The sequence below is a fragment of the Musa acuminata genome, chromosome BXJ2-9 (assembly GCF_036884655.1).
Source record: "Musa acuminata AAA Group cultivar baxijiao chromosome BXJ2-9, Cavendish_Baxijiao_AAA, whole genome shotgun sequence".
Classification (NCBI taxonomy): domain Eukaryota; kingdom Viridiplantae; phylum Streptophyta; class Magnoliopsida; order Zingiberales; family Musaceae; genus Musa; species Musa acuminata.
In genome coordinates, this window is record NC_088346.1 from 14611041 (window position 1) to 14671988 (window position 60948).

The 60948-nt window shown below is 39.6% G+C and overlaps 1 protein-coding gene and 1 pseudogene across 2 annotated transcripts; one reads left to right on the forward strand and one right to left on the reverse strand.

Moving 5' to 3' along the window:
* Positions 1–23057: 23057 nt before the first annotated feature.
* Positions 23058–27660, reverse strand: LOC135623249 (zinc finger protein CONSTANS-LIKE 10-like; annotated as a pseudogene). Its single transcript, XR_010491318.1, has 5 exons — positions 27474–27660; positions 25846–26585; positions 24866–24974; positions 24672–24763; positions 23058–23485 (listed from the first exon to the last, which is right to left on the reverse strand). The product of XR_010491318.1 is annotated as a zinc finger protein CONSTANS-LIKE 10-like (transcript).
* Positions 27661–55564: 27904 nt separating this feature from the next.
* On the forward strand, positions 55565–59267 carry LOC135623250 (leucine-rich repeat receptor-like serine/threonine-protein kinase RGI4). Its single transcript, XM_065125999.1, has 2 exons — positions 55565–58573; positions 58680–59267. The coding sequence occupies exons 1-2, from the start codon at positions 55681–55683 to the stop codon at positions 59117–59119; spliced, it is 3333 nt and encodes a 1110-aa protein (XP_064982071.1). The 5' UTR covers positions 55565–55680; the 3' UTR covers positions 59120–59267.
* Positions 59268–60948: the final 1681 nt, after the last annotated feature.

Consider the following 60948-nt stretch of genomic DNA (forward strand, 5'->3'; position numbering starts at 1 on the left):
AACTGAATTCAAGTCATTGCAATATTCATCATGAATACTTGCAATACATCAACATGAACATATGCATAAACTTATGCATCACATGTCATGTTATCAACATACTTTCATCAACATACTTCTCCCCCTTTGTCATCAACAAAAAGGAGAAGTATCACAATCAAGTGTTTGTGTGTGATATTGGTTCAACTCTTTGCATGAAAATCATAATATCAAGTTTTATCATCATGCAATCTTGGAGCTAGAAGATTTAGCAAGTGTTACATCATGCTTAGAACATTCATGCTATCAAGTTTTAGATATGCAAGTTTTATAGCATATAAGATAGCACTTTTGGTAATGTTCAAGATAGCAAGTTCTATATTATGCAAGCTAGCAAAAATTTCGAAAGCAAATGACAATTGACTTCATCATCAAAATCCGAGATTCAACAGGGGATACTCCGTAATCTTCAGGTAGCTCTATCTCATAAGCATTTCGACCAATTCTCTTAAGCACCTTGAATGGACCATCAGCCTTTGGTTTCAATTTTCCAAATTTTCCCGACGGAAACCTCTCCTTCCTTAGATGAATCCAGACCAAATCACCTGCATTAAACTCCACAAGTTTTCTGTGTTTGTTAGCAGCTTGCATGTACCTCTCATTTTGTTTCTCAATGGTTGCTTTCACACCCTCATGTAGCTTCTTTATCTGCTTAGCTCTTTCATCAGCATCTCCACTAAATTGCTTTGTTGTAGAATGAGGGATTAAGTCCAAAGGACCAGCAGGATTAGCACCATAAACTACCTCAAAAGGACTCTTACCAATACTATGATGCATAGAACGATTGTAGGCAAACTCAATTTGTGGAAGAATGACATCCCATTGCTTAATATTCTTGCCAACATAGCTTCTAAGCAAATTTCCCAAGCTTCGGTTTGTTACCTCAATTTGCCCATCGGTTTGTGGATGATGCGAGCTGCTGAAATTCAAAGAAGTACCCAGCTTCCTCCAAAGAGTTCTCCAAAAATGACTAACAAATTTTGAATCTCGATCAGACACCATAGTTCTTGGAATACCATGCAATTTAACAATCTCCTTAAAATATAAATCAGCAATATGAGATGCATCATTTGATTTATTGCATGGAACAAAGTGAGACATTTTTGAAAATCTGTCAACAACAACCATGATAGAATCCTTGTTCTTTTGAGTTCTTGGTAGTCCTAAGATGAAATCAAGACTCACATCCTCCCATGGAGCATTTGGCACTTGCAATGGAGTGTACAAACCAGAATTTTGACTTCTTGTTTTTGCCAAATGACACAATCGGCATTGCTTCACATGTCTATCCACATCTCTGAACATTTTAGGCTAGTAGAAATTTGATTGAACAAGAGCTAGAGTCTTGTCCCTGCCGAAATGTCCTCCCAAAACACCACCATGAGCTTCAGCTAGAATTACTTGTCTCAAAGAACAAGATGGAACACATAAAGCATTAGCTCGAAAAAGAAAACCATCAAAGATCGAAAATTGTTGACAGGAACCTGATTTGCAATTCTGCCATATCGAGCCAAAATCCACATCATTCTCATATAGATCTTTGAATGTGTCAAATCCAACCACTTTGACTTCCATTGCTGATAATAAAGAATGCTTTCTGCTCAATGCGTCAGCAACTACATTTTGAACACCAGATTTGTGCTTGATTGTAAAGTTGTAAGATTGTAAGAACTCCACCCAAGCTGCATGCCTCTTGTTTAGCTTGTGCTGATGATTAATGAACTTTAATGCCTCGTGATCAGAATATAGAACAAATGGCTTGGCGAGAAGATATTGACTCCAATGAGACAAAGCTCGATAAATCGCATAAAACTCCTTATCATAAGTAGAGTATTTCTTTCTCGTATCATTCAGCTTTTCACTAAAAAATGCAATGGGCTTTCCGTCTTGACTCAAAACAGCACCAATTCCCACATTAGATGCATCACATTCAACTTCAAACACATTGTCAAAATTTGGTAGAACTAAGATAGGAGCTTCAGTAACCTTTCTTTTTAAAAGCTCAAAAGCATCATTAGCCTCATTAGTCCATTTGAATTTATCACATTTCAGACATTCGGTGATTGGAGCGACAATAGAGCTGAAACTCTTGATGAATCTTCTATAAAAAAATGTTAAGCCATGGAAACTCCTCACATCATGTAATGAAGCAGGTGTTGGCCAATTGAGAATAGCTTCAACCTTGCTTTGATCCATCATGATTCCATCTTTTGAAACAACATACCCCAAAAACACCATACTAGAAGTAAAGAAATCACATTTCTTTAGATTAGCATAAAGTTTTTGCTGCCTCAAAATAAGAAAGATCTCTTTCAGATGACTCATATGCTCCTCTTCGCTCTTGCTGTACACCAATATATCATCAAAATAAACTACAACAAATATTCCAATGCATGGCTTAAGTATGTGATTCATAAATCTCATGAATGTGCTAGGAGCATTAGATAGTCCAAATGGCATAACCAACCATTCATATAAGCCTTCTCTAGTTTTAAACGTTGTTTTCCACTCATCTCCGGGCCTCATTCTTATTTGGTGATAGCCACTCCTCAAATCAATTTTAGAGAAAATATAAGCACCACACAATTGATCAAGTAAATCATCTAACCTTGGAATAGGAAAGCGATAGTCCACTGTGATTTTGTTGATGGTGCGACTGTCCACGCACATTCTCCAAGAACCATCCTTCTTAGGCACTAACAAAGCAGGAACCGCACAAGGACTCATGCTCTCCCGGATTAACCCTTTTTTAACCAATTCATCAACTTGCCTTTGAAGTTCTTCATGCTCCTTAGGACTCATTCTATATGCTGCCTTATTAGGTAGAACAGCCCCAGGAATAAGATCAATGTGATGTTGGATATCTCTCAAGGGTGGAAGGCCATGTGGAATCTCTTCCGGTATAACATCTTGAAATTCTTCTAGGATTGGTTGCATGATTTTCGGTGTCTCCTTATGTTGTTCGTTCTCCTCTACTACCATTAGGGCCAAAACATGACCGCCCTTATCCAATTCATATCTGCATTCTCTATAAGAAATAAAAGCATTAACTTCCTTCTTTGGCGCACTGATTTCGGAAGGTTGTAATGGAGCTAAGATAATCTTCTTTTCATTCACTTTAAAAAAATAAGTATGTTTATAACCATCATACAACACTCTTCTATCATAATGCCAAGGTCTTCTGAATAGTAAATGACAAGCATCCATAGGGGCAACATCACACCACACTTTATCTTTATAATACTTGCCAATAGAAAATGAAATTAAACATCTTTTAGTTACCTTGATGTCATTTCCTTTTTGCAACCAACATAATTGGTATGGATGTGGATGAGAGATCGTATCCAACTTCAGCTTTTGCACCATCTCCAAAGAAACCACGTTCTCAAAGCACACCTTTGATCACCAAGCACACCTTGCCAAGAGAAGTGCATTTAGTGTGAAACACATTTTTTCTCACCCAACTTTCATCGTCGGCCACATATGACACTTGTAAACTACGTTGCAATACAATAGACAAACCATGATCAGCATAAGTAATCTCTTCCTCATCATCATCGTATTTTGGTTCGTTGTCAGCTTCATCTTCGCCTCCATCACTATGATCTTCAACCAAAGTTACAATCCTCCTATTTGGACAATCCGAAGCAATATGCCCAAAACCATGACATTTGAAGCATTTTCGGCCACTTGGGGTAGAAGAATTAGGTATTTTTTTGTTGCCAGCAGACTCTTCACCCTTTTCTTGCACCTTCGATATCACCTTGCTTTGGACAGTAGGCTTGGAATTTCCTCCTTTTGTGTAGCCTTCTTTTGAGCCATACCGAAAAATCTTTTCAAACTTCTGTCGCTTTTCAACTTTTAATGCCAGCTTGCTCACATCATTTAAAGACCAATATGGCTGTAGCTGAACAACTTTAGAAATCTCATACTTCAGACCTCCTAAGTATCTTGCAATTGTTTGCTCTTCCGGTTCCACAAACTCTCCTTTTAACATCAAATTATCAAATTCTGTAGTGTACTCCTCTACACTAAGATCTTTTTGCTTGAAATCATGTATTTTGAGAAAGATCTCTTGTCTATAATTATCAGGTAAATATTTTCTCTTTAGCTCCCTTTTCATTTTCTCCCATGTAACGATCTTACTCTTCCCCTCACGTTCTCTTTGTTTCTTCAGATTTTCCCACCAAAAAGATGCATTCCGCCTGAGTTTGAGTGCCACAAGTTTGACCTTCCTTTGTTCTGGTGGTTCATGAAAATCGAAAATTCTTTCTACTGTATTAAGCCAATCGATAAAATCATCAACATTTATTTTACCTTCAAATTCGGGAATATCAAATCTGGGATTATATTTATTCTGCCACTCGTCTTTGACTTCATTTCTTCTCCGACAGCTTCTTGACTCCCTTGGAAGATGAGGTGTTTCATCATCAGAAGTAAACTCTCGAGCATCATTTTCATGCTGGTTGTGTCTACTTTGAAGTTCGTCGATTATTTCATTTTTTTCTTGTAGGCTACGCAGCAATTTTTTAGCTGCAGCCTCAACGACTCAGCGTCATCTCCATGGTCTCTACCTTCACCAACTACACCTTTTCCATTCCGCCTTGCCATGATCTCTAGCCTTTAGCTCTGATACCAAACTGATACCGGGGAGGGTAGAATTGCAGAATGGATTTTGAAAGAACACCGATAGAACAGTTGTTCAGAAAGAAAATGTCACAGAAGGTAATGAATGAACTCGTGAAGAAACTTCGGTAAAACGTAAAATAGTTCACCACCAAGTTTAAAAATCAAAAGGGATACAGAAGATCACCACCCTAATGATAATAAGCAAGGATACAGAACTGAAAGCAAAAGACTCACCACTCAAGGACACTTCCAAGAGATACAGAGTTCACAAGAGCACTCCAAGAGAGCTTCTGCCAATATCCTTAGTTTTCTAAAAAGTCCTTTCTAAGTCCTAAACACCAAAATAAATACTAGTGCATGAAACAACCCTTCATGCATAGGAAATTTCGAAATTAAGTGTTTACAGCTACTAACCAACTATTTTAATGCACTCATTGGTAATGAAGAAATGTTCACAACTACCAACCAACTCCTTTAATGCATTCCTTTGTCTTGAAGAAAAGCACCTTGAAACAGCTTTAACTTTGTGCAGAGAATATGCTGATGAGCTGTCATATTAGAGTGTGCTGAGATAAAGATTATGAGGCATCATTATTGGCTGAAAAAGATACTAGATCATAATCAAGGCTCATATAATCAGATTGTAGTAAATTAGACACTCCCGTGTCAATCACCGTCCCAGGTGACGCCAAACTCTTGGCGCTATCTAGTGGCCTTTATCGGGGAGTGTCGGGGGGCTGGGATCGAGCCGACTAGGACCCTCTTCCTAGGCTGCTTCCATCTGTGTAAGGGGCCGGTATTACCTGATCGCTTGCAGCGGTTTTAAGATCAGCGATGCACCTTCCAACAACAAAGGTTGGAAGAGTCACTTCTTTTTCGTCAGTTGTAGTCGGGGGTGGGGTTTTAGCACTGGATGGACCTTCCGAACCATTGATAATACCTACCCGTTGCTCTGTATCGGAGAAACAGCAGACGTGAATCGGTTGAGGGTCATCTTGTCCTCTTCTTGGTCAATCAGGGAGATGACCGAGGAGTGGCTAGTCGAAGCAGAACTAAGCCCATCCACTAGGGGTATGGCCATTCGCATATGATGGATCGTCCGCTCGTCTCGAGCTATCTGATCGATCGGTATTTTTACAGAGATGGTGGAACTTCGATCTGTGAAGAAGACTCCTAGCGCCAAGGCCACTACGCCACTGCCTCAGGACGGCAAGGGTCCTAGAGCTGGGGATGCCTCGCAGAAGGGCACACCAAAAGGAACGCTGGGGTCTCCGGAAGTGGGTCGCCCTCCAAAGAAGGCAAAGACCTTGGTCCGGAAGACGCTGGCGAACTCGACTGCTTGCGCGAGCGCCGTCCCGGGATCGTCCAGGGCTGCTCCCCAAGGCGAGGGCTCGGGGAGCGCGAGGGGGAAGGGGGTGGCTGGATCGTCCGGCAGTGACCCTTCCAGGAGGGCGCCGGCTCGCCTGACGTCGATGCGGGACTTGTGCCACATCCGTTCTCGGGTCGAAGGCGAGCAGTACCAGGCCCTGAACATGGCCGACCTTCCGGCTAGGGAGCCGGGAACCCCCTACACCTCTCGGTGGGCAACTCTCAAGGCTAATAGTCGCATCTGGGGCAATGGGCCAATTGCCCAAGAGTTCATCCGAGGGGCACTTCACCCAGCCATGTCTAAGGATCTTTACTGCTCCCCCTCGGTAGTGTTGGTGGACCGGGCGGCCAAGTCGCTTGTTTGGGTAAGTGATGGTTTTCTTTCCTTGTTCGATCCTTCCTTGCGTGGGTCCTAACGCCGATCTTTGTACAGGGCCAACACTACACCATGGCGCTGATCGATCGGGTCCTCGACGCCATGACATGGACAAACTTCTAAATATGATGTTTGATGTAATGCTTATGTATGTCTGTGTCTTTTGGTATGTTCATGCTTTGCACAGCATGTAGAGGGACGGTCGAAGGCTTAATAGTCCCATTTTAGTTAGGTTTGGTGGCCGCTTTAGGCTTGTGAATAAAGGTTATGTCATGTGAACACTTTGTAAGAGATTTTCGGTCTATAGTGGACCATTTTGACCTTTTTGTTGTGCAATTGTTCAGAACTTGTAAAGTCTGTTTGTAGTTTGCATTGTCTATGAAGTGTTTTCAGAAATGTTTTCTTGTGAATCTCGAGTGAGGCGTTTTCTCTAACCCATTTTCTCTGTTGTAGGTCCTAAGGGACCATGGGAGGTTTCGAGGAGGCTGACCTTTGCGGACGGACACGCAAGGGTACCGCACGACTTAGGCAAAACCAGCTAAGTCCGTGACAGATAGTATCAGAGTGGGACAAGCACTTATAGAAATACTTGGCATGCAAACGTGGGAGACCTAGCGGGGCTGCGTTAAGGGCAGTTAGCACACGCGCGACCGTTTGGGGGAAAACAGCAATGGAGATGTAGGGAAAAGGAGTCGCTCGGAGGAACGAGCATCTAAGATTGGCATTCAAAGGAATGGCCAACCCTTCGCACAAGAGGCACCATGAGAACAAGCAAGCTTGGAAGAATATAGAGCGCACAAAGATTGGGATGGCTGAGTTTAAGCTACGGCTCAACGTTGACAACTATACTTGATGGTGCTCAAGGCAAGCGAAGCGCTTGGTGAAGGATAAGACCATACAAGGTGGAATGAGTTGCTCAGCGACCGAAAGAGTTGTATAAAACTCACAGAGGTGAGGGGAATTGCTAACGCGAAGAATTCGGTACTCATGCATAGACTTGTATGTGGACGATGGAATGTTCGCGGCCATCACAAGGCGACCGAAACTCGACGCCATGGAGCATTGAAACTTCCTCTTTGGCATGTGAAAGATACGTCCGTAGGAGGCCGAAGTATGCAGCGAATTCAGCATGTTGCTAGGCCTTGAGTGGTGTAGCGGGGGTTGTATTGACGTGGAGTCATAATCTAGTAAGTGCGTTTACAGGAGGCAGAACAATGCATAGTTTGTTCAGCAAATTGGAGTAGTCCAAAGGGGATGGTGGTCTCCGAAACTTTTAAAGAGAAAGAAGCAAAGAGAGATGTTGCTCCAACGGGATAGTTATCCAGGAGGGATAGATCCCGGTTTCTCCAGAGGGAGAATCATGTGCAACAGACCGCACATGTTGAGGAGGAGTACCTCAACAAACAACAACTCCACGAAGCTCAATGGACCGAGCGAGCGACGTGGAGTCATCGCATGATCTCGCTTGAGAGAATGCATTGGTGGATGCATTGCGAGATCAAGTGGGGGAGCTGTTAGGATCAAGAGTCGGCACTAAGGGGGGGGGGGTGTGAATTAGTGCAGCGGTAAAACTACGTCTTCAAAAACTTTCGTACAATAAAATCGGTTTCGACAAAAACCTTTTCGTAAAGATCTTAACTTGAAACACGTTTGTAAATGAATTGAAGGCATTAAGCACTTAAAGAGGTTAACAGTAAGGTAATATGCTAAACAGAAATGCAAACCAGAGAACACGCTAGCTTATAGTGGTTCGGTGATCGTGACCTACATCCACTCCGCCGATTCCTCTTCCGTCGAGGCCACCGGTATCCACTAACGATCTTCCTTTACTAAGCGAAGATCAACCTCCTTCTTATACCCCTCTTCTCCTTTTACAGGGTTTAGGAGACAACCCTTACAAGCACTCACACTCCTCTTATAGAATTCTAACACTTAGAACTTTGAAGGATTCTCACAAGAGATTTCTACAGCTTTCTTTACTTTTAAACTCTCTGTGCTTGTGCATTTTAACCAGGGATGAGAGGGGTATTTATAGGCTTCAAGTTGATTTAAACTTGGAGCCTAAAACTTTCCCATCCCAGGTTCCCTAGGCACGGGTGGTACCACCGCCCAGTGTCAGTTTAGCTGACACTGCCCTGGGCAGTACCATCGCCTAGGTCTGGTAGTACCATCGCTTAGGGGGCAGTGCTAGGCGATACCACCACCTGGCACCCTATCAGGGGCAGTACAACCGCCCAGACTGGTGGTACCACCGCCTGACATAATCTCGAAGACTATGCCATGACGGTGAGACTTCTTGGGGCATTGTTTGGGCCTCTTATTGGGCCCAACATAGTCCTTACATGGGCCTAGCTGGCCCCTAATTGAGTTGGCCCAAATCCAAACCCAATTACGTGCTAACTACGATTCCTAAGACATAATCTAAACTAAACAAGTCCGTAAGTCTATTCTTCTAGCGAGCTTCCGGCGAACTTCCGTCGAACTTCCGACGATCTCTCGGTAATGTTCCGGTGGACTCCCGGCAAGGTCCTGGACTTCACGACGATCTTCTTGGCGAGTTCCGACGAGCTTCTCTAGCAAGCTCTGAGACTTCTCGGTTGGTTCCTCCGGAACTTCCGATGAACGTCCGGACTTCCGACGAACTCTCGAACTCCCAATGTAGTCCTTGACTCTGGGACTTCATTTTGCTTTATGCCTTGCTATCGTAGTTAATCCTGCACATGTAAAAACACACTTCGATCTAGATAATTAATACTAAGCATTAATCAAGTTGCTCGACATGTCATTGGTCCCTCGACGCTTCATCCGATTCTTCAGCGCATCGTCCTCTCTTACGGCCTATTGCCCAATCGGCCAGTTGACTCTGCAACTTCGATATCCTTGGCGCAATATTCGCTCTTCTTGGCCCGATGCCTAAATCCATGACCCGAAGCCTTCTATCGATACGTCGACCGATCCATCGGTCCGACGTCCAATCTTCTGACATGTTCTCCTCTACCATAACTTGATTTTTCTTGCTTTAATTATCTCATCCTGATCGAAGCATCCTACGTCACTCAAAACGTAGATTAAAACATAAACATTTATCGATTGGTTTCATTATCAAAATCTGAGATTCAATAGGAGCGACCCAATGCAACACAAATGAAGGCACACTTGGAGTCAATATGGAGATCAAACTTAAGGGAGGGCTGACCCGTGGAATAGTGGGCGTGAGGGTCACCATCAACTCAATGCAAACAACGAGGAGCGGAGCAACTTGGGTGTAACTTGGCGAAGTACCCAAGCCGCATGAAGGGAGCCAGTATAGAAGATGAAACATAGAGCGGAGGCACAGTGCTTTCCTTGGACAGAGGTCAAGGACATGAACTTTTGCAGAGGCAAAAGTAAGATCATGTTGTTCTATGGGTCCTTCATTCTGACGGAGCGGACTCATCTTGCATGGTGCCAAAGACGAAGGGAGCTTCTGGGCACATGCACCTTATCTCGGAGAAGCATTTGATGGAGGAACTAATGCGACTCAACTTGCGGAGGCGAAGTTGGGTTTAAAAGGCCTTGGCATGGGGCAAGAGGACGCGGAGGCGAGTACCCTTGAAGAATATACCACAGTGTTGCCAGTCAAGTTGCCAAGCAGGAAGCTGTGCGTAGCAGAGATTATGCTAGTAGGGGCAGAGGCCCAGGATCCAAACAATGGTGCACTAATTGCAGCAAAGTCGATGGACTTCAGGAGCTACTAGGCGACGGACTATCCTAGAGCAGTGCTTCATCCAGGTATGACCCAAGAGTGGGTGGATGAAGGTCGATTGCCAAAGAAGCGAACAAAATCGAAAGTGAAAGAGACCCTACGATGTATTGGCAAAAGCCACACATGGAGGGATCACAATTCGAGTTCATCAAACAAGGATCAGAATGCAATAGAGATGTCACCAGGAGGTGACATGGTGTAGTGGATCGTGGTGGAACAGTTCGTGGCAATGCGATACACACGACATAGTCCCGTGAGGGACTAAATCATACAGAGGTATGATTGGGAGCTACTAGAAGCTCCACTTCAGTGAACAACATGACGACAAGAAGGGCTATAGATTTAAGGAGTGAAGGCCATGGTACCGTAGAGGCGGATCTTCCGTAAGTGCATTGAATTTTGCATCGGATGAAAGCCTTGGTTATCAGCATATGGGGGTTGTGTTCCACCGAGGGAAAAGTTCTAATGCAAGTACCAGTGAGTCCCATAGGAGGGACTTGATCATGCAGAGGTGTGATCGAAGCAGCTAGAGAATTGGACTACTCTAGAGCCCATATTCGCTTTAGGGAGCCCGACAAGTCAGAGGACAAGGTCGAGTAAGCGAACGTTGCTACTAAGGAAGCTAAGGAGAACAGAATCGGTGCAAACCCTACAACATGATGGTAGAGGCCATGCATGAGAGTTGCTATCTATCTTTCCATCAACCAAAGTGAGCTGCTTAGAGAATACAGAGGTGTTGAAGCAGGGGGTCGAAAGGGGCAAGGAAGCGACGATGAGTCCAGAGGGACTTAGCTACCCAAAATCAAGCATCAGTTAAAATGGAGGTGGACTCGGAGGAGTGCCACATAGACGTATCTATTAATCGGGAAGAAAAGGGATGCAGATGCGAGGTGACGGATAGTAGGGCCATGGGCATGGCAGCGCCATGGTACCGCAGAGGCGGGACTTCTATGAAAGTCATTGATCCCTTGCTCTCATGGAGGGAGAGCGCTTAGTCATAAAAGAGGCTGAGGAGGTGGAGCATGCAGAGGCAAACTCCAAGTACCGAGACAAGGCTAAAGGGCAAAGGCCAAGGAACTTCATAAGACCGGTGTCAACGAGCTTCTCATCAAGATAGCCAAAAGTGAAGGACTTCGGGTCATGCAAGAGTGCATGACCAAGGAACGAAGCAAGCAGTATATGGTGTTGTACCTTTGCTACTCAGTGGAGTAGGCGACAGGGATGATGGAGAAGACGGTACAATCCCATAGGCGACCAAATCTATTAGAGAATTACTTCAAGTTAGGGTGAAAACTTCTTGCATTCCAGAAGTTCGATGGTATTGAGAAGGTGAATCACAGTAACTAACTCAACGTAAGGAGTGCAAACACTTCAAGTGCTTCAGAAGTGTGAGCAAAGAGCAAGCGAAGGCCAGTAACCAGCTTGATGCATGGAGTACAACCTCGAGGAGGCGAGCGAAGTCAAGTAACCTTTTCCTTCTCAACTCTTAAGAGAATGGGCTAAACCGAGTAATAGCTGGTCGGTGATCACTTTGATTGTGTGAGCTTGGAAATAGGGCTGTAGCTTTGGGGCCATCTTCATTAGCGCGAGGGTTAGCTTCTCGATCGGGGGGTACCGCACCTCGGGCCCGACGAGGACATGGCTAATGTAGTATATGGGTTATTACGTTAGTGGCGTTTCCTGAACTAACACCGAGTTGATTGCCTATGTCGAGGCCGCCAAGTAGAGACCAAGGGTTTCACCTGGCTCGGGTGAGGTGAGTCGGGGCAAGCGGGTGAGGCACGCCTTCAACTTTTCGAAGGATTCTTCGCATTCCGGGGTCCACGTAAAGTTGTCGGCTTGTCGCAGAGCCTAGAAGAAAGGGAAGCACTTGTTGCCCGAACGTGACACGAACCTGCTGAGCACTGCCAACTTCGTGGCAAGTCGCTGCACCTCCTTGATCGAGCGGGGGGAATGTATCTTAGTTATGGCCCGAACCTTTTCCGGGTTGTTATCTATCCCCCTCTAGTGAATGACAAAGCTGAGGAACCTCCCCGAGCTGACCCCGAAGATGCACTTCGTGGGATTCAAACGCATGTTGAACCGTTTGAGCATTTGGAATGTTTTCGCTAGGTCAGTCAAGTGCGCGCTTGCAGCCTTGCTCTTTATGATCATGTCATCAACGTATACTTCCATATTCCTCCCGAGCTGGTGCTTAAACAACTTGTTGACCATCCTTTGATAAGTCGCCCCAGTGTTCTTTAGACCGAAGGGCATCACTTTGTAGCAATACACCCCTCTGCTGGTGATGAAGGCGGTGCTCTCTTGATCTTGAGTCGCCATCCGGATTTGGTTGTAGCCCGAGAATGCATCCATGAACGTAAGGAGTTCATAGCCCGCGGTGGCATCGACTAGTTGGTCTATCCTAGGAAGTAGATAGCACTCCTTGGGGCATGCCCGGTTGAGATCGGTGTAATCAACGCACATCCTCCAGCTTCCAATGTATTTCTTAACGAGAACTACATTCGACAGCCACCAAGGGTATTTCACCTCGGTAATGAATCCCGCTTCTTTAAGGTGGTCAACCTCATCGCTGATTGCCTTCTGTCAGTCAGGAGCGAACTTCCTTGGTCTTTGCCTCACTGGCCGAGCCTCGGGGTCGATGTTGAGCTAGTGCTGGGTCACCTCCGGGTTAATCCCGGGTATCTCCTCGGGGGACCATGGGAACATATCAGCATTTTTCCTTAGGAAATCGATGAGGTGGAGCTGATCCACTTCGGGAGCATCGTCCCGACTTTCATAGTCAAATCGGGCTGGTTCCTTTTTAGGGGTACCTCGGTGAGTTGCTTGGGGGGCTCCAGTTGCATCGGCGCTATCGGTCCCTCGCGGGGGTCGAGGACTTGATGGGGGCGTGACTTCCGCGGGAGAGTAACCGTCGTAAGGTAGCATCACCTTGACTCTCTCGGATCACTTCAGGATTCCCCGATCCCCGCCAAAGTCGGAAACTTGATGGCCCTATGGTAGGTGGATACCACCGCCTTTAACTTATTGAGCATCGGTCAGCCGAGGATGATGTTGTAGGTCGAGGGCAGATCGACTACCATGAAGGTAGTCATTATTATCTTTGCTCTCGGCTCTTCCCCAATAGTGATAGGGAGGATGGTGGTCCCAAGCGGGGAGATGGAATCCCCCGTGAATCCAGTGAGTGCCGACGCTATGAGGGTGAGGTCCTCCTTGGTTAAACCGAGCTTCTTGAAGGCGTCGAGGTACAGGACGTCGGTGGACCTCCCGGTGTCGACCATCACCCTTTTGACCCGAGCGTTGGTGATCCGGATGGAGATCACCAAAGCATCATCATGATGGGAGCACTCGACTTCTTTAGCTCCGAAAGTGATTTCAGGCTCGAGCTCAGGCCGGGGACGTTTCTCGACCATGCTCTAGGTGTAGGCCTTCCTCGCCGTTGAGCTGCTGTCACCGACTGCTGGTCCTCCGGAAATGACATCGATCTGTCTTTCGATGGGTCCCCTAGGGTGTGGAGTCGCTTCCCGGGGTTCCTTGAAATAGCGCCCGAGGTGACCTCTCTGGATCAATTCCTCGATTTGATTCTGGAGGTCGCGGCAGTCTTCCGTGTCATGGCCGTAGTCCCGGTGGAACCTACAATATTTTGACTGATATTTATGAGTAGTTTTTATGGGGTTAGGCTGTCGCAAGAGACCCTTCTCCCTGATTTGGAGAAAGATCTCGATATGAGACGTGTTCAAAGGGAGAGGCAGGGGCCTCAGGAACAGTAGCTCTTATCGGTCGGGCCTCGGCGGGGTTGTGCTAGGGCCGCTGAGGTCGTTCCCCGGGATTGTTCTACCCTTGGCCTCATGCCGTCCATGTGCTTTCTCGCCACCAGAGCTTCGGCGGCAATGTACTGGTTGGCACGCTAGAGCATCTCGGGGATGGTTACTGGCGGCTTCTCGATCAACGACCAGAAGAATCTTGAAGGCTTTAAGCCCATCAGAAATGCCTGCATGATTAAAGAGGGGTGAGCGTCCAGGAATCCCCGAATTTTAGTGGCGAAACGTGCCACAAACTGAGAGAGCGGCTCATCTTCGCGCTAAGATAGCGTGAGTAAGGTGGCCATGGAAGGCCTAGGTCACACGCTGGCGAGGAAATTCTGCTCGAACTCCCTGGCGAGCTAGTCGAAGGACGAGACTAAGGACTCGCATAGCCGGCTGAACCACGCTCATGCCGGTCCCCTGAAGGTGGTTCGGAATGCCCGACACATAAGTGCATCAGAGGTGCCATAGAGGGCCATTTAAGCCCGAAACGCGACAACATACTCCACGGGATCGAAGCCGCCGTCGTACGTCTCTAATGCCAGCAACCTAAAGTTGAGGGGTACAGGCTTGTCCTGTATTTCCTGAGTAAAATGGGATCCGCCCGAGCCGCCTTCATTCGACTCACTCCATGATTTCTGGAACTCGCACTGGAACTCGTTCAGGCGTTGGTTGACCCGGGACAGTTGGATCCTGAACGAGTCGTCCATCGAGTCGGACGATATGGTGTCAGGCTCAGAGCAGGGTAGTGTGATTCGGTAGGGCACGAGTATGCTCTACTTGGGCGGACCTCTTGGGTCCGTTGTTTGCTCTCGGGCTTCTCCCGTCCCGACCCGCTCCCTGCTCATCCTTTGTCGGGTCGGGTCAGTCGAGGGAGCTACTAGTCGCACGATCTGGGGAATGAGTGGGACGAGCGTCTGCATAATCCCCGCCATTGCTTGTACTTGCTTTGTCAAGCTGAGGAACGCCTCGGGCGACACGGTCGAGGGTCCTATGGTAAGTCCAGGGGGCGACAACCCCGGGTCATTAAATAGGCGCTAGTAGCGATCTGGTGTCGAGGCCGGGATCCCCTTGTCTTTGAGGACAAGGAGGGACTGATCTTCAGGCCCGATAGAGGAGTGATTGGTCAGTGGTTCTCCTTCGGGGAGAGCTCCTGCGAGATGCTCCTACGACATGGCCCTCCTTCTAGTGCCAAAAATGTTGGTGAACAAATGTGTCGTGGCTGATGACTTAGCACAGCTTGGTCCACGGGTCGATGTCGGGAGTCTTCTGTCAGCTGAGCTAGATGCCGAGGTAGGCCGGGCCCTCGTGACGGGGTGTTGATCAATGTTTCTTGGTCCGGGCGTCATTTGTGTTGAGCAGTGTCTCTCCATCTCCAAGCTGGTTGGCAGCTCGCCTTCGTACATTGGACGGCAATTCTCAGGTTGAGACGTTGCTTTCCTGCAAAAATGACCTTCGTCGGGTGATTCCCGACTTTGGCCCCTCCGACGAACAAATCAGTAGTTGTTTTTCTCTTCTTTTTTCCTTCCCCTGGCCGGATGCCAGCCGGGGGCTTTTATACTACTGTACGAGGGTCGATCGTACACGAATTTAGCGTGGTAACCGATCTTCGAGGGGTGAGATGGCATTTTTGTGTGGTCACCGTCCCGAGACGCATGGAACAACGCCAGACGACGCCATCCCGAGCTTCCGGGACGGGACATACGAAACAACATCTTAGTACAGGTTCTGACTTGGTACCTGGGGGTGCTCCCCTTGCTGACTCGGCTGTAGCGCGGCGTGATATCGATCGTGATGTGTCTTGGACCCAAAAATATATCTTATCACAAGTGACAAAGCAGTTCTATTCCACAAGAGTTAATGGCCAAAAACCAGGCTCACAACTCCTCAAGCCTCATGTTACATACATAGTTTTTCACATGCCGACAAGCTACAAAGTGTTGCCTCATCTACAACGAAATGGATGATCTACAAATTCAAGATAAAAGGAAATGTATATAGTATAAATATCTGAATTAAAAACCTAACCTGGAAGCAGGGCACTGCAACAAGCCACAGAATGTGAGAACCGATCATTAGGTGGAGTTAGAAGAGTAACTAGAGGAATGGGTTATCAAATAAGGATATGATCCAAACTTCATCAGGCATATGCTCCATTCACCAAGCTGGACAATGAAGAAGAAATGACTAGTATAACCATCTGGTAGTGCATAATACTAAACTGCTTTTGAGAAACTGCCTTCAATCTTTAGCCCTGAAGGAATGCTTCTAATTCAAATTCCAATCAGGAATTTCTCAACCATTAACCAATTGTCATCTTTCTTTTCCTTTTCTAATTGTCAGTGGATGGACATGCACTTTTGACAGGAAGGAAACAAATATATACTCCTGGCTCACAAAAAGTATTTATGCTAATCTCATACTAGAAGATGTGAAGATGCAATGCTCTCAAAAACGTCTTGTCTAGGAGAGTGGATCATAATCATAAGCTTCCCCAGCCTTAACAAACCGTCCCTTTACTCGTTTTCTTACATCTGCCCTATCCTTGCGAGATGCATACCGGATTTTTTTAAGAATCTTGTCATATATCCATGAACTATGATCATTTAGTAATTAAAATCACTTGTGCTCAATCTAATTGCAATATACACATAAATCTATGTTCTTTACATCATAGCTCCAAGGTTCAGTAAATGATTTAGGAGAATGTCCTTATGAAAATTCAGAAACCGGAAGAGATTAGAAACCGGAAGCAAAGGACATGACAATATGGAATAGATTGACAAGGAGTAGATATAGTGGGTTGATAATTTTATTTAGCCTAGTTTAGGTACATTAACTTCAAACAGCTATGGCATCCAAAATGGGTGAAGTTAAGGGACAAGCCAACTGTCACGTATTTAGTTGGTTTTGCCTAAGTCATGCGGTACCCTTGCGTGTCCGTCCGTAAAGGTCAACCTCCCCAAAACCTCCTATGGTCCCTTAGGGCCTACAAAAGAAAAAATGGGTTAGAGAAAGCGTCGCACTCGGGATCCACAAGCAATCATTTCAGTAAACACTTCATAGCCAATGCAAATTACAAATATACTTTACAAACTCTGAACGATTGCACAACAAATGGTCCAAAATGGTCCACTATAGATCGAAATATCTCACAAGTATCCACATGCCATAACCTTTATTTACAAGCCCAAAGTGGCCACCAAACCCAACTAAAATGGGGTTGTTAAGCCTTTGACCATCCCTTTACATGCTGTACAAAGCATGGACAAACCAAAAGACACGGATATACATAAGCATTACATGAACACCCGTTTATAATTTTGTCCGTGACATTCTCCCCCACTTATTCCTTTGACATCCTCGTCGAATCTTTTGCTGATGCTGCAACTCCTCGCCTTTGCTGAGTCTTCAATTTTCTGCTCCAACTGTAATGTGCCTCTTGGCTCCAAGCTGCTCTCCAACGTTGTTGCTGAGTAGTCAAACTTTTGATCTACCATGTTGCTTTAACTTACTAATAACTCTGACTCTAGTGTGGGGTTAGTTGAGTTATGTTGATCATTGTTGGTTCCTACGGATCTTTCAGATGAAGGAAAAGACCATCCTTAGTATGTGCTAGTCTCTTAAATGCCTCATGCTCCTTGAATTGGGTGGATGCATGTTGGAGCTTTAATGAGCATCACCTTGTAAACTTTTAAAGTTTTTGGGTCCTTCCTCCACAAAATTTGCCCATCGATTCTTCTTTCACTTAGTTGTCACTTCCAAGTAGGTTCGCATCACTTTCGCTTTCGATTGACATTCTATTGGGAAATAAAGTGGATAATCTACTCTCAGTAGTACTGATCACCATTGGTGAGGATTTGACAATTATTATCTTCCATTTGATTTCTTCGAAGGGTCTTTGAACATGTACATATCTCCTTTGTTAGATATAGAAGAGAATTGGGGTACTCGGTTTCGCCCATTCTCTTAAGAGTTGAGAAGACAAAGGTTACTTGACTTCGCCTGCCTCTTTGAGGGTTGTACTCCATGCATCGAGCTAGTTACTAGCCTTCGTCCGCTCTTTACTCACACTTTTGAAGCACTCGAAGTGTTTGCACTCCTTGCGTTGAGTTAGCTACTATGATTCACCTTCTCAATGTCATCGAACTTCTGGAATGCAAGAAGTTTTCACCTCAACTTGGAGTAAGTCTCTAGTAGTTTTGGTCGTCTTTGGTATTGTATCGTCTTCTCCATCATCTCTGCCGCCTACTCCACTGAGTAGCAAAGGTATAGCATCGCATACTACTTGCTTTGTTCCTTAGTCATGTACTCTTGCATCGACCTGAAGACTTTCACTTTTGGCTATCTTGATGAGAAGTTCATTGACACTGGTCTTACGAAGTTCCCTGGCCTCTGCCCTTCAGCCTTGTCTCGGTACTTGGAGTTTGCCTTTGCATTCTCCACCTCCTCGGCCCCTTTCATAACCAAGCGTTCTCCCTCCATGAGAACAAGAGATCGATGACTTCATGGAAGTCCCACCTCTGCGGTACCATGACGTTGTCATGCCCATGGCCCTACTATTCGTCGCCTTGCATCTGCGTCCCTTTTTTCGCGATCAGTAGATCTACCTTTGTGACACCGTGACACTCCTCCGAGTCTACCTCCATTCTAACCGATTCTTAATTTTGGGTAGCCAAGTTCCTCTGGACTCATCATCGCTTCCTCGCCCCTTTCGACCCCCTGCTTCAACACTTTTGTTTTCTCCGAATAGTTCCCCTTGGTCGATGGAAAGATATACTGCAACTCTCATACATTGCCTCCACCATCATGTTACAGGGTTCGCACAGATTCTGTTCTCTCTAGCTTCCTTAGTAGCAATATTCGCTTTTTCGGCCTTGTCCTCTGACTTGCCGGGTACCCTTAAGCGAATATGAGCTCTAGAGCAGTCCAACTCTCCAACCGCTCCGATTATACCTCTGCATGATCAAGTCCCTCTTGTAGGACTCAATGGTATTTGTATTCGAACTTTTCACTCGTTGGTACATAACCCCCATATGCTGATGACCAAGGCTTTCATTCGATGCAAAATTCGATGCACACACGGAAGACCTACCTTTGTGGTATCATGGCCTTCACTCCTTGAATCCATAGCCCTTCTTATCATCGTGTTGTTCACCGAAGTGGAGCTCCCAATAGCTCTCGATCGTACCTTTGTATGATCTAGTCCCTTGCAGGACTAGATTCGTGTGTATTGCATTATCACGAATTGTTCCACCATGATCCGCTGCACCATATTACTTCTTGGTGACATCTCTATTGCATTTTGATCATTGTAGGATGAACTCGGATTGCGATCCCTCAATGTATGGCCGCTACCAACACATTGCAGGGCCTCTTCAACATACGATTGTGTTTGCTCCACTAGCAATCGGTCTTCATCCACCCGCTCTCGGGTCACACCCAAACGAAGCACCGCTCTAGGACAATTCATCGCCTAGTAGCTCCCAAAGTCCACCGACTTCGCTGAAATTGGTGCACCATTATCTGGATCTAGGCCTCTACCCCCCCAGCACAATCTTCGCTATGCACCACTTCCTTCATGACAACTCGAATGACAGCACTGTGGTATATTCTTCAAGAGTACCCGCCTCAGCGTCCTCTTGCCCCATGCTAAGGCCTTTTGAACCCAACTTCGCCTCCACAAGTTGATTTGCCTTAGTTCCTCTGTCAAATGCTTCTCCGAGATATAATGCATGCGCCTTGAAACTCCCTTCATCTTTGGCACCATGCAAGATGAGTCCACTCCATCAAAATGAAGGATCCATGGAACGACATGATCCCGCTCTTGCCTCTGCAAGAGTTCATATCCTTGACCTCTGTCCAAGGAAAGCTTCGCGCCTTCGCTCCATATTCAGTCTTCTATGCTGACTCCCTTCATGCGGTTTAGGTACTTCACCAAGTTACATCCAAGTTGCTCCGCTCCTTAATTTACATTGAGTTGATGGTGGCCCTCACGCCCACCATTCTACGGGTCAACCCTTCATTGAGCCTGATCTCTATATCGATTCCAAGTGTGCCTTCATTTTGTGTTACCTTGTGTCGCTCCCCCACTTGATCTGGCAATAGATCGCCCAATTCATTATCTCAAGCGAGATCATGCAATGACTCCTCGCCACTCGCTCGGTCTATTGAGCTTTGTGGAGTTGTTTTGAGGTACTCCTCAACATGTGCAGTCTGTTGCACACGATTCTCCTTTTGGAGAGCAAGGACTTATCCCTCTTGGATATCTGTCCTATTGGAGCAACTCCTCTCTTCGTATCATTCCCTATGAAAGTTTTCAGAGATCACCATCCCCTTGGACTACTCCGCTATGCTGAATAAACTATGCATTGTTCTGTCCCCGCAAACGCACTTGCTATATTGCGACTCTTCGTCAATATAGCCCCCGCTACAACCCTCAAGGCCTAGCAATATGTTAAACTCGCTGCACATTTTAGCCTCCTACGGACGTATCCTTCTCATGCCGAAGAGAAAGTTTCAATGCTCCATGGCGCCGAGTTTCGATCACCTTGGGATGGCCACGAACATTCCATTGTCCACATATAAGCCCTTGCATGAGTATTGAATTCTTCGAGTTAGCAATTTTCCTCACCTTTGTAAGCTTTTGCACAACTCTTTCAGTTGCTGAACAGCCCATCCCATCTTGCATGGTCTCATCATTTTCCAAGCGCCTTGCTTCCCTTGAGCACCATCAAGTACAGTTGTCAACGTCAAGCCGTAGCTCGAACTCAGCCATCCCAACCTTTGTGCGCTACGCATCTTCCAAGCTTGCTTGTCCTCGTGGTGTCTCTTGCGCGAAGGGATGACCATTCCTTTGAATGCTAATCTTAGATGCCCGCTCCTCTGAGCGACTCCTTTTCCTTACATCTCCATGCCCGTTTCCCCCAAATGATTGTGCATGCTGGCTGCCCTCAACGCAGCTCCGCTAGGTCCCCCATATTTGGATACCAAGTGTTTCTATGAGTGTTTATTCTACTCTTATACCATATATCAAGTACTTAGCTTGTTTTGCTTACGTTGTGCGATACCCTTGCATGTTTGTCCGTAAAAGTCAATCTCCCTAAAATCTCCTATGGTCTTAGGATCTACAAAAGAGAAAACAGGTTAGAGAAAACGTCTCACTCAGGATCCACAAGCAATAATTTTAGTAAACACTTCGTAGCCAATGCAAATTACAAACAAACTTTACAATCTCTAAACGATTGCATAACAAAGGGTCCAAAATGGTCCACTATAGATCGAAATCTCCCACAACTATCCACATGATACAACCTTTATTTATAAGCCTAAAATAGTCACTAAACCCAACTAAAATGGAGCTGTTAAGCCTTCGACCATCCCTTTACATGTTGTACAAAGCATAAAAAACTAAAAGACATGGACATACATAAGCGTAACATCAAACATCCCGTTTATAATTTTTTCCGTGACATAACGGTAATTGGAAAACTCATCTTAAGTTCTATGCAACAAATAAAGCCCTTCATCTCCTTCATTGGCCTCAATTCTGTCATTTTCATATGTCAGAAAGCCACTGAATTGTTGGGAAATCATGGGGGCGACATCACATGCGTAACGGAAGAACAGAAAATAAAATCCCCAATTTTTCAAAGATTTGTTCGTCATCATGCGAAGATTGGTACGCAAAATTTGTAATACAAAAAATTACGTATAAGATAAATTATGTTACCTAGGGAGATCATATATCCTTGAATCCTTGTAGATCTCTAGGAGAGGGTGAAGGAGGTCAAGCGTCCTCCTCTCTAGCGGTGATTCACACAGTAGGGCTGCGACGACGCTCCTCAAAACTCTAGGCCTGCTCTGAGGTGGAGAGGGGGAGGAGAATAGGAGAGACAAGCAAAGGCTATAGCCTATGAACCATTGAATCCCTCCTATTTATAGAGGTCCCCCCGTCAAACTCTAATGGATCCTCTCTTATTGGGTATTAGATCTGCATCCAATTATCCAAGCTTTTTAGATTAGTGGATCTCTATCCAATAATCTGTCATGAGCTTGTATTGGATCTCATTCATAGGATCCAATAATTCATGGGCTTATTGGATATCCAATAAGATATGGGCTTCGACAGATATCTCATATCCAAACCTCTACTTATCGCAATGCCTATCATATGTGTGTGACCCTCTAGGCCCAATATCGAGCTGGCTATGAGTCATACTTGTCAAAAATATTTTTGGCTCAGTGAATTATTATCTCCATAATAATTCACTCGACTCAACGACTACGGACATACTAGGCCACTACGCTGTAGTTCATAGACGATACATGAGAATCCAATCCATTGGACCTATCTATCCTTAGTTACCATGTACCTATAGTCCCTCATCCATCTAATATCCTAGAGATAGTATACCGGGTATGGTGTTATCAGACCCATACGATTTCAACTCGAGTCTCGCTCTAATCGGATTCTCCCGGAGAACTCTTTCTCTCTAAATCCGAATAACCCTATCTAGGGATTTGTCTGAGCAAGAACACATGGGATATTCCTCTCATGATGCCGAGAGTGGATGATCTTCTATCGATACTCAATAGCCCTCGTAAGGTCGACTATCATTCCTAATGACCGGTTGTACTAGATCTGGAACATCCAAACCTATAAGTCCAGTATCAAAGAATGAAGCACTCATACAGGATATCCTTGGTGTCTCAAGTTTAAGGACCATATACACCACTGGGACTACGAAATCGTTGTCTGACAATAAAGCATCATCAACCATCCAGCATTCCGTAAGTAGATCAATTAATAAACTCATTCTCTAATAAGCACATGTACTATATCCCTAGTGTCCCCACACGAGCCGCTATGAGACCAGCTGCATCAATCATATAGACGGGTATACAGCACACCAGTCTGTCCAGTTACATCGATGTCCCTCTCGAGTAACATGTAACCGGAATTATTTAGAATCTGTGTTTAAAGGTGAATCGGTCTCATTGTCTTAATCTTATCACGATCTGATTCCCATTGCACTAGATTATTTAAGATCTATATTTAAAGCTGCATCAATCCGGCTAAATAGAACTCCGTACAGAAACAAGTGCTTGGCCTTTGAGATATTTTCATGTATTAGAAAACGAGCAAAAATATACGCTATAGTGCTAAGGCCCCAAAAATAAGAGAAGTGGCCATATACATGTCTAGAGTGACAGTGTGAAGGTATGAACTTAACTGTGCTTTTTCTTCTTTTCTTTGTAACGCATTACTGCATAATCCCGTCTAGCTGTAGGCAACGAAGAGCTTTCAGGACCCACAGGGTACCATGCAGGCTCACCCGTAAGTAACATTGTTGACATTCCACAATCTTGATAGTCTCCAGCACTGCTTTCACCAGTCAAACCAGAAAAGGAAAGGGATAGACTGGATCGAGTTTGGCGTCATGGGAAATACAGGCCAGAATCTTCAGTTTTCCCAAGGTTTGACTTGGCAGAATCAGCAGAAACTGCATTGCTACATGTAGTCTGCATGGCTTTGTCCAGTACCACAGTTGATACCCACAAACGATACATATATGGTAGTAACACTTTCAAACTAAAAATACAACATACTGCTTGTATGCATCTAGTTAAATGGACACTCAAAGCTAGTGTAACGAAGCAACTTCGCTGAAAAAGGAATAGCTAGAAAGAACGTAATCAATCATAAGGTAGGTGGAAATATGGATCTAGTAAAAATGGCAATGACAACCTGCATGATTGTCGTGTCATCAGTCATGCGATATAAATTAATTTATTTATCCTTCCTTTGAAAATATAAATCTTGTTGGATCCATTTATATTAGCAAGAGACAACTTTAAATGCGGTGGCTAACAGTCAAAAAGCACCATTGCAAAAGAAAGAACATTAAGACTATGACAGATGACAACTGACAAACATCAATGACTAGATATACAATTGCATCATTTTCTTAAGTACTAAGATGACAATACATTAAACAAGGGCAAAACAACTTTCATTCAAATATACTATTTAACCCCCTTATAAGTTATTCAGGTTTCTTAATCTCTTGGACTGATTCATCTAGCAAATAAAAAAGAATTGGCTTAAAGTTTAAAAAATCTATCAAGGTCTTATCATTGAAGAAGCCTGCATGAGAAGCCTCACCTTGGTGTTTTGAAATTATAGCTGTTAGCGAGTGGGCCTTGAATAGTCGTGAAAAGGTTAGGAGAAAGTTACCTTCCTCCTTACCACAGCTATACTAAAACATCTGCATATTATGCAACAGCATCCAGCATGGATCAACCCTGGAAGAGAAGGTAATACTTACTGTCGAACAGACATTTGCATTCTGGTATATAACATGGTTTACTATACCTGGATTTTCCTAAGAAGAATGAATTATACTCCAACATTTGCATTTTCCTAATTTTTAGCACCCATTTTGAAATTCACTTCTTCCAATGAGCTGCTTCCAAAATCCTTACAATCTAGTGATCACTACATGTAATGTTATTTCTTCTTTTATTATATAAGTGAATGTGTTAGAGAAAACATCTCATCTCCCTACTACTGTACATCAACTAAAAACCATAAGTTTTTAAAGTAGGCATGAGAAGAGAGAGGCAAATTAAGACCACAGGAGGTGTCATTTCTTATGAGTACCAGAAACAAAGGTAGCATAACTGAGAATAAAGGCCATGATATTACCTCAGTAACAAATGCTCCCTGGCATTTTGAATTAGTAGCACAATTTTCCGTCGTATTGATAAAACTATCAATTTCAGCATCAAAAAGACAACCTGATTGATCATAATAGAAATCAATCAGAATAGAAATCCTGATTGACATGTGAGAAAGAACTATTAATTTCAGCATAAAAAAGACAACCTGATTGAGACAACCTGATTGATCTTTGTAATTCTCAAATGTCAAGTCAACATCATCCATGTTAAGATCATAATAGAAATCATCATTGCAGAATTCAACATCTTTACTCCCAGGATAAAGTAGCTGCAAATTGAATAAAAGAGATCAGCAAATTACAGCTAAAAAAATTAATGTAAAAGAGATAGAAAGTAGGGTCATCTGTTCGAGATGAAGGATTAATCCACCTCGCTTCATGCATTTAGCAAATTCATCCTAGATAGTCACAAGACGAGTTCATCCCAGATAGTTAAACAAATTAAAGTGGCTGATATCATGCTTGTACTACACAGTGCATATATATGATATACAAATCAAGTTTTCAAAACAAAGAATGTCTCCTAAATCTTTCTTTATAATTGCATCACATTTTTACACTACCTTTTGGTTCAGTTATCAGACATAAACAGTGCAAAAAATTGCAGCAAAAAGCTAGAATATTACGATTGGTCTCTAAAGAAAAAATATGCAACAACAATGTGCAATAAATTGTAACTAAGTCAATCTTAGAAAGATCATTTTGGTTTTATTAATGAATCTGAATGGACACTTTATCATAAACAAAAATAATAGATTAAATGTCTAAGAACCTCTTTTGTTTTAGGACATGCCTATTATAATGGATTAAACACATACCCTGCAACCAGTTGAAGTAACAATAACAGACTAGGATAGAAACATAAGTAAGGGCTGTCCCAAAGAAGATGGAGAAATTCCAAATCTGGAAAACAAAATTGTTACTAGTTCCTATCAGACCAAAATTAGCAACAAAAGATGATGTCCTAATTTCATGTTGACAATTTTTAATATCAAGCAAGTTTGTCAAAATGTTGATCACTTGTAAAGCCTATAATATTATTTGCTTTAGATAATAGTCTGGAATCAAGAGACAAAAACTGTGAACAGTTTCAAATATTTTTGTGACAAATAATTATATTATTGTCCAGCCTTGATGCACCTTAGGTGTAGTTGGATCAAAAGAACCAGCTGGCTGATCTGTAGTACAAGGCATAGCATTAGCTGCAGAAGTTGAAGATGATCCGATTCAGGAATTATACTTATTGACTGCTTCCAGATCTTTTATCTTGCCTAAGCTCTCATCATCAATCTTACAGCTGTCTTCTGAAGGTCCCAAACAATTACTGACACTGTTCTCATTTATTGTCATGAAACCAAATCCCTGATTAAAATCGGACTTTGCCACAGGAGGTAACTCGTGAATAAAGGACCAAATTCTAGAAAAATCAGCACCTGATGGGCAACCCAAGTAGCAATTTATTGTCTGTCTTTTATGTTTTGAGGTGGAGCATGAACCACCATAACCATTCCAATCACAGTTTGGGCAAAGAGAAACATTTTCTTCGTTGCACCGGACTGTGGCAGGTTGCATGGTGCATCTGTCACACAAAAGAGTACGCGAGTGCCGCCGAGAAAGTGCGTTTGCAGAATGGACATTGCGATCACATGATAAGCATAAGGATGCTGCATCGGACCTGCAGTAGACCATAGATCTTTGCTCCCCACAAAAATCACAAAGAGGACTCATACTTCCTCGAGAAAAGCAGATAATTTACAATCCAAATTTATGTTGCAATTCTTCTTTTGGCTTGTGCAACAATTCTTTTTAATACATGTGCAGCCTTTTACTCCAATCATTCAAGAAAAGGACAAATCCGCAACAGAAATGGTTGCATTCTCCTGCAAAAATCGTCGTCATCGAAAAGATATCAGAACTTACCTTACAGCAATTTAAATCTAAAATACAAATGTTTACTAGTTTTGAGAAGATCAAGTAAAAAAATCACATCGTCATCAGCAGATAGGTCGCATCATAAACAGTCAAATGTTGTTTTTCAAAGTTTTCCATGACAATATGTATATATTATTGATAACTTGTGATTCCTCGATTTCCTACACATAAGAGAACTTATCACTATTTACGGTTTAAAATAATAAAGTATTCCAGCGAACAGTGTCATCAAAATACGGCGTTCTCCCATTCGCTGCCGCCAGTTATAGAATTCCCACGATGAATAGCTCAGATAGCTGCTTGAGATGTTGATTGCTCAGCGGATTCCTTAAAAGTAATACAAAAGGCTAAAGAAGGGGGAAAAAAAGAACAAATCGCGTGACTCCAAGGGCCGATTCAACTTCAACTCCAATATTTTAACGGATATTAGTCAACTTGTAATCCTTAGAAGTACTTGTCCCCATAAAAGAAGAATCCACATGAGAGCTTTCTTGAAGTTCCGGATCAAGTGAAGAACATATTCCACCGAAGTCCACAAGTAAAGGTCCTTTAATCGATGTTTCTCGAGCCCAGGCATTCGAAGTGAGATGTATAGATAACAAAGAGAATTGAACCATAAGTAGATCCATGGAAACCAAAATGGTGAATTTTTTTTTTCCCATTTTGAAACCGGAATCGACATCTAAGTACAAGAAGACGTGAAAAGATAAAAAAATTCACATTCTTGCCCAAGAAGACCATCAAAATGCTTTAGAAACGAGGAACGATCGAGAAAATTAATCTTTCGACAGCTGCAGCAGCGGAAACCCAGTAGTAGAAAGAGAAGGGTTACCGACCCACGAAGATCTTGATGAAGGCTGCGCGGCGGAGTGGCAATGGGCGAATCCGAACCCCGATGGAGAGGAATTGTAGATGGACAGGTAGGAGAGAGAGGAGGAAGAGAGGAGAGGATAAGGAGGAGGCCGGGCGTGGGTGTGTGGGAGCGGTCGGCATACGGGCCGACACGAGCTCGCGGCCAGCGCCATCGCGCGACGTAACGTTCGACAGACCGACGATTTTTTATTCTCCGGTTTAACTCGCAGTTACGAAATTACCCCCGGGCTGCTAAATATTAACGAACACACCCATTTCTCTCTCTGAGGGTCTCGCCCCAAACACGGCATAGGGATTCCCATCGCCAGAGCAGCGCCCGTCCGGCCTGATCTGCACTGGATGACGTCATCAGAGGGAAACGACTTAGCTATTTGAAGACCGGAAACGTGTTCCTTGCTTGGGTCTAAAGAGAGAATCCTTACCACGTCATCATGCAGTGTTAAGATGGTGCAGATCAACGGTACACGTCTGCAGATGCGACGGAGGAAAACAGGTATCCGCCAGCTGGCGAGTACGTGCCTCCCCGCCGTCCGATCGGGAACACGGCGTGGTGCAGACGTGTCGCGATCAAGTGACCAGAGACGACGGGAGCCCCTCCCATTGGCTAGTGAACCCGGGCCCCGCTTAAGCAACGAGGACCCCCGTTGGGGCCCACGGATGGCGACCGATGCATAAACGCCGCTTGTGATTGGTGGTCACTCGATTGGCATCAGCAAATCCCCCCAGCAGGAAAAAGCGGGAGGACGTAATCGGAAAGTAGGAATGAATCAAACTCAAAGGACTCTCTCGCTGATCTGATGTGACGCGAACACCCACCCGCAAACGGGTAAGAGTTGAGAATTCCAATTCATTTTCTTTCCGCATAGGAAATACGGCTTAAGAAATTTATTATTGTAATTCAAATTATATTGAATTCTAACATTCCACTATAGATGTAATGTCATCAAGAAAATATTTAAAAATAGATTAGAGCGGTAGTTTATATATACAAATCTTAATACATTAAAAATATATGTAACTTTAATTAATTTAAAATTGTCATTTGCATACCAGCAAGATGTTAAAAAATATAAATTAGATTCTGTCTTATCTATAAACTTAACCATATCACTAATGGTTTAATTTGGCCCTACAATTACAACCTCACCAATAGTTTATGATAATGATATTATTACTGGCGAGGGATAAAAGAATTTGAAATAAAAAAAATTTATATTTTAAAATTAATTAATAAAAATACACTAAAAGGTCAACGTAAAATTAACATGATTTATCACTTTCTACCTACTTTTGTATACTCACTCACATAGAACTACGAACAATTTGCATATATTTTTTTTATCCTCTTTAAAACCCTGTAAATCATCCTCTTTTATCTTAGAGAAACTCAAAAAATATCTAAAATATCCCTCGTATCTTTCTCTTTTCAACCAAAATTAGAATATTTACCTTAGGATTTCCTTCTTTCAAAACTAGTATCTTTCTTATTATTGTAGTTTTCATGTGTTATACTTTTTCAAAATCTACAATCGTAAATATCTTATAAACCATGATTACTATGCAACTATAAGGAGAGATAAATGTAGAATATTTTCTAGCCCGTGCTTCTCTGTCTTTCCCAATTATGGTTCTCTTTTTTGTTTATTGACTTCTTCTACATTCTCTCCCAATAAGACGGCCTATGCTTGTGACACATTTGATCTTGAATCCCTAAACAAAGGTACAATATACCATCTTCCTCCTTGCTCTTTATTTTCTTTCTCGTTTTGGGGGGTGTTTTTGTTAGGTTTTTTTGATTAGAAATTGTATAGTTTTAAGAACTAGGATATCTCTACTCACTGTCATCAGCAGATTTCAACCCCCCTCCCCCCTGCTTCCTATCCTTCCATCGAAGAAGATTATGAATCGGTCTACGTTCCCTGCCTTTTTCTCAACGTCTTTTATCATATGATTCTTGAACAGTCTGAGGATGAGAAAGATGAAGAAATTTGATAACTAAAAGAAAAGCTTAAAAAAATACTCAAGATATGGAAGATATTGTAAAGATGAAAGAGCTTTTTGAATAGATAATATAGGTAAAATTTTAAAAACTTCTCTTAACATATGATTTCATATTTATATATATGTATCGAATTATTATTACGTATTCTATTCAGGCACTTGAAAGGATATCGTTTGTAATTTTTCTGATACTGTGTCGTTTGTAATTTTTTTGATATTGTGCTACTCAAAACTTTCAAAAGAGAAGTACTTCGTTTGCATTTGCGCATCACATTGGATGTTCTTGAATATTGGTGCTATGGTTTTATATAAATTGATAAAGTTAATGAAAGCATATTATCTTTCTTTTTTGAATTGTGACCTACCATTGTGATTAGTATATTATAGTAATTTGTATGCTGCTGTTATGACTGTCTTTCATTGGATAAAAATATCAATTTATGTAATTGAATAATAGCATAAATGTATTAACATTATTACTATGATTATTCTTTTCAGGATTAAAAATATCTATTACTATAGTTAAATAATCACAGCAATAACTAAATTATTACTGTAGTTTTTATTGGCAAGGTAAAAGCAACCATTACTGTAGTTGTGGAACCAAAGTGATATATGAACTATTAATACAATTTTAGGAAAAAAAACATCTATTGCTGCGATTGAATCATCGCAGTAGCATGTAAGTCTTTATCTGCGATTCTAAAAATTATCGTTATATCTTTGCACGATGTCACCTACTGCTACAGTTTTTAACGACAGTACTCAGAGATTGATGTTGTATTCAAATCAAATATTTAAAATAGAAGTCAATTTTTATCTTCTTATATATCGTTGTAATTTAAGAATTATTAAGAAATGACTATTAAATATTCCAAATAGAATGATATCATATTTATTAATATATTAAATAAAAATAATTTATATTAAATAAATATAAAAATTAAGATAATTTTTTTTTTAATAAAGACTCGTCTAGGAGAGATTTCTCACCTTCGTTTCCTTGCATTGAAGTTTATCTATCAATCTTATTATTATATTTTAATATATTATTGTTAATGAATATATATTATCATAATTTAATATTGATAAAATTGGATAAACAGGATTATAACAACCCATAAACTAGGTCAAACTCATAGATCAAACCACAACCCATTAGTTAGACTCAATTAACAAACTATGCTTAATCTGTAAGCTAAGCTTAACCTGTAGGTCAGGCCCTAACCTGTAGGGTAACCTAACTCAACCCAACATGGGCAGTCATGTGCAACGCATATGATTGGTCCATAGACTAAGGTTGGCCCAACCTGCTATGGTGCATGCACAGTTATGTGCCATGCACGTGACCAGAGTCAGCCTAACCTAATCTAATATTATGTAATTATTAGATTTGAGCTCAAACATTGATTGATCTAAACCAGACTTGGTTAGTCTAGATCAATTCAGGGTGATTCTGAATTGGTTTGACTTATTCAAGTTAGTTTAACCTAAATTGAACCTAATCTAGTTTAAATTATACTAGTCTATGATGGTTACAGATCAGTTAAATGAGGATTAGATATCAGTTTAATTAGGTTCTAGTAAATCAAGTTTAAATGAGATTGATTGAATTAGGGTTTAAGTCAATTAAGGGTTAATTTGTATTATTTAATATTGATGACATTTGAAAAAGATGTTTTAAATATGTTATTTTATCCCGATATAGACATAGTCAATATAAGATTATATTATTTCTCTGACGAGAGTAGGTAAGGCGATTCCCTTCAGGGATTAGCAAGCCATTAGACGTGACGGTTGGACAGTTCCTTCATCTGTTGTTGGGAGAAACGTGTCCCTACTTTGGTGGGTAAGGGACACTACTTCATCCGTTATTAGGAGTATGATATGAGTTTGCCTCCATCCGTTGTTGGGAGAATACAAACTCATCCCAAGGATAAAGCATCTCTATCTACTATTGGGGGAGTGCTCCTTCGGGTATTTGATATACGCCAATGGGATAATTGATTTTTGATCATGTATTCATTTTGAGTTAATTTTTAGGGTTCCTACTCAATGTTGCTGAATTTTATTTATTTCTAATTTTTAGAGCAGCCTCTCACTAGTACTAAATCAGATTCTAGTGGAGAGCAAACCTTCCTCTACCGCTAGGTAGAGTCACTTGGACGATTCATCGAGTTAACATCACTATGTTTATTTTTTCACTTATGATTTGATGAATAAATAAATTATAATAAATATTTATAAATTATGAATAAAGTGATGTTCATCTACTTGGCTTTGAATGTATGAAAATATGTGATGGTCAAAACCCATGATGTGTTATCTTTTATAGTATCAAAGCATGGTTTGGGCTTGTAGGTGTTTAGGTCCCTTGATTGATTTTGACCATTAATTGTCTTTAACCTATTATAGGAGTAATGAAATCAATTCCAGAGAATAACGGTCTTGTCACTTGGGGTACTTATGGTCATAATGCTACTGGTCTAATTTATAATAAATATTTAATTATGAATAAAGTGATGTTCATCTACTTAGCTTTGAATGTATGAAAATATGTGATCTTAAAAGAAAAACCCGGGATGTGACATCTTTTATAGTATCAAAGCATGGTTTAGGGCTTGTAGGTGTTTAAGTCCCTTGATTGATTTTGACCATTAATTGTCTTTAACCTATTATAGGAGTAATGAAATCAATTCCAGAAAATAGCGATCTTGTCACTTATGGTCATAATGCTACTGGTCTACACACTCGAAGAGGTGTTCGAGCAAACAATAACTTAGAAGTTCCACGCATCGTAAAGTAAACCTAGTCCTCACTTATACCTGCCACTGATTATATGCTAGCTTTTTTGACTTCGCATAATGCACCTCATGCCCCAACACCCGTCAATGCTCCAGATGACGTACATGGAGTGCTCAATGCTATTAGAGGATACTTTGAACATCAGGAGGAGCGAGATGGAGTTATGCATGGTATAAATAATATCTTGGATCACTTTAAGAGATTGGGATCACTTTAAGAGATTGGGACCACTAGTTTTTGAGGGAAAACCATATCCAATTTTATTGAACATTGGATTCGTCATGTGGAGAAGACATTCAAGGCTATCGAATGTAGGGAAAATCCGAAAGTGTCTTTCGCTTCTTTCATTTTGGAAGGGAAGGTAAACACTTATTGGATCTTAAAAAGGAGGATGTTAGAGGCTGGAGGTAATGTAGTGACTTGGGAGCAGTTTAATGATGCATTTTATGAGCAATTCTTTCCTGATTAAGTTCGCTTTGAGAGGAAACAAGAGTTCCTTAGCATCCACTAAGGAAGTAGAATCGTAATGGAATATGATCATTATTTGACTGAACTGGCCCAATTCTCTCCACATATTGCTTTCAATGAAAATCAAAGAGCATGTCATTTTAAGAGGGGACTTCGATCATCAATTAGAAATTTTGTTCTAGTATTGATTTTACCAACATATATTTAAGTGTTAAATTGAGCTCTGATAGTGGAGAAATTGGATAATGAACTGCAACAAGCAAATGATCGAAAGTGACCTTTTAATACTACACCATCAATATATGGGGGATCACACTCTAGACCCTCAAAGAAAGGCAAGGGCAAATAGTTTGGAGATCAATAAGCAGGAGCTCCTAGAAATCAAGTCGTCAAAAGATGTTATTTATGTGGGAAGTCGGATCACGTTTCCACCTCATGCCTCATGAGACAATGTGTATGTTTTTATTATCAACAATCGGGGCACATGTTGAAGGATTGCCCTCATAAGCAATATCAATGCCGAGCTCCACCCCAAACAATTGGACAACAACAACTAGGACCCAAAGAAGAAGGTCAAGTGAGAGTCTATGCATTGACTCACCAAGATGTTGAAGCATTATGATCTATTATTAAAGGTATCATTACACTCTGTGGTATGCCTGCATCTGTGCTTATAGATTCTGGTTCTACGTATTTTTTTATATCACCCTATTTTGCTATGAAATTGCATAAGAATCGTGAAACAATGAGTAATGCATTACTGATAGTAATACTAGTTGGAAACTCTTTGATAGTTTATTAGATATATAGAAATTACATTATTACTATTGAAAGTCATGAATTACTAGATCTTATTCTACTAGAATTTTAAGAAAAGATGTCAAGAATACTTGGCCTTCATTTTGGAGAAGAATATAAGAAGTCAGTACTAAAGGACATCCCTATTGTATAGGATTTTTCAGATATTTTTTCTGAAGATTTACTTGTACTGCCATTAAACAAGCAAATTATATATATTTTATATATTGAATTTAGAATATTATTTCTAGTAGAATAAGATCTACTAGCAATTCGTGACTTTCAATAGTAATAATACAATTTCTATATATCTGATCAACTATCAAAGAGTTTTCAACTTGTGTTATTATCATTAATGCATTACTTATTGTTTCACAATTCCTATGCAGTTTAATAGCAAAATAGGGTGATATAAAAGAATGTGTAGAACTAGAATCTATAAGTATAGATGCAGGCATACCATAGAGTGTGATGATACCTTTAATAATAAATCTCGAGACTTCAGTATCTTGGTGGGTCAATGTATACTCTCGCTTGACCTCCCTCTTTGGATCTTAATTGTTGTTGTCCAACTATTTAGGGTAGAGTTTGATATTGATTTTGCTTCCGAGAGCAATCCTTTGACATGTGCCCCGATTATTGATAATAAAGGCATACATGTTATCCCATGGGGCATGAGGTGAAAACATGATCCGTCTTTCCATAGAAGTAGCATCTTATGATAACTTATTACTATGAGTTTTTGCTTGTTGATGCCCAAAATATTTGCCCTTGCCTTTCTTTGAGGGTCTAGAGTGTGATCCCCCATATGCAAATAGTGCAATACTAAAAGACTGCTTTCGATCATTTGCTTGTTGCAGTTTATTATCCAATTTCTCTACCACCATAGCTTAATTTAATACTTTAGCATATGTTGGTAAAATCAATACTGCAATGAACTTTCTAATTGATTATCGAAGTCCCCTCTCAAAATGACGAGCTCTTTGATTTTTATTAAAAGTAATATGTGGAGAGAATTGGGTCAGTTCAGTGAAATAATGATCATATTCCATTATGGTTCTACTTCCTTAGTAGATGCTAAGGAACTTTTATTACTTCTCAAAGGGAACTGAACCAAGAAAGAACTACTCATAAAATGTATCCTTAAACTACTCCCAAGTCACTACATTACCTTCAACCTCTAACATCTTCTTTTTTTAGGTCCACTAAGTCTCTATCTTCCTTTCCAAAATAAAAGAAGCAAAATATACTTTTTCGATTTTTCCTACACTCCGATAACTTCGAATGTCTTTTCCACTTGACAAATCCAATGTTGAGCAAAGATTAGATTTGGTTTTCCCTCAAAAAATCAATGGTCTCAATCTCTTAAAGTGATCCAAGATATTATTTCTATCCTATGAAACTCCATCTCGCTCCTCCTGACACTCAAAGTATCCTCTAATAGTATTGAGCACTCTGTGTACATCATTTGAAGCATTGACGAGTGTTGGGGCATGAGGTGGATTCTGTGAAGTCGAAAAAGCTAGCACATAATCAGTGGCAGGTATACGTGAAGACTAGGTTTGCTCTACAATGCGTGGAACTTCTAAGTTATTGTTTGCTCGAACACCTCTTCGAGTGCGTAGACTAGTAGTATTGCGACCATGAGCACCCCAAGTGATATAACCACTATTCTTTGGAATTGGCTCCATTACTCCTATAATAGGTTAAAGATAATAATTGGTCAAAGTCAATTAAGGGACTTAAACACCTATAAGCCCTAGATCATACTCTAATACCATAAAAAAATGTCATATGCTGGATTTTTCTTTTTTTTATCATATCTTTCCATATATTCAAAGCCAAGTAGATAAGCATCACTTTATTCATCATTTATAAATATTTATTATAATTCATCAATTCATCAAATCATAAGTAGAAAAGTAAATATAGTGATGTTAACTCCAAGAATCGTCCAAGTGGCTCTACCTAGCGAGAGAGGAAGGTCCGCTCTCTATTGGAATCTGATTTAGTACTAGAGGGGGGTTGTTTTGAAAATAAAAAATAAAAAAAATTCAGCAACGTTGAGTAAAAACCCTAAAAGTAACTCAAAATGAATACATGATAAAAAATCAATCATCCCATTAGCGTATATCAAATACCCGAAGGAGCACTCCCCCAACAGTGGATGGAGATGCTTTATCCCATAGGATGAGTTTGTGTTCTCCCAATAGCGGATGGAGGCAAACTCATATCGCACTCATAATAGCGGATGGAGTGGTGTCCTTCACCCGCTAAAGTGGGGTATATTCTTCCGAACAGCAGATGGAGGAACCGTCCAATTGTCATGTTTAACGGCCCTCTAATCCGCGAAGGGAATCACCCTACTTGCCCTTGGTAGGGAAATTATTGAATATCATATTTTGATGATGAAACTAATTGATAAAGTTTATAATCTAATCTACGTTTTAAGTGACATAGGACTAGCTTCGATCATGAAGAGACAATTAAAGTAGGAAGAATCAATGTTGGGTCGAAGTGGAACATGTCAAAAGATTGGACTTCGTGTTGGAGGATCAATTGACATTTCGGCATAAGGCTTCGTGCCATGAGTTCTGGCATCGGGCCAAGAAGATCGAACATTGCAATAAGGAAATTAGATGTTGTGAGAAGACAACATATTGATTATGCAATATGCCGAAGGAGAGGACGATGTGCTAAAGGGTCGAATGAAGCACCGAATGAACAAATGACATGTCGGACAACATGTGATTAATGTTTTACAATAATTGTTTAGATCAAAGTAGTTTTAGTTATAATTGGGTTGGTTTAGAATGTAATTAGGCCAACTCAATTAGGAGTTAATTGGGCCTAAATTGAGTTTGTTTTAGGCCAAGTGGAAGGCCCATTCATTCAGTGATCCAAAAGTTTGGTCAAGTGGTGGCACCGCCAAAGGCTTAGTCTCCAAGACACAATCTCCGAGACTATGTTAGGCGGTAGTACCATCAGATTGGGCGATGATACCATCTAGTGTCAGGTGGTGGTACCGCCCAGACATAGTCTCCCAGATTATGTTAGGCGGTGGTACCGTTAGACTGGGCCATGGTACCGCCTAGTGTTAGTGTTGTAGGCAGTAGTACTGCCTACACAAGTGGTGGTATTACTAGTACCCCAAAAATCCAGGATGAGACATTTTTTTACTTTATTTTTCAAGTCATTTGGGGTCTATAAATACTCTAGTTATTCTTGCTTAGATGAAGCATGAATTAGAGTAGAAAGGGGTTGTTATTCTGGGTTGTAAAATTGCTAAGTGTCCTCCTCCTTGCTTTCTAGTTTCAAGATCATTTAAGAGAGGTGTGAGGCTTGTAAGGGTTGTCTCCTATACCTGTGGAAAGGAGAAAGAGTTGTAAGAGGGTAGTTAATCTTCGCATATTGAAGAAAGACCGATAGTGGAAGCCAATGGCCTCAAGTAAAGAGGAATCGAGAGTTAATATAGGTCACGATGATCGAACCACAATAAAATCTGGCTTGAATTTACTTTATGCTTATAATTTATATTTTAAACTGATTACTTACTGCTTTCACTACGCTTATTATGATTACGGACGTGTTTTAAGTTAACATCTTTCCGAAATTAATTTTCATCGTATGAAGTTTCAAACCAACGTAATTTTTCGTAAACACTAATTCACCCCCCTCTCTTAGTGTTGACTTGATCCTAATAGTTGATATCAGAGTTAATTTTTTCTTAATTGGATTAACACCCAAGAGAGATGACTTTTTTCTGCTTTCAAGAGAGTTTTTCTATCACTCGTCCTCTTATGTTCAATGGGACATACTATGCTTATTGAAAAACTCGGATGAGAGTTTTCTTACTTTCTTTGAACTTTGATTTATGGAATATTGTTGAACTTGGTTTTCAAACCTCCTCTAAACCTATGAATTAATAAAATGACTTTGAGAAAAAAAAATATTTTCTTTAAATACGAAAGCTATGAATGCTTTATTTTGCACTTTGGATATAAACGAGTTTAATCGTATTTCAACTTGTAAAACTGCACATGACATTTTGCATACTCTTGAAACCACACACGAAGGCACAAGTAGGGTTAAAGATTCTAAAGTTAATTTTTTTATGTATGATTTTGAATTATTTCGTATGAAATCAAGCGAAATCATTAGAGACATGTACACATGTTTTACAGATGTCATCAATGGTCTAAAAGCACTTGGTAAAAGTTTTTTTTAATTTTAAACTCGTTAACAAGATATTAAGATCTCTTCTAAAGAGTTGTGATCTAAAAGTGACAACAATACAAGAAGCAAATGACCTAAACAACCTTGCTCTTGAAGAACTTAATGAGTCATTAATAACCTATGAAATGACGTACTAGGGACATGATGAACTTGATGAACATAAGAACAACCTTCCAAAGAATATGAAGGATTTAGCATTTCAAATAAATGAAGACTACTCGAGCGAAAGTTCAAGTGATGATGACTTTGAACTCTTAACAATAAAGCTTAAAAAGTTCTTAAAATAAAATTCAAAGAATAAAAACAAACTTAAAAAGAAGAAATTGTCAAAGAAGAATAAAGCACTCAATGTGACTTTGGACGAAACGAGTGTATACGAAGATGAGGAGCAAACCAATAAAAACAAAGTTGTGAACTATGCCTTAGTGGCTCTCAACGATGAGGTAAATGACTCACCCAAAACCTCTTTACTTTACTATAAAATTACTTGATACTTTTCATGAGTTACTTTTAAATTAGTTAGTAAAAAATAAAAAATATTAAAAAAATCATGCTTCTCTTTCTAGTGATTTTGTAAAAAATTAAAAAAGTTGAGCATGACAATTACATGTTAACTATTAGCACTAAGCATGAAAAGTTAGATACATTTAAAAAGAAAAATATATTACTATAATATAAAAAATAATTTTGATTGAAATTTTTTTATATTTAATGAAATCATGGTTGATGTTTTAATGATGTAATGATATAATAGTGTAATGAAAATGTTAAAAGGTTTGATATTGATGATTTTATATTATGCACGAGGATTTGAAGTAATGATGATTTGAAATCTTATGTTTTGAAATTATGTGTTACACTTTTGATCCGGATGATTTTTGTGATAAATCTTATTTTTCAAGTTTAAACGCCGTTGAGGAATGGTTTTGGCTTAGAAAACAATGGCTTACTTGTATGAAATCAATCACATAAAGGAATGCATTATTTTTTTTGAAAATGACTCTATCCCTAAAATGTTATTAAATTTTTCAACAAGTGATCCTAAGAGATTAAAAATCTATTTATGTCATTTTGAATATCTTGAAAGTGATTTTGATGATTTTGATTATTTGAATATGAATTAGTTTTTACCTATATCATGATTTTGATTCCTCAGACTTATAACTTAAAATCTTTTATGAATCAAGATCTCTTATTATGTGTTCTTGTATTATTTAAGAGAAGATATTTTTTATGAATTATGATTTTTTGAATTATAACTTGAGATTTTTCTTTAGTATATAAATCATGATCTTGACAACTTGAGATTTCTTATGCATGAATCGAGATATTTTATTTGTTTCTATTATGATTCTTTTTGCTTTTTACAATAGAGAAGTTTTATCCAAATCATGATTTTGATTCTTTGATAATTATAACTTGAGATTCTAATGAATCAAGATTGTTTAATATGATTCTTCTTTTCACTATTTGATTTATCCAAAAGAATCATAATTTGTCTCTTGATATTCAGAACTTGAAATTTGTATTCATGAATTATATATCTCATTACCAAGTTAATTTATATATATATTTTTTATGTGATGATTTGAAAAATGATATAAAGGAAAAAGTTTTTCACTATTGTAACATTCTCTTCTTTCTGACAATGACATAAGGGGAGAAAGAAAATTACTAGCATATCAAGAAAACTACAATTGCTAGTTTGAATGTTAAACTTAGGCATGTTAAATCTCTCAAATGCATAAATTTTTCTTATACATTTTTTGGATCATGTACTTGATTTCTCAACTTTTATAACTTGAGTTTTTCTAAAAATCAAGATTTTTCTTTTAACTAAAGAAGAGATGTTTTCAAATTAACTATGATATGTCACTTGACTTCTTGATGTTTATGACTTGAATTTTATTATATACAATTGCCTTGTATTTATGATTTGTATATCTCAATTGAATCATTGATGTAAAAAACAAAGAAGAACAATTATACTATTGTATTCTTCCCTTCTTTTTGATAATGACAAAGGGGGAGAAAGATTGCTAGCTTGCACATTGCAAAGAGAAGAAAGAGTTTGCTAGCTTGCAAACTCAAGAGAAGCAAAAGTACTATCTTGCCCATCTTAAGAAACAAAGAATTGTTAACTTGCACATCTCAAAATTATTACTAGCTTATATGTTGTAAAAATTGCATTTCTCAAAACTTTGCTAGATGCCCTTCTCCTTTTTGTTGATGACAAAGGGGGAGAAGATATGATAATGAGTTGAATCATGCATGGTATGATGTACTTTTATATTTCAAACATTACATGATTTTTTGAATTTAAAGGTTCTATTGATATGACATATTGATAGGGGGAGTTTGGTTTAAACTTCGTTATCAATTGCTTATCATCATAAAAAAGGGGGAGCTTATTGAATCTTGGATTTTGATGATGAAACCAATTGATAGAGTTTATGATCTAATCTATGTTTTGAGTGATGTAGGACTAGCTTTTATCATGAAGAGATAATTAAAGCAGGAAGAATCAATATTGGGTCGATGTGGAACATGTTAGGAGATTGGACGTTGGGTTGGAGGATCGGTCGACGTGTCAGCAGAAGGCTTCATACCATGAAGTTGGGCATCGGGCCAAGAAGATTGGACATTGTGTTAAGGATATCAGATGTTGCGATAAGACAATATGCCGATTGGATAATATGCTAAAGGAGATGACGATGCACTGAAGGGTCAGACAAAGTGTCGGATGAACCAATGATATGTCAGACAACATATGATTAGTGCTTTATAATAATTGTCTAGATTAAAATAGTTTTAGTTCTAATTGGGTTGGTTTAGAATATAATTAGGCTAACTCAATTAGGGGCCAACTAGGCTTGAATTAGGGTTGTTTTGGGCGAAGCGAAAGGCCCATTTAGTGACCCAAAAGTTGGGTCAGGCGGTGGCACCGCCAGAGACTTAGTCTCCAAGATAGTTTCCAAGACTATGTCAAGCGATAGTACCGCCAGACTAAGTGGTGGTACCGCCTAAGTGTCACATAATGGTACCACCCGAGTGTTAGGCGGTAGTACCGCCCAAACACAATCTCCCAGATTGTGTCAAGCGGTGATACCACCCAGTGTCAGTGCTATAGGGGGTAGTACCATCCAACACAAGTGGTGGTATCGCTAGTACCCCGAAAACTCGAGATGAGGCCTTTTTTTGCTCCAATTTTGAAGTCATTTGGGGTTTATAAATACTCTAACTATTCGAGGAAGCATGAATTAGAGTAGAAAGAGGTTGTTATTTTATGTTATAAAATTACTAAGTGTTCTCCTCCTCCTCCTTGCTTTCTAGTTTTTAGATCAATCAAGAGAGGTGTGAGGCTTGTAAAGGTTGTCTCCTAAACCTGTGAAAAGGAGAAAGAGTTGTAAGAGAGTAGTTAGTCTTCACCCATTGAAGGAAGACCGTTAGTGGAAACCAGTGGCCTCGAGTGAAGAGGAATCAGGAGTGGATGTAGGTCACGATGACCAAACCACTATAAAATCTAATTTGCATTTACTTTATAATTATCATTTATATTGCAAACTGATTACTTACTACTTTTACTATGCTTATTATGCTTATGAACATGTTTTCAAGTGAACATATTTCCAAAATCGATTTTTATCATATGAAATTTCAAACCGACGTAATTTTTTATAAGCACTAATTCACCCCCCCTCTTAGTGCTAACTCGGTCCTAATAGAAATAACATAATCTCACACGGGTCCTGTCTATATCGGGATGAAATAATATATTTAAAATATCTCTTTTAAATATCATTAATATCAAATAATATAAATTAGCCACCAATTGACTTAAACCCTAGTTCAATCGATCTAATTAAACTCGATTTACTAGAACCTAACTGAACCATTCTCTAATCCTCGTTTAACTAGTTTGGAACTACCCTAGACTAGTAAAATTTAGGCTAGATTAGGTTCAATTTAGGTTAAACTAACTTGAATAAGTGAAACCAATTCGGAATCACCCTAAATTGATCTAGATTAACCAAGGTTTAGTTCAATCAACGTTTGGGCTCAAATCTAATAATTACATAATATTGGATTAGACTAGGCCGACTTATATACTGGTCATGTGCACTACACATAACTATGCATGCACCACAATAGGTTGGGCTAACCTAAGCCCATGGACTGGTCATATGCGTCACATATGATTGCCCATATTGGGCTAGGCTGGGTTAGCTTACGGGCTTGTGCCTGACCCGTGGGTTAGGCCTAGCCTATGAGTTGGGCCTAATCAATGGGTTGTAGTCTAACCTATGGGTTGGGCGTAGTTTGCGGGTTGTTCTAACCCTATGCCTATCTAATTTCATTAATATTGAATTACGACAACATATATTCAATAATAATAATGCATAACAAAAAATTAAAAAATAAGATTGAAAGATAAACTTCAATATAAGGAAATAATATTCTAAATTTAATAAGAATTAGAAATCATATTTTCAATAGAAATTATATTTTCAATACATATGATATGAATAATTTTAACATGATCTAATCAAATAATAAAATTTGAAATCTTAACATGAATAAAATTTTTTAGATAATATATTATAATCTAACAATAAAAATTTTAATAATTAAAGAATTAAGAAATATTTTTTTTGAACTACTCTCATTATATTTTAATCCATATAAGATTAAAATGTAAACTATAATATGAGGAAATAACATTCCTAATCCAAATATGAAGAATCAAATATCATGTATTCAATACATAAAACAACAGTGTATTAATCCCTTAAAAACTTCAGATAATATATCTTAATCCAACAATAAATATTTTGATATTAAAATGAATGATAAATATTTTCAAACTATAAAAATTTTAACATTTAAGTAATCAAAATAAAAAATTTTAACTTTAAGAAATATAGGGAAGCCTATCTCTCGTCAATAGGGTATAACTCCTCGTTCCTCCTATTATTGGGCTCAGCTAGGTGAGGAATGAAGGAGAGAAATCCCTCCCAATAAATAGGAGAAGGTGAGCCTCCATTAAAGGAAATTTATTTTAATTTTTATATTTATTTAATATAAAATTATTTATATTTAATATACCAACAAATATGATATCACCCTATTTAGAATGCTTAATAGTCATTTCATAATTAGTAATAACAAACAAGGAAATAAGATTAATATTTCTTAAATTATAATGGTAAGTAAGGAAATAAAAATTGATTCCTAATTTAACTATTTGATTTAATTACACATAGGCCAAGCCTAACCCGTGGGTCAAGCCCTAGCTCGCAAGCTAACTCAGCCAACTCAACATGGGTAGTCATGTGCGATGCATATGACCAATCCATGGGCCTAGGTTGGCTTAACATGTTGTGGTGCATGTACAGTTATGTGTCGTGCACATGACTAGTATATGAGTCGGCCTAGTCTAATCCAATATTATGTAATTGTTGGATTTAAGTCCAAACGATAATTGAATTAAACCATACTTAGTTAATCTAAATCAATTCAAGGTGATTCCAAATTGGTTTAACATATTCAAATCGGTTTAAACTAAATTGAACATAATCTAGTCCAAATTATACTAGTCTAGGGTGTTTCCAAACTAATTAAATGAGGATTATATATCAGTTTAGTTAGGTTCTAGTAAATTGAGTTTAAATGGAATCGATTGAACTAGGGTTCTAAGTCAATTGAGGGCTAATTTGTATTATTTGATATTGATGACATTTGAAAGAGATGTTTTAAATGTGTTATTTTATCCTAATAGAGATAAGACCAGTGTGAGATTATGTTATTTCCCTATTGAGGGCAGATAAGGCGATTCTCTTCGGAGATTAGCGGGCCGTCAAACGTGTCGGTTGGATAGTTCCTCCATCCGCTATTGGGAGGAACGTGTCCCCACTTTGGCAGGTAAGGGATACCACTCCATCCATTGTTGGGAGTACGATATGAGTTTGCCTTCATCCGCTATTGGGAGGAACGTGTCCCCACTTTGGTAGGTAAGGGATACCACTCCATCCGTTGTTGAGAGTACGATATGAGTTTGCCTCCATCCGTTATTGGGAGTGTTGGAAAATCTTGGGGGCGACATCACATGTACAACAGAAGAACGAAAAATAAAATCCCCTATTCCCAAAAAGATGTTTATCGTCGTGCGAAGATTGATGCATAAAAATCTATAAAACTTAAAACTACATATAGAGTAGATTTTGTTACCTAGGGAAATCATATATCCTTGAATCCTTGCAGATCTCTAGGAGAGGGTGAAGGAGGTCAAGCGTCCTCCTCTCTAGCGGTGATCCACATAGCAAAGCTATGACGACACTCCTCAAAACTCCAGACCTGCTCTGAGGTGGAGAGGGGGAGGAGAATAAGAGAAGCAAGCAAAGACTCTAGCCTGCTCTAAGGTGGAAAGGGGGAGGAGAATAGGAGAAGCAAGCAAAGACTCTAGCCTATGAACCACTGAATCCCTCCTATTTATAGAGGTCTCCTATTAACTTAACCCTAATAGATCCTCCCCTATTGGGTATTGGATCTCCATCCAACTACCCAAGCCTCTTATATTATGGGATCTCTATCCAATAATCTCTTATGGGCTCTTATTGGATCTCATCCATAGAATGTAATAATTCAAGGGCTTATTTAATATCCAATAAGATAGGGGTTCCGACAGATATCTCATATCCGAACCTCTACTCATCGCAATGCCTACTATTTGTGTGTGACCCTCTAGGCCCAATATCGAGCTGGCCATGAGTCATACCTATCAGAACTCCTTTTGGCTCAGTGAATTATTATCTCCATAATAATTCACTCGACTCATCGACTATAGACGTACTATGCCACTACGTCGTAGTCCCTAGACGAGGGAATCCAATCCATTGGACCTGTCTGTCCTTAGTTATTGTGTACATATAGTCCCTCATCCATCAATATCCTAGACACCGTATACTGGGTTTGGTGTTGTCAGACTCATATGGTTTCTACTCGAGTCTCGCTCTAATCGAATTCTCCCGGAGAACTCTTTCTCTCTCAATCCGAATGACCCTAGCCAGGGATTTATTTGAGCAAGAATATATGGGATATTCCTCTCATGACGCTGAGAGTGGATGATCCTCTATCGACACTCAATAGCCCTCGTAAGGTCGACTACCACTCCCAATGACTGGGTGAACTAGATCTGGGACATCCAAACCTATAAGTCTGGTATTAAACAATGGAGCACTCATATAGGATATCCTTGGTGTCTCAAGTCTAAGGACCAAATACACCACCAGGACTACGAAATCAATGTCTGACAATAAGGCATCATCAACCATCCAGCATTATATAAGCGGATCAATCAGTGAACTCATTCTCCAATGAGCACCTATATTATATCCCTAGTATCCCCACATGAGCAGCTATGAGACCAATTGCATCCATCATATAGACGGGTATACAGCACACGAGTCTGTCCGGTTATCTCGATGTCCCTCTCGAGTAACCTATGACCAGGATTATTTAGAATATGTGTTTAAAGATAAATCGATCTCATTATCATAATCTCATCACGATCCGATTCCCATTGCATAGATCCAAGGATATCACAATATATACATGTATATATGCAATAGTCAATATAAAGTGATAAATGTTAAAATATAATAAGCAAAAAGATTCTGTGTCAAGTCACACGTGTCATCACTCACGTGATTGGCTTGTTGGGCACTTATGACTAACAGAGAGAATACAAACTCATCCCATAGGATAAAGCATCTCTATCCACTATTGAGGGAGTACTCGTTCGAGTATTTGATATATACCAATAAGATGATTATTTTTTTTTTATCATGTATTCATTTTGAGTTAACTTTTGGGGTTCCTATTCAACATTGCTTAATTTTCTTTATTTTTTATTTTCAAAGCAACCTCCCACTAGTACTAAATTGGATTTCAATGAAAAGCGGACATTCCTCTACTGTTATGTAGAGCCACTTGGATGATTCATTAAGTTGACATCACTATGTTTATTTTTTCACTTATGATTTGATAAATAAATAAATTATAAAAAATATTTATAAATTATAAATAAAGTAATGAATGTGGGGAAAGATATGATCTTAAAAAAAATAAAAATCTAGGATGTATTATTGGCTGGCATGGAGGTCATGGTACAATAACCTAGTAAAAATAAAACTTAATATACATGGTACAATGTATTATTGGCTTGCATGGAGGTTATCCCTAGTGGGCACATGGCTCATTTATTTAGCCTATAGTGGGTCTTAATAACTCACAGCCTATATCAATTATTAAAAATTATTTTCTTTATTAACCTTAAATTTTTTTTTAACCTAGACATGTAGCAGTTAGGGTAGGAAAAAAGGGTTTGTAGGTTATAGTGGATATGGCTGGGAGAAATCATAGTAGCGATAGTTGAAAGCAAAGGAACAAGAGAAGAAGAGAAGGGAAGAAGGCGAGGGTAACATATATGGTGACTAATTCTTGTATTCTTATTATTCTCTTATAATTGTTGCTCGGTTTTTGGACAAGATACTTTGAGATTTATATGTTCATTATTTTTATAGTGGATCCGCTTCTTTAGTTTATCTCGTAATTTTTTCCCCTTATGTTAGAGGGGTTTTCCACATAAATCTTAATGTTTTATGTGATTATAATTTCTGTTTAATTTTTCTACTATGTGTTTGGCCTACTCGTATTTGTTCTTTTATATATATATATATATATATATATATATATATATATATATATATATATATATATATATATATATATATATAATTTATATATATATTTATTTATTTATCCCATCAATTGATATCAGAGCAGAGTTTCAATGATATTTAATTTTTATATTTGAATATGGAGGTCAGTAATATTTCTCGCATGGTTAGCTTGAACAGAAACAATTGGATGATATGGAAACTAAGAATGGAAGACCTCTTATATTACAAGGATTTGTATGGACCTTTGTAAAGAGATAGTACAAAGCTCACAACTATGGCAAATAATGGTGGAAGAAGTTAGACCGAAAAATGATCGGGTTTCTTCAACAGTGGCTCAATGATAGTGTCTTTCGCTATGTTTCTACCGAAAGTTCTGTATACTCTCTTTGAAAAAAGTTAGAAGAACTTTGTGAGAGAAAATTAGTTGGTAACAAGACTTTCTTGAGAAGAAAACATATGAACCTGAAATATAAAGAGGACTTTTTTATTGTTGAGCATTTGAATGAAATGTAGAGTATCACTAACTAGTTATAATCTATGAAAATATCTCTGGATGATGAGTTGCAGGCATTGTTACTTTTTAGTTCATTGTCAAAAAGTTAGGAGATACTAGTGGTTTCCCTTAGCAATTTTGTGTCAGGCGGTATTATCACCATAAGCCAAGTAACAAGTAGTTTATTAAATGAGGAGTTAAGGAAAAAAAATTCAACAACAACTCAAATTAATTCACAAGCATTTGTCTTAGAGAATATAGGAATATCAAAAATCTAATGATAGAAGTAGTTTACACATGAATAGAAGCAATTTAAGATCAAGAAAATGTATTGTTTGTTACAATTATTATGAGAAAGGATATTACAAGAATCAATACAAGCAATATAAGAAGAGTAAGAAAAAAAAAAGTAGAGCCTATAGAGTCAAAAGAGAATACCATAACTATAATATATGGTGGTGATTATTTGATTTTGTCTCATTATGATGATATTTTTTCTTGTGTATATCAGAATCTCGAGTGAGTGATTGACATAGATGCTTCTTACTATGCTACACTATAGACGGAGTTCTTTATTACCTTATAGGTCTGAAAATTTTGGTGTTATTAAGATGGATAACTATAACATGCTATATATCATCGGCATAGGTTATATCCAAATACAAACCAATCTTAATTGCAAGGTAGTGCTTAAAGATATGAGATATGTTGTTGACTTGAGGCTGAATTTAATTTCAATTGGAAGACTAGATGATAAAGAATTTAATAGCAGATTTCATAAAGGGTAATGAAAGCTCATTAAGGGTCCTCTTATTGTAGCTAGTGGGAAGAAATATCACACTTTATATAGGTTGCAGGCCAAAGCTTGTGGTGAACAATTGAATGCTACAGAGAAAGACTTTAGCATGGAGTTATGGCATATGCGAGTAGGACATATGAGCGAGAAAGGGCTATAAGTTTTTCTAAAAGAGAAATCTTGTCAGACTTCAAAGGTACATATTTGAACTCTTATATCGATTATTTAACTAGCAAATAACATATAATTTCCTTCGCTAGTTTTGCTTTGTTTAAAAAAATACATACCTTTGAGGATAAAAACGGATAGTGAATCTATTAATATTCCTAATATCACTGATATATTTTATTATCACTTTTATAGATAACTTTTCTAAGAAAGTTTAGTCCTATATTTTGAAGACCAAAGATCATATTATTAATATTTTCAAAAAGTTTCATGCCAAAGTTGAAATGTAGGCAAAAAGATCATTTAAATATATAAGATCAGATAATGGTGATAAGTACACAGGATTATTTGATGATTATTACAAATCACATAGCATCCAATATAAGATGATGATTCCTGATATACCTCAACATAATGTAATTACGAAGAGGATGAATCGCACCATCATGGAAAAAATTAGATGTATACTTTCACAAGCCAAGCTACCCAAAAAGTTTTGGGATGAGGCTTTGAGGACTGTAGTTGATGTGATTAATTTGTCACCCTATATAACTCTAGATGGTGATGTTGTAGAGCATATATGGTTAGGGAAAGATATCTCCTACAAACACTTAAGAGTATTTATTTATCATGTATTTTTATACGTTTCAAATATTTAGAGGTATAGGCTATATGGTAAGACATAGAAATATATTTTTCTTAGCTAAATACATGATTAGTTCAGTTATAAGCTTTGAGATTCAAAAAAGTAAAAGGTATTTAGAAGTAGAGATGTGGTCTTCTTTGATGATCAAACTCTTGAGGATTTGAAGGAGGCGCTAGCCAAGACTTCTATAGAAGGATTAGCATATTATGACTTAGTTACTCCTCCAATACATCAGGGTGATGGGAGAGATGTGTACGAAGATGGTGTAGAGGCTGATGTTAAAATATTGTAGGATATATTGAGCAAGAAGAAGATGGGGAGAAACTTCCCACAAAACCTCAATTGAGAAGATCTTCTAGACAACGTTAACCTTCCAAAGGATACTTTACAGATGATTATATAATACTTATTAATGCAGGTGAACCAAAGAGTTATTAGAAAGCAGTTGAAAATAAGTAGAAAAAGAAGTAGTTAGTTGCTATACAAGAAAAAATGGATGCTCTATAAAGAACCACATGTATGATTTGGTGCATCTATTAGGAAATCTGGGGTGATATTACATGCGCAGCAGAAGAATAGAAATAAAAACCATAGATTTCTCATAGAAAAAAGGTTTCTTATCATCGTGCAAAGATTGATGCGTAAAAATCTATAAAACCAAAAACTCACGTATACATAAGAGATTGTATTACCTATGAAGATCATATATTTATGAAATCCTATAAATCTATAGGAGAAGATGAAGGAGGTCAATTGTCCTCCTCTCTAGCAATAATCCATATGACAAGGGCTGCGAAGACACTCCTCAAATCACTACACAATTCTCCTCACAGCATGCACTACGCAATCAAGAAAGAGCTACCGAGGAGGAGAGGGAAAGAGGAGAATAAGAGGTGGCAGCTAAAAAGAACTCGGTTTATGACTCTTTAATTCCCTCCTATTTATAGAGACCCTTTGTTAACTTAACCCTAATGAATCCTATCATATTGGGCATTAGATCTCCATCCAATTACCCAAGCTTATTAGATTAGTGAGTCTCTACATAATAATATCTTATTTGCTCTTATTGAATCTCATCTATAGAATCCAATAATTCATGGGCTTAATGGATATCCAATAAAATATGGGCTCCGACAAATATATCATATCTAAAACTCTACTCGTCGTAATATCTACCATACGTGTGTGACCCTTTAGGTCCAATATCGAGTTGGTCATGAGTCATACCTATCAAAACTCCTTCTAGCTTAATAAATTATTATCTCAATAATAATTCACTTGATTCATCGATTATGAACGTACTAAGCCACTATGTCGTAGTCCCTAGATGATATAGGAGAATCCATGTTATGATCAAGAGCGACACTAAGAGGGCGGAGGGTGAATTAATGCAGTAAAAAAAATCATCGATTTTGTAAAATATTCGTTCGTTGAAAATCAATCTCGAAAAGTACTTAACTTTAGAGTAAATGAACCAGTAATTAACTTAGAAAGTAACTACTATAAATATTTATAAAGAAATATTATAGATGAAAGAATTCTTATAATAATTGAAGTTGAAACAAAAAAATTATGTAATAGATTGTGACAACTAATGTGCCATCCATTTGTATAAGAAACTAATTTTTCATTCTAAATCAAAACATATAGATATCAGATACTATTAAATTCGAAATGTATTTGAAGTGAAGCAGTTATAACTTCAGAAAATTCATATAGATGATAATAAGACAGACATATTAACAAAGACCTTACCGAAAGAAAGGTAAGAAGTGCACCGACAACTGATTGACATGACTTCATATTGTGGAGTCATGAGACAACATCCTTTATAGATTGAAAGGGGAGGTTGTTGGGCACATGACCCATTTATTCAGTCCATAGTGAGCTTTAATAACCCACAACTCATATAAATCATTAAAAATCATTTTCACTTTTAACGTAAACCCTTTTTATTTTAACCTAGATGGATATAGTAGAAAAAAAAAAGAGGACAGTTGAGTGCAAAGGAACAAGAAAAGAATAGAAAGGAAGGAAAACGAGGGCAATGTACAAGATGACATAATCCTTATATCTATGTTATTTTCTTATAATTATTATTTAAGTTTTTGGATAAAAGACTTCAAGATTTATATGTTTATTATTTTTATAGTAAATCTATTTCTCTAACTTGCCTGTAATTTTTTCTAAATTTTTAACATAAGTTTTGATGTTTTATGTGACTATTTATTCGTATACATACATACATATATATATATATATATATATATATATATATATATATATATATATATATATATATATATATATATATATATATATATATATATATATATATATATATATTTATTTATTTTATCCCATCAATCCCTCTACGATATCAGCGTGAGAGGTTGTCATAGATTCTTCCACAAATCGAACACCATGAGAAAGGTCACGTCTCATCGACGGAGATGGAAGGCACTATCCATAATGGAGTGGAACAAGGATGGATTCATAAGCTTCACGCGTGTCTGCGGTCGCTGCCTTGCTGGTTTGCCTGTACTCCGTTAATGATACGTGAAGGTCAAGATTAGTTTACTGTCATCTGTAAAGCAAGGGGACACACTGTCAAAGAAAGCCTTGTTTCACCTGAGAATTGAATTAGATGCATGCCCATCCTAAGGTTCAGCTCTCTCTCTCTCTCTCTCTCTCTGACCTTAATACGAGTCTATATTAGATATTTTTAGAACGATCCTGCAGCTATTCAAGCTAAACAATCCTCATCGGCCTACCCAAACAGAGATATTATACTTCAAGTTAGAGATTATCTCGACATGGGCGACAGACACTATGGGCCTAATATGGATTTCTCAATGATGCAGCAGTCACTGTGGTGTCAATCTGTGATTTATTGTCAAAGAAGAAGAAAAAAGAAATAAATGTGTCGTTTGTTTCTGAAAACAAGAATCCAAAATCAATGAAAAACAAGTAAGATTTCTCAAAAAACTCGAAACTTCTCAGTCACATCTAAGGAAAATATAGTCGTTTAAGAAGTTAATAATTTTCGTCGGTATCTGATGAAGTTCATTGCTGGAAGTCAGACAGCAGCACTTGTGCTTGCACCTTTTGTTTCTGAAAAACTAAGAACTCATACGGTCTCTGCAAAACATATTTTTGTTCTTTTAGTAGTTTCTTAAAATTATTTTCATTGTTTCTACAATGATCAATCTGCAATCCAAACCAAAACTATCTGACAGCCATGGTTACTTCACATCAAGCTTTCCTCTTTGCCTCCTTATTATGGCTACATTCCAATGTTTCCATCAAAATCAGATTTTTTTTTTTTTGGTGTTGCTGCAAAAGGACATCATAATAGAATGATAATCGTTTTATTGTGCTTTAAATCTTGGCAAGCTTTTGGTGACCTTTGTCCTTCGTCTATAAATTGAGAGTGTTAAGTTAAACATGGAATAATACTGTGTCTGATCCAATTAGGCCTTCATCTATGTTTAAATAGCTCAAAAAACAGGGGAAAGAATTAATTGCCTAGTCAAAATGTCTACTTGGATCTGCCTAGAACAGGATAACTCTATGTCGTCGAAGCCCCCTGTTTTGTTTCTGGGACTTCCCAGCTTGGTAGGCTTTCTCGACAGACATTGTCGTCACCTTTCGGGACAGACAGCATCGATGAATGCATCAATCCCCAGACTGAGTTCTACATTTAGATTGATTAACATGAAATAGGCATCGAATTGCCATTATGATGAACCCTGTGAAACCAGACAGTGATATGCATTGCCAGTATCTTTATTGTCAGTGTATTATGAGGTTCTTTCAGCCGCTGAAATAAGGCAATTTATCCAACCATCTGCATTAGATAGATAATCGATGAGCAACTCTATTTTTAAGCATCTGCATAAAGGACTTTTTTTGAGCTAGCAAGTAATCTCAGTCATCCAAATTATTATCTGATTCAAAATGACTCGTGTCTCCGTGAGATGTTGTTGTTCATTACCGATCATGTGTGTACGAACACACAGACACAATGATTAAAGCTGAAAAATCCTGTATCTTCAGCATCGACTATCTAATCCAACATCTTAATAGTGTCCTTATTCGATGGCCGGCAACATCAAAATTTGACATGAGTAAATTGATCTAGTAGGACGCTGGATCAGCTCAACCACCATGTAGCCAGCCATCAGGATGCTTATGGAGCACCAAGCATTTCTATGCAGGTAATGGCCGAACGAAGATTAGTTAGCTCATAATAATAAGTTAATGGATCCTCCAAATTGCTTGACTAATCTATAGGATTTACAAGTCTTTTTGTACCCCACTCTTCCATCCACTCTCCATATCTAATCTCTGCTGACATAAAAGAGAGATGGTGAGGTGGGTGTTAAGGACAACAAAATCCTGAAATTGGGGAAGATGATGCAATTCCAATTTGCATGGTGCGTAGGAGACAATGAATCGATGGCCATGGAGTTAGCCCCGGCAACTTCATATTATTCTAGTACTGCATCACCAGAGAAAGGCAGATTTGTGCACGCTGAATTAAAGATTAAACCGAAAGAGAAGGAAGGAAGGAAGGAAGGAAGATATATGGGTCCCTAACTTGATCCAAAGTGCTGAACAATTCAGCTAGCATTTAGCAAAGTTGATAGGAAAAAAGAAGAGAGACTAGTTAGTGCTCAGAGAAAAAGGCCAAAAGCTGCGACTCTGGAGCTGATAGATGACTCCCGACTAGTGTGATGCTGCTTCAAACCGTTCTTGCTTAATAGTTTTTGGATCAAAATGCTATAAGGAAATTAAGGATCAGATCCATATAAATACCAAGTATATTTAATTGCAGTGGAAGGAAGCTCGGGCTTCATAATCATGCATTACAATAATCGAAATATACAAAGAATGTGATCCAACACGTTTATATCCTAAAAGTACCTACCACAAGACTCGGATCATCTTGGTTGTGAGAATCGTTCTAAATCTTGCCTAGTATTTAACGAGTATCATCGCATAAAAAATGTTTTGAGCCAATAGGCTTTGTTTACGATTCTTGAAACTGATCAAATTTGGAAGAAAAAGAAACAGTCCTCCGAGCTTTCGATAAAAAGGATAGTGGAATAATTGTTTAGATAAAAGGATCGATCATACAAAAGAATAAGAGTTCCATTGGCACCAACCATCATGTGGTTCCTATTTTGTCAAGATGCAGCTCTTTGACGAGTGTGTGGCATGTGAAGAACAGCTACCTAACGCTAAGCCTTCTTCCTCCCTACATGTGCTCTGACGAGCCTCTTCCTCCTAAATTAATTGACTTTACCCTTTAACCACTTTGTTCTTCGAGGCCAAACCATTTCTCTCCTTTATCCTTCTTTCCTTCCTTTTTGACTCTACCATCGACATTCCATCCGAGCAACCTCGCCACATTGCCAAACAGTATAAAGAAAACCTAAAGCAGTCTAAATTTTATTGCCAAGTCTGAGGAGGGATTTTGCAAGAACGAAAAAAAAAGTTTTTTGCTTTTTTAATCTATCAAAAACAAGTACTTGTAATATACATACAGTGACTGGTAATTCTCGATGGGAAACAAGTTAAAGAAAAAGGAAAATTATCCTCTTTTCTTGGCCTCGTAATGGGTTTGAATGAAAACTTATTTCAAGAAATTGAGCTCTTTATTGTTAGAAACAAGAGTGAAAAATGACTGACTGGTAATTTCTCTTACGACTTGCTAACGTAAAAAGAAGTGGATTGCAGGGAATTCCGGAGGAGGAGGAGGAGGTTCTAAAGTGACTGACTGTGTCAGAAAGCTAAAGAAAAATCTAGGAGAATACTAAAGAAACATGCATTACAACTTGGCAAAGGTACAATCTCTGATTAATGAATGAACACAAACAATGTTTCACCACCGCATGAGTTCCTCATCTCCCATCATATGATCGATCTACTTTGGTCTTCAGTCATTCTCCTCCCCCATCATGCTTGCATCTTGATTACACAGACAGACAGACAACACGCCCCCATGTGTGCCACCTAATCTGTGTCCCAAACATCGTCTTTCTTCATCATGCGAAAGCATTCCTCCAACTCTCACCTTCAGTAAATGGTTCGGCCACACGGTTAAAGACTCGCTTGATTTGCATACATTTAAATTCTGGGTTGACGTGAAATCAATCTACTTATCGCTTTGCAGATTGTGTACGATAGCAGCGCAATTCGATCTTCACGTTGGACAATGTGTAGCCAGCCCCATTTTAACTCGTCCTTCTCTATGCTGTACACTGTGGGATAATGTAGCGAGTGATCTGTCAGTGTCCAACCCCCATTCGATCTGTCAGTCTTTATTTAAAACCCACAATGAATATAGATCACAATTATGATCATCTTTTGACCAACAAGTCCAGCATTTATACAACTAATATGAGCATAAGCTCAGATCTAATGAAGCCAAAGTCTGAAATTAAAATATTTGGACAAAATTTTGGGTAAAAGGAGATGAAGCCCTATGCTCTCTCACGGCGTCATGTGGATTTGACAATGGGCAAAGATTAAAAGTAGAGGAGGGTTACCGTGTTTCGTTTAGGATAAATATGAAGGTTACCCTCAAGTGTAAGAGATAAATATGAGTTAATGTTACCGTGTTTCGTTTAGGATAAATATGAGGGTTACCCTCAAGTGTAAGAGATAAATATGAGGAAATGTTACCGTGTTTCGTTTTAAGCTAATAAAGTAAATCTAAGGTTGCAATGAGTTAGATAAGACAAGAAATCTAGTTGAAACAAACACATCAAGTGGATAGATGACAGCAACCTCAACGATGCATGTTATCCTAAAACCTGACTTCCTCTTGGCTTCCCTTCACCATTATAACTATCTTATTGCCCTGCACATCTTCCTCAGCGTAGCTCCAAAAACCCACCCCCTCGTCCCATAAACAAAGCCATGCCCCATCTGCATCCATCCCACGAGCACCAACAACAGCAGTGATATAAAATTTGAAAAGCTAACTTGTTCTTTGGATCCAGATCTCATGCTTTCCGACTATAAACAAAACATGGTTCTACGATCCCAACACTCTCTCCCTCCCCTCTCCAATCCCAACATGGGGTTGCCTTCACACACACGTACCATCTACACTAGTCTCACCACCTTCACCTCTCTAATTCTCTTCCTCACCACGAGCTCTTCCTTCTTCCTCTGCTGCCTATCCATTGATGAGCAGGGCCTGGCTCTCCTGTCATGGAAGCAAACTCTGAACAGCTCCACAGATGCACTCAAGTCTTGGAGGTCCTCGGACCCCAATCCATGCAGATGGTTTGGAGTCACCTGCAACTCCAAACTGCAAGTCACCGGCCTGAGCATCAACTCGTCCAATCTGCAAGGCCCATTGCCTTCCAATCTTCAACCTCTCAAGTCACTCGAGACGCTTATTCTCTCTGCTACCAACATCACCGGCCCAATTCCCAGAGAATTCGGCGACTACCACGACCTCGCCTTCGTCGACCTCAGCAGAAACCAAATCTCCGGCGAGATCCCAGCCGAAGTCTGCAAGCTAAGCAAACTCGAGTCGCTTGCGCTGAATTCCAACTCGCTCCAAGGTGCCATTCCTGCCAACATCGGAAACCTCTCCAGCCTCACGTACTTGACTCTTTATGACAACTCACTGAGCGGCGAGATCCCGGCCAGCATCGGACGATTGCAGAAGCTCGAGGTTTTCCGGGCCGGCGGGAATCAAAATCTCAAAGGCTCGTTACCTGCCGAGATTGGAAACTGCAGCAGCTTGGTCATGTTAGGCCTCGCAGAAACCGGCATATCAGGGAAGCTTCCGTCTACAATTGGATTGCTCAAAAGGCTTCAAACCATAGCAATCTATACCGCTCTGCTGTCTGGTACGATCCCGGATGAGGTTGGCAATTGCACCGAGCTGACCAACCTGTATCTGTATCAGAATTCTCTGTCAGGCCCAATTCCTCCCCAGATTGGCAAGCTCCAAAACCTTCAGAGTCTGCTATCATGGCAGAACAACTTGGTGGGCTCGATCCCGCCAGAGCTCGGCCGATGCAAACAGCTAGTCCTCGTCGACTTGTCGATGAATCTTCTCACCGGGAGTATTCCGCGGAGCATCGGGAACCTAGCAAATCTCCAACAGCTTCAACTGAGTACTAATCAGCTGACGGGCGTGATACCGCAGGAGATCTCGAACTGCGCGGCGCTGACTGATCTCGAGATCGACAACAACGAGCTCTCCGGCGTGATCCAAATCGATTTCACGAAGCTGGAGAATCTCACTCTGTTCTATGCTTGGCAGAACGGGCTGACCGGGAGCATTCCTGCCAGTTTAGCCCAGTGCCGGAATCTGCAGTCGGTCGATCTCTCTTACAACAATCTGACCGGGTCGATTCCTAAGGAGCTATTCGGGTTGCAGAATCTCACCAAATTGCTTCTCCTGTCGAACGAACTGTCGGGATTCGTGCTACCTGATATCGGCAACTGCACGAATCTTTTCCGGCTCCGGCTGAACGGTAACCGGCTCGCAGGTGCCATTCCGACGGAGATTGGCGGTCTGAGGAACCTGAATTTTCTTGACATGAGCAACAACCTGTTTGCAGGCCCGATTCCGGCGGCAATATCCGGTTGTGACTCCCTTGAATTCGTCGACCTCCACTCCAATGCTCTGACTGGACGGTTGCCGGAGTCGTTACCGAAGAGCCTACAGTTCATCGACGTCTCTGACAATAGGCTCACTGGACCGTTAAGCCCCGGTATCGGATCACTTCCGGAGCTGACGAAGCTCGTCATGGGGAGGAATCAGCTCTCTGGTCAGATTCCAGCGCAGCTTGCATCATGCAGCAAGCTACAGCTGCTAGACCTCGGTGATAACTCCTTCTCCGGCGGGATACCGGGCGAACTAGGCCAACTTCCCGCCCTCGAGATCTCACTTAATCTCAGCTGCAATCATCTTTCCGGCGAGATCCCAACCCAGTTCTCTGCACTTGAGAAGCTCGGATGCCTTGACATTTCCCACAATGAGCTTTCCGGCAACCTCCACGTGCTCGCCGCTCTCCAGAACCTCGTCACGTTGAACGTGTCCTTCAACGCGTTCTCTGGCGAAGTGCCCGACACTCCTTTCTTCAGGAAGCTCCCGCTCTCCGTTCTTGAAGGCAACCATGGGCTGTTCATCACCAAGGGCCCCGCGACGCAAGAACCACAGAGCAGAGCAACCATTTCGGCCCTGAAGCTCGCCATGTCGGTTCTGATCAGCGTCAGCGCCGTGCTGTTGCTGGCGGCCGCCTACTTGCTCCTACGCGCTCGTGCTGTCCCGAGCGGAGAGGCCGACGACACTTGGGAGATCACGCTCTACCAAAAGCTCGACTTCTCGGTGGACGATGTAGTCCGGAGCCTGACGTCGGCGAACGTTATCGGGACCGGAAGCTCCGGGGTGGTCTACAAGGTCGGAACTTCGAACGGTGGTACCCTGGCCGTCAAGAAGATGTGGTCGTCGTCTGAGTCGGGGGCGTTCCGCAACGAGATCACGGCCCTGAGCACGATAAGGCACCGGAACATCGTGCGCTTGCTGGGATGGGGGGCCAACCGGAGCACCAAACTGTTGTTTTACAATTACCTGCCGAACGGGAGCTTGAGCGGATTCCTTCACCGAAGAGGGAAGGCGCCGGTGGAGTGGGAGTCGAGGTACGAGATCGTGATCGGGCTGGCTCACGCCATCGCCTATCTGCACCATGACTGTGTGCCCGCCATCTTGCACGGAGATGTGAAGGCCATGAACGTGTTGCTGGGGCCGAGATTTGAACCATATTTGGCGGACTTTGGCCTGGCCAGAGTACTAAGCGGAGATGATACTGCTCACAAGTTGGGGTCTAAGACTTCGCCTCGTATCGCTGGTTCCTACGGATACATAGCTCCAGGTAAATGACTGTTATCGATTTAGCTTTTGTCGCTTCTTCAAAGATTCATCAGTTGGAACCTCGATAGATTAATTTTAGATTGACGAAGGTGTTTGTTTTGGTTCAGAGTATGCTTCGATGCAACGGATAACAGAGAAGAGTGATGCCTACAGCTATGGCGTAGTCTTGCTTGAAGTTCTAACAGGAAGGCATCCACTGGACCCGTCGCTGCCCGGCGGAATGCATTTGGTCGAGTGGGTTCGAGACCACTTGCAGAGAAAGCGTGATGCCGTCGACCTGCTCGACGCGAGGCTGCGCGGCCTACCCGAGCATCAAACACAAGAAATGCTGCAGGCGCTCGCGATCTCCGTCCTCTGCGTCAGTGCCCGAGCCGACGACCGGCCGATGATGAAGGATGTGGTGGCGATGTTGAAGGAGATCAGGCGGCCGGTGAACGACGAGCCCAAGGACTCAGCAGGCTGCGCGGCCGCAGCTACTCCGGCCCGGAAGGTGAAGTTGCGAGGTTCTTCAAACTGCTCATTTGCAATGTCAGATTACTCTAGCTAACAATTTTGGAATGACTTGATTCTTCTACAGCTAGCTTCCATAACTATATGTAAATCAATCATAAAAAAAATGGTGTAATGTTTTGTGGGATTCCTTTCCTGCTGCAATGACTGCTATACATGTTAGTGTGCCAAATCCACTGTTCAGGGATGTGTCGAGAAATGAGGTACGAGTTGTCTGTGTTGTAGTTGGTGCAATTATTATGTGACTTCAACAGTAGATCTGAGAAAAGAATGAACATCTTTCCAGCAATGTAATCACGTGAGCGATGCAACCAATGCACTTTCCCACATGGTAGAGATAAAAGGTGAGGAATCACTGTTATATACGTGAACAAAGTCTTCTTTGTGTCATGGCTTTTAATGGATCATTAAGCTTTCTACATCATCAGCTCAAATCAACCTTTTAGATAGAAGCAACGAAGCTGGCAGTTCCTTACACGTCTTGGAAACCCCTTTTTAGACTCTTACAAATTATATTTCAGTTTTTCATTCAAGTCATTATTTATTTTTTTCAAAAGCATATAATTCTAGTAATTTTAAAATAATCTTTTTTATTAAACCACATAAAATATCAATTAGTAGATATTTTTACTAAACCAAGGAATAATTTGACATACTGAATCTTTCAAATTTATAATTAAATATATTTTATTATTTATTCTCTTATGTTTCTTTTATTTTACTAATGATTAAGAAGAAAATTAATCTAAATGAATCATGGTATTTCAATATTTACGAGATTTAATTTGAATGACTCTTTTGTATTTAAGACTTGTATATTCCATTCTTTTTTTTTTTTATGATCAAGGGAAAAGAAGTAGTGATTCATGCCTAGTTTATTTGTTGAACAAGGAGAGTTATAATACTTTTATAACTTTTTTATAACTCATGCCTAGTAAATATCTGGGTTTGCAATGATAATATCAACAAAATCGAATTTGATTCAAGATTATCATTCAAAAAATATTATTTTGAATTCAAGTTCAACATATTTTTTAGATAATATATAGATAGAGAGAGTCTTATCAAGACTCATCATCAATTGATTTCTTGGTGCCTATAACTTGAACTTATCTTTCATGATACAATATTAAGAAATATTGAGATTCTTCAAGTATCATGATATCAAAGTAATTATTATTTTTACACAATTAGATTATTGATATGCTCTTTTCATTTTATTAATAACAAATTGGGAGAAGTAGTAACTCATGCCCTTTTATAACTTTTATAACTTTTTTTAACTTTGGATAAATAGGGAGAATCATGATATCTTATGATTTTTTTATTATTATACTACTCATGTTTGATTTATAAAAATGGTTAACTTATAGTTATATTTTGATTGATATTACATATTGATAATGATTAAAATTTAAAATTTGATTGAATATTTATTTTTAAACTTCGAATCATATAAGATTATATTTCTTTAAACTTGAATTCAATATAAGCATTTAAAATTATATATAATTATTTGAATTTAAGTTTATTTTAATTTTTTAAAATAATAAATAGACATGAGAGTTTTTGTTAAAACCCTATTATCACTTAGTTATTATTATCAAAAGAGAGAGATTATTGAATCTCAAAGTTTAATGATAAAACGAACTGATGAGTTTATTGGACTAATATGTATTTGAGATAAGTGATATAAAAAATATTTCGATTATGAACTCGGACCACCAAAGAGTCAATTGTTGAGTAAAAGAGTCAGACATTATACCAAGAAACTAACGTATCAAAAATTAGACGTCAAGTCGAAGGACTTGTCAACGTGTCAAAAATTAAACTTCATGCTAAAGGTTTAAACATTGTGCTAGTGCT

Excerpts from the sequence above, each read along its gene's own strand:
- LOC135623250 (XM_065125999.1), top strand. The coding sequence starts at position 55,681 with ATGCTTTCCGACTATAAACAAAACATGGTTCTACGATCCCAACACTCT. Across the intron at positions 58,574-58,679 it reads CTACGGATACATAGCTCCAG|AGTATGCTTCGATGCAACGG; the intron begins GTAAATGACTGT and ends GTTTTGGTTCAG.